A 72,089-nucleotide genomic window follows, 5' to 3' on the forward strand; every position below is an offset into this window, starting at 1 on the left:
AAAAGGGGGGACGGGAATTAGGACTTGAACATTAAGAGGGAAGGAGACCCGATTTGAACATTAAAAGAAAACAGATTTTTACACTTGAGAGCGGACAGACTTGAACATTTTGAGAGTAAAAGAGAAATGCAATTTGAACTTTCACTCGAATAAATTCCGTTTTCTTTTCTTCGAGTGTTATTCAAAATCAGAAACTACTGCATCTTGTATCTTTTCTCTCCTCTACTTTGATGGTGATTGCACTTTGGTATTGCTGAGTTTTCAATCTGTTACTGGGTTATTCTACTGGTTGTTACTGGTTTGCGGTGTTGCTGAATCTGCTATTGCTGTGGTATTATTGCTGCTGACTTCTCCTTCTTTTGTTCTTGTACTGCTGTTTCCAGGTACACATTTGTACAATCTCGGCTTGAAGCAAAAAATGAAATATTAATCAGGCTTTGTTCCTGTTGAATTCCTCCTGTTTAGATTTGTGGTTGAATATAATTTTTCTTTCTTTGTATAAAGATGTAGTTGAATGATTAATGAGTAATGAGGTTGCATATGTATAATTTCTTCATCTTATAATGTTAGTTTAAATTAATCGGAGAATAATTAATCTGTTTTTTTGATATTATTGTGTATCTATCTCATGTTATAGCATTAGTAAATAATAGAATGTAGAATTAAAGCAGTTTTCCTTGTACAAACGCGATCGCAATGTTCCGTTCACATTAGTCATAACTTAATAACTAATAAGTTACGTTTTTCAGCATGTAAATAATTTAAGAGATTTTCTTTTATTTTAGAGACGAACTTAATAGAAAATATAGTCATTATAGGTTTATCCTTTTAAAGACAATGAGACGAGCCTCGCCAAATAAAAATGCAAATCGCGGGGCCCTCAATAATTAGTCATAATAAATACTTAGAATTTGGGATGGACCGTTTAGTAAATTTCACTGCCTTCCCCAAAGATAATAGCGCGTTAGCCTCTTTAGACGCGATTTAATTAAATTACTTTCTTAAACTCGGGTGCACATTTATGTGACCCAAACCCAAATCTCAGCGGAGTTGAAATGTGTCTCTGATCACGGGTACATTGATTGTGACGTGGTTCGAGATGCATGTCCACGACGTTGCAAATTCCTTTTTAAAAAAAAAGAATTAGACGAGCCTCGACAAACAAAAAATGCACAAGTTGCGAGGCCCTCTAAATGTATATATATTAAAACACTTAGAATTCGGGACAGGCCGTTTAGCGAATTTTACGGCCTTCCCCAAAATAACAATACGCTAGTTGCGTTAGGCACGCCTTTAATAATTTATTTTCCTTAACTCGGGTGCACATTTATGTGACCCAAATCCTAATCTCACAGAGTTGAAACGTAGCTCTAACCACGGGTACATTGATTGTAACGTGGTTCGAGGTGTGTTTCCACGAAGTTGCAATTCTTGATAAAAATAACATTAAATGATGAAAGCGGTAAAAAGTTAAAATTTGTACATAAGTTCATATTTGTATAAAATCAGATAATCAAGCCGAATATAACAGTTGAGCGACCGTGCTAGAACCACGGAACTCGGGAATGCCTAACACCTTCTCCCGGGTTAACAGAATTCCTTATTCGGATTTCTGGTACGCAGACTGTAATATGGAGTCATTATTTTCCTCGATTCGGGATTAAAATTGGTGACTTGGGACACCCTAAATCTCCCAAGTGGCGACTCTGAAATAAATAAATAAATCCCGGTTCGATTGTCCTTTAATTGGGAAAAACTCCCTTGCACCCCGCGGGTGCGGAAAAAGGAGGTGTGACACCTGGGACCTCAACCAAACATGCCAACATATCCCATAATATCATTCAAACTTGTTCCAATCTTCGGAACTCTCAAAACAACATCAAAACACCAAATTCACATCGGTTCAAGCCTACGATTTTCAAAATTTTCTAAATTACGCTTTTGATTAAAAAGTCTACCAAACCACGTCCGAATGACCTGAATTTTGCACACACATCCCAAATGATACAACAGAACTACTGCAACTGCCGGAATTCCATTTCGACCGCTATATCAAAATCTCACCTATCAACCGGAAAACGCCAAAATTCCAATTTTGCTAATTCAAGCCTAAATCTACTCCGGACCTCCAAAACACATTCCGATCACGCTCCTAAGTCCCAAATCACCTCCCGAAGCTATTCTAACTGTCAGAACTCACATCCGAGCCCTCTAACACATAAGTCAATATCTGGTTAACTTTTCCAACTTAAGCTTCCTCAAAAGAGACTAAGTGCCTCAAACCTTCTCAAAACATTTTCGAACCCGAACCAACCAACCCGATCACATATAGAACCGATAAACAAAGCAATAAGAAGCAAAAATAGGGGAAATGAAGTGGTAATTTATGAGATGACTGGTCGGGTCATCACAGACCAAGCGGGCCCGGGATCGATTTTTTTACTTTTTGAGAAAAATGATAAAAAACCTATAATTAAGCATTGGGTATGAATTCTTTAGCATTTATTGATGTTGTTAAATTAATTTAGACTAGATACGAGTAATTTGGAGGTGAATTCTAAAGGAAAAGCAGTGTTTGAGGCTTGAGTTGGCCGCTGAAGTTAGAGGTAAGTGTTTGGCCTAACCTTAGCTTGAGGGAATAGGTATGGTGCTTTATTTTCTATGTGCTAGTGTAGTGTATGACATATAGGTGTGGTGACGAGTATCTATACGTGTCACGATCCGGATTTTCCACCCTCGAGAGTCGTGATGGCGCCTACTAATGTGAGCTAGGCAAGCCGACGGTTTGAACAAATTTCCCTTTTTTTTAACCAATTTATATTCCTTAACAATTATAAAGCAATAACGTCTAGACAGCGGAAATTACAATAAGTGGAAGAAATGCAGTAAACTATTTGAAATATATATCTGATACAACTGTTTGAGCCTCGATCACCCAGAACTTGTGTCACATTTTCACAGACGATCTAAGAATACTACATACAAAGTCTGAAAGATAAAAGATGTATATTTCTGAATTAAGTAAATGAAACAGGAGTAAAGGGATAGAGGGAGACGCCAGGGCCTGCGCACGCCTGCAGGACTACCTTGGATCTTCGCGTGGACTGAAGGCAGCTACCCAATCTACGGTCCAAAAGCTGCTGCTTCAGGATTTGCACACAGTGCAGAGTGTAGTATTAGCACAACCGACCTCATGTGCTGGTATGTGCCTAGCCTAACCTCGGCGAAGTAGTGACGAGGCTAGGACCAGACTACCAAATAAACTTGTGCAATTTAACTATATACAGCGTAAAAGAAGAACAGTAATATACAGTCAAGTATGGGAAGGATAACATGCTGCGGGGGAACTATCAATTTAGAATAGAAAGACAACAGGTAATTGAAAGAAACAACATATCTCAAACATCAACAAAGAATCAGAAATCAACAAGTGCACGGCATCACCCTTCGTGCTTTTACTCTCGTCCTCACCAAGGCAATCAAGTAATGAAAATATGCACCGCATCACCCTTTGTGCTTTTACTCTCGTCCTCACCATATAATCAATATAATCGGCACGGAATGGTACATCGTGCAGCACGGTATCATCCTTCGTGCTTTACACTTTTTCCTCACAAATCATACATGGCATCACCCTTCGTGCTTTAACACTCTCTCACCAAAATAATACACGGCATCACCTTTCGTGTTTTAACACTCTTCCTCACCCAAACAACAATCACAAACAATAGGGCAAGGGAATAAATAAAATTACAATAAGAATCCCGGCAAGGGAACAATAGTTCAACAATCAAGTCCCGGCAAGGGAACAACATCAAAGAAGCATCAACATCCCGACTAAGGAGATAACCTTAAAAGCAACAAATTCCCGGCAAGGAGATAATATAATGATTCTCTTCTCTTTTTCACTTTTACTTCTCAATTCACTTCACAACTTGAGCCAATGCTCTAAAAGGTTCAATTACCACTTATACTTTCACATTTTACTATATAACTCGAGCCAACGCTCCTCAATGTTCAAATGTCACAATTACTTCCACAAACTTTGCCCAACAATAGAAATCATCATCAAATCATGAATAATACAACAAAGTCATAATAATCACAATATAAGACTCACGGGCATGCTTGACACCAACGTATAGATACTCGTCACCATGCCTATACGTCGTACTCGACCAATACCACATAGCAAATAAGACTCGACTCCTAATCCCTCAAGCTAAGGTTAGACCAAACACTTACCTCAATGCCACAAACACAATTCAAGTCTCTACTATTGCTCTACCTCTTGATTCCACCACCAATTTGCTCGTATCTAGCCACAAGTTACTTAATTACATCAATGAACGCTAAATGAACCAATTCTAATACATGAAAATAAGTTTTCTAAAGTTTTACCCAAAAAGTCAAAAATCGTCCCCCGGCCCACGTGGTCAAAACCCGAGGTTCAAACTAAAACCTGATTATCCATTCCCCCCACGAACTCAAATATATAATATGTTTTGAAATCGGACTTCAAATTGAGGTCCAAATCCCCATTTTTTTGAAAACCTAGGTTCTACCCAAAACACCTAATTTCCCCCATGAAAATCATTGATTTTGAGTTGAAATCACGTGAAAAGATGTTAATGATTGAAGAAAACGAGTTAAAATTGATTTACAATCGATTTGGAAGAAGAGTTGTCTTTGAAAAATCGCCCAAGAGTGTTTTAGTTTTGAAAGAATGTGAAAAATGAAAGATTTTCGGCTAAGTTATAAAATTGTAGGTTGTAGATGTCGCAATTGCGACGAGGGTTCGCAATTGCGACCAGGGTTCGCAATTGCGAACCCAGACTTCTGCTAACTTCGCATTTGCGAACATGGGTTCGCATAGGAAAACCAGGCCTCTTCGCATTTGCGACTGTGCCTTCGCATTTGCGATGTCTCATCTGCGACCATTTCTTCGCATTTGCGAATAAGGCAGCCCAGGCCACTTCTCGCATTTGCGATATAATGCTCGCAAATGCGAAGCCTGCAGGCTTGCAACATACCAGCAAATTCCTAAGTGAAATTTTCACTCTGTGGCTTATCCAAAACTCACCCGAGCCCTCGGGGCTCCAAACCAAACATGCAAACCAACCTAAAAACATCATACGGACTTGCTCGTGCATTCAAATCACTCAAATAATATCAACAACTATGAATTTAGCATCAAAATCATGAAATTTCTTAAGAACTTCAAATTTTCCAATTTTCTCAAATACGATCCGATTCACGTCATCTCAAGTCCTTTTATTACCAAATTTTACAAACTTATAAGACCTGTACCGGGCGACGGAACCAAAATACGGGCCCGATACCATCAAATTTTAAGCACATTTCATTTCTAAAACTCATAAATAATTCTAGAAAATAATTTTCTTTAAAAATTCATTTTCCGGGCTTGGGACCTCGGAATTCAATTCTGGGCATTCGCCCAAGTCCCATATCCAGGTCCGTTTACCCAAAATATTGACCGAAGTCAACTTAAATCCATTTTAAAGTCAAAATTCATCATTTTTCATAGATTTTCACATAATGGCTTTCCGGCTATGCGCTCGGACTGCGCACGCAAATTGAGGTAATGCCAAGAGAGGTTTTTAAGTCCTTGGAACACAGAATTCATTTTTAAAATAAGTGATGGCTCATCATTACAATACGTCGTTGTCAAGCATGCCCGTGATTCTTAAATTGTAATCGTTGTATTCTTGATAAATGCTACAAATGCGTAAGTTGTTGATTCTCCGTGTTGGGCAAGAATTATGATTATTCTCGTGGTATTTGATTGTTGTTGAGTATTGGTTTCAGTTGAGGTTTCATTTGTGAAGTTAAATATTGGTATAAGTTTGGTTATAGTTGATTCCCTTGCCAGGACGTATTTAATTCTTAATGTTGGTTCCCTTACCATGATGTGCTTATTCTCATTATTGATTCCCTTGTCGGGACATTATTGTTTCCTTATTGTTCCCTTGCCGGGATTCATTTGTGATTAGTGTTGAATTGTATATTGGGATCGGGTTGCACGCCGCAACAATATTATATGGGATCGGGTTGCACGCCGCAACATGGAGTAATAAGGGAGGACATGAGGGGTCGGGTTGCACGCCGCAACAGTGATATATGATTGGATCGGGTTGCATGCCGCAACAATGATATATGATTGGATCGGGTTGTACGCCGCAACAGTGTTATATGATTAGATTGGGTTACGCGCTGCAACAATAAATAACAAAAGTGGATAATGATTTGTTACTCTTTCCTTATTCTTACTGATGCAAACCTTAAAATGTTCTTTATGTTTTTCTCCTGAGTTACTGTTGGTACTCAATATTCCCCCGCAACATGTTTCCCCTTCCCATCTTTAACTGCTAGTTTCCGTTATTATTACTTGTGGTATATGCTCTAACTGCACATGTTTAGTTGGTAGTCTTGTCCTAGCCTCGTCACTACTTCGTCGAGGTTAGGCTCGACACTTACCAGCATATGGAGTCGGTTGTGCTGATACTACAATCTGCAGTGTGTGCAGATCTCGGTACTAGAGCATACAGACCTTAGCTAGGGGGTGCTGCCTTCAGTCCATCAAGAGACCCGAGGTAGACTTGCAGGCATCCGCAGGTCTTGGCATCCCCTTCCTATCTAGTTTCTTTCTGTTCTTTTATATTCCAAAGACATATATGTACTTTCTTGTTCAGATTTTATTTGTAGTTTTCTTAGATAGTCCGCGAGATTGTGACACTAGTTCTGGGTGGTTTGTGTTATGGATTCGTATTGGTATTGGCTCAACTGTTAAATTTCATTCTTTCGCTTTATTAATTTCCGCTATTTATAAAATGTTAATTTACAACTGTTAAAAGATTAAAAATGAAAAGGGTAAAATAATTGGAATCATTGTCTTGCCTAGCTTTCACTAGTAGGCGTCATCGTGACTCCCGAGGGTGGAAAATCCGGTTCGTGACATTAAAGTTATATTATACTGTTTAAAATTCTTAAATTGTCTAAATTTATCAATAATTTTTTTGAGTATTAATTATTTATCTTTTATTTAATAACTAATTTAAGATATAAATATCATAAAAAATTATCTTTCCCCCTCTTTTCGTATATTCTTTTTTATTGTAATATTTGATTAGTTTTCTCATTATATATTTTACTAAAATATAAATAATGTAATTTTTTTTACTAAATTATAGTTTTTAATTCATCAAAAGTATAAAAAGATAAGCCCTTTATTATTTTTATAAAAAATCTACCAATATTTTTAATAATTACTAATCTGTGTTATATATATAATGTGCTTATCTTATGTATAATATCTTAATAGTATCTTTATATTTTTATATTTTTTATTATAAGATTATGAGTTCTATTTATTAATTAAAATTTCTTATATGAGAAATTTAATTAGTATATATATTTTTAAGCCACCGCTCTTGGTACTCAAACAAGTCAAATTGACGGATAAAATGTACTTCCCTTATTCTTTTGTCAAATAATTGAGGAACCTTTGGAATAAAGTAATCTTTTGAGAAGCTTCGTAAATTCATCATCAAATTGTTAGGTATTTTTTTACTCTCAGCATGAAACGTGAAGCTTTACCAAGTGTTTGTGACTAGAAAAGTTACATAAAAAAAACTTTAACCAACCTTTTATTATGGGATACAATTATATAAATAAGAAGAGAGATAATATGTTAGCTACTCTGTTTTAAAGGAGAATATGAGCCGTAAGTTCAAAGGCAAGGTGTTTTCAACTTTTTTCGTACAAATTGAGTAATCTATTTTTATCTTTGACCACATGTATAAAGGTTTTTCCTTTTTTTTTTGAGAAGCCATCTAAGAAAAAGCAGGCTCACAACTTACCTCGACAGTAAAACTTCGAGTAAAATTAAAGTTTATCTGGAGTATCTACAAATATCGTGAAAGTACATCATATAGTGTTTTTCTTTTTTGAATGATAAAGAGAATGAGTCTTCTTTCAATATTACACCGCGAGTGAGACGTAGAATATCACACATAAAATATGAACTTGTAAACTAAAACAGATGTTGAACCCGCTTTAATTTGCTATTATATTAGAATCTTTTGTTAAGAGAATTCAACAATTTATATATAACAGGAAAAAAATATTTTTTCCTATATTTACATGGTAGTATAATCTTTTGCCAAAAGGGACCTCTGCCAATGTAATACGTATATATAAACATTTCTTTATTAATGTATATATATATGTGTGTAAACATTTCTTGATTACTAGTTCTACTATTGAAAGCGCGTGCAAATACTGTTTATGCCCTTACACTAGACAATAGTATGTCAAAGCAAGCGTTTTACTATTCTTTAAATTATTATTATTCCAATTGTAGTGATTTCTAAAGAAATAGGTCATAAGATTCGTACTTTAGAAAATATACCCGATATGTGATGCATTTTGTGAGTCCAGAACCTAAATATTATTTTTTTCTATACATATTACCTTAATAGGTGTTTAAAAAAAATTACATTTCTATATATAGCGTGCAAATACAAGACGCTATATATTAACGGTAACGTCTGCCGTTAAGGTATAGCGTCTTGTATTCATACGCGATATGATCTGACGATTTGATTGTCATATATACCGTCTTGTTATTGTACGCTATATATAGCGTTTTCTTTTCATACGCTATACCCCCATTTAAATACTGTCCTTCGCCTTCTTCCCCGACCACCCTTTCCTCCATTTTTTTTAAAACCCCATTCTATTCCCTCTGGCCCCCCACTGCCCGTTATTAAAAAAAAAATTGTGGGCCCCTCCCGTCACACAAAAGGTTAAGAACATATGTCCCACATCGTAGTAGAGCATTGTATTGTTGTGGTTTTCGTCTTCAAATTTTCACACAAAACACTCACTACATCGAGATATTTTGATTTATTTTATGTTCAAACTTGTATAATAATGTATATCACTACCTATTGAATGTGTTTCCATGTCGTTTTGTGTTTTATTTGCGAAACTAGTATGTTATATTTATCCGGACTTAGATATTAGTGTTGCTACTGGGCCTCAAATATCGAGCCTGGAACCCAATTGTTATATATACTTTGTACAATTAAATACTCAAAATTATAAAACAAACACACACAACATTATTAAAAAAATTGAATTTGACAGACATAAATATTCATGATAGTTTGGTGCTACTGGGCCTCAAATATCGAGCCTGCAACCCAATTGTTATACATACTTTGTACAATTAAATAATTAAAATTATAAAACAAACACACACAAAATTATCAAAAAATTAAATTTGACACACATAAATATTCATGATAGTTTGGTGCTACTAGGACTCAAATATCGAGCCTGGAACCCAATTGTTATATATACTTTGTACAATTAAATACTCAAAATTATAAAACAAACACACAAAATTATCAAAAAATTGAATTTGACACAAATAAATATTCATGATAGTTTGGTGTTATTGGGCCTCAAATATCGAGCCTGGAACCCAATTGTTATATATACTTTGTACAATTAAATAATAAACATACAATTAATGTTGTTTAATTTACAGTTGACGGCATGGACGCGTCTATACATCCCGGCCCTTACTCTCATGAGCTATTAGTGCTTCAGGGCGATCATAGGTATGCCCATATATGGGAGAGAGAGTTACTGTCCCAGACTCTCCGCGCTAGGAGAGTGGACGACCTGTGGGATTTTCTGAGGCACAGAGATCTCCACGAGCGTGTAGTCCATCGCCTCCAGGATACGGGATTCTATAGGATTATTGAGATCGGGCGGATACAGGTTGATTGGGCTTTGATGGATAGCGGTGCGAACTTCAAAAATATTTCTTTCGTTATCATACTGCAAAAATGAATGTCAATGCGCTCGCCGTCTGTATTTCTCAAATCTCTGCATCGACACTGACATAAATGCAACACCCTTTTCCATCAATGACATTGCAGCTACAGACCTTTCAACAAACCTCTCCGCCATCTGCTTGAACGACATCCGCACCATGGCTGTGACAGGCAATCCTCTTGCCGACTTCAATAATCCATTGAAAGACTCTGACACATTTGTAGTCAGAGTTCCCCATCGTCTGCCACCATCGCAAAGTCCACTTTTCAAGGTCATGTCGCATTAACCAACGATAGGCTGCCTCATCTTCTTGCCTGATATATTCTATGTGCCTCTGGAATTTATGCTGTTGGTGATCTGTTGCTTCCATCCACATCAAATCATACAGATCCTTGTTGGGATATGCCTTCTGAAAATTGGCTTTAAGGTGCCTAACACAGTAACGATGGTAAGCATAAGGTTCTTGCCATGCAGGCAAGTTCTCCACAGAACTTAAGATACCACCGTGCCGATAAGATATTAGACAAATATCGAAACGCTGTTTGACAATGTGCTCTTTCAAGTGGTTCAAAAACAACGTCCACGTCTCTTGGCTTTTATTGGCACAAATAGCAAAAGCTAGAGGAAATATCTTTCCATTAGCATCTACTGCCACAGCTATCAATAGCTTGATATCGTACTTTCCATAGACATGAGTGTTGACTATGAATATTACGGGCCGACAATGCGAAAAACCATCAATTAATGGTTTAAACGCCCAGAACACGTAATTGAATGTATATTCTGGTTTACCTGGAATCCGCTCAAGCTTCCATTCAACAACGTCCCGGGGTTAAACTGCTGCAGTGCAACCATGTACCTAGGCAGATCTGCAAATGACTTATCCCAGTTACTATAGACTATTTCAAACACTCGTTTGCGCTTGAGACATGCTTTTCTTTTAGTAATGGTATGGCCATGTTCCTGGTGGACTGCTATAATGCACTCTATGATTTTATACCTTATGGACACTTCGATGTCTGGAATAAGAACAAGAGAAATCAACTCAATATCTAAGTTGAAGTGATTCCCGTTGAATGTGTCCATTTCGCATGTGTGGGTGGGAATGTATTTACCCACTTTCCACAGACCTGTCTTCTTCTTGCCCGCACGCAACATCCAATGACATGGCCAAAACCACTTGCGACAAACAACCTTGTATACAACCGGACTTGACTCCCATACCGTCATCTCACGACACTCTTTTATGTTGTGCATTTTACAAGCCCTGCTTAGGCGCGCTTTATCAGGAAAAAGCATGCCCTTTGCCAGCACCGTTGGTCTAGACTCATCCCACATTATTGTCCGAATTTCATCAAAATCCCTTGTGAGAGCTTCCACATCCGACATGCTTGGAAAGTTATCAAGGTAAGGAATCTCCCTTGAATGAAACGGCACTTGGGACTCGTACACTCTTCGTCTAGGGGGGTGGAGCATACTCTCTCGTCAAATCAGGTCCTTCCTTCTCATCCTCCTTATCACCATCCTTACGAAGAAAGGGTGTCTCGTCTCCAGATTCATCATTATTGTTGTCGTAATCACTATTCTCTTCCTCACTCTATGCATCTGCCTGATCCCGATTTAATATGTCGTCTTCGGGCAATTAAGTGAGTACATTTGGTTCAACTTGCTCGTTTTCACTACAAAATCAACAAAATAATAAGATGTTGAATTTAATAAATACTTTCCATATAGCCGTATCACTTCACTTGCAAGTCGTAATGTGATGAAATTTTATGATGGACATTTTCATTTAGGTGATGGCTCCCGGATGGACCACCATGATCCAACACACCAAAACTATGTTTGGGTTCAAAATTTATAAAATTCATATCCGGCTTGTACTCCCTGTTAAATATATGAGCGTTAATACAAATTCAATACCAAAAATGTACATCATAACACAAAGGAAAATTGAAGCTTACCACTCGTCTTGTGAATTATATAAAGCATGCGAGGATAAGTTTAAATCAAGGAAAACTCTTTCATCCGGAACCTGTCCGGCAAAAACTCCTCCAGAATAGCCACCCGATGACTGGGGGTTATCCAAAACCTGTCCGGCAACCTCATTTTTGGAACGTCTTCGACCTTGACGTACATATCCAACATATTTATTACAAGATATTCCCGGTATTCATTGGGGGTCCTAAGAAAATCCCTCAAAGTTTCATCATCGTAGATGTTTAACTCCGAGTAAAAAGCAGCCCCTTGCGGAGTGACGGAATACGGATATCTTCCGGTTACTTTAAGTATCACTGAACGTTTCCTCACACCCATTTTTTTGCATAATAACGATATCAAATTATCGTACTCTATTGTAAGTGGTAATTTAACATGACCCTGTGGAGATAAACTATATCTCACAGAGTTATTCTCCATCACAACCTCACCCCCCTCCCCAATCCCATATAATGGAACTCTTATTCTACGCTCTTCAGACATTACGAAAAAAATACTTCAGAATTTAACAACAAGAAAAAATTGAACAGGAGTTAGAATTTTATGTGAACGAATTTTCTTAAAATCCAACCACTTTATATAGGAAACGGCTAGCCCGGGATATGGAAATTTTTTGCCGTATAGCGTTCTTTAAATATACGCTATACACATTTAAATTATTGTGTTTGTCAGTTCACTTATTGGTAGGTCCATATTCAGGGTATAGCGTTTTTTTTTGGGCGTTATATGTATAACGTATGAATACAAGACGCTATACCTTAACGGCAGAAATTACCGTTAATATATAACGTGTATTTGCACGCTATATATAGAAATATATATTTTTTAAACACCTATTAAGTGCATTTTGTTGCATTTTCTGTCTGTACAATTTAAGTTAACTTGACTTTTCAGATCCAGACTCTTTGACCCTGTCAGACAATATAGCGCACTTTTCCGCTCTATGTCCATGTGTTCACTTACATATTACAAAAAATATATGTATATATATTCCGCTTGTTGAGTTGGAAGCAAAGGGCAAAAATGATCTACTGCTTTTTTAACGGGGATTGTCTTTTGAGTGTGCTATATATATATAGGTCACAGGCAATTTTACGCATTTTCCATTAAATTTGTAACTGATCAAATTGATCAATAGAGCTACAATTCACTTGGAATATTTTTTTTGTTTACCAATAATCTCTCCAATAATTACAGCAAAATATATGAACATGTCGAGCAATAACTAACTGCTAAAAATCCATTTCCTTCTAGAAAAAAAGGAAATATACATGTTACATGAGATATGGAGAAGTCACACTTTGAGCACAAATAAATTGACAACAATAATAATAACAACTATGTTTCAATCCCAAATAAACTAGAATCGATGGCATAAATCCTTATTTCTTCATTTATGGTCAATTCATACCATTTATCTATATTATAAGAAGTTATAATAAATTGATAAGTTTTACGCTGGTTGTCAACCTATCACAATTTTTCTCCCTTATCTGATCTTGAGATCGGTAATGTAAGCAAGCTCACATAGATAAATAGAAAGACCCCCCAAAAAAATGATAGCCGTTGAGATAGAGAAACTAACACGTTAAATCGAGAAGGCGGAGCCAGAATTTTAACTTTGTGGGTTTGGGATTCTAATCTTCACTACAACATACTGCATCTGTAGCTACGAAATATATTGTAGCGAAATATGAAAAATTTCGTGGCTAAACACTTTAGCCACAATATTTTTTTCCGTAGCATTCGTAGCAAAATATAGCGTAGCTAAATGTTAGCTACAAACTTTACATGATCCGTGGCTAAGGACTAATACTTATTGCCACAAATCTTTTTTATGTTGTAGCTGTGATTGTAAAAAAATCTTGCCACAAAAAATATACTTGTAGCAAGTGGTTTTATTCTCTTGCCACGACAAATAAAATTTGTATCTTTCTTCGTATTGTAGCCACAAGATTTTGTATTGTAGCAAGAGATATAATTTGTTTGCTACACAAGCTCAACTTTTGTGGCTAAATTTATAATTTACTCTCGTGGCAATAGTACTTGTGTTTAGCTATGAATTCCATAATTTTGTAGCAATAGACTGAAGAATTTGCCACGATCAGCTTTAGCTACAAGAATTTATATGTTGTAGCTAACAATCCATATTTTAGCATCAAATATATGAATTTTAGGAAAATATTTTTTCTATTATTTTTAATAAATGATATACATTAGTAAGAATACATAATTAAAGGTTCAACAATATCATTCAAGATAAATTAAAATATTGATATACTCAAAATGTAACGGTATTCTTTTACAAGAGAAAGAATAATTTCATACAGATCCACAGTACATAACTCTTTTACAACACGAATAATAAAGTTCAAAAAAAAAAAAAGCTAGCTAATGTGAGACTGGATAGTGATGGTAACCTTTAGCGGCCAGTGAAGAAGTGAAAACCCAAAAGTGCTCCAATGTTTTTCTAATACCAAGTTTTGATGGCGAGTTGAGAGACATTAGTGGATTGTATTTGTACCAAATGCGTGAAAGAAATTGTTGTTCTTGTGGATATCAAGAAGGCAGACACAGTAAATAAGATCTTATAGCACTCCATCGATTATCTCACCCGGTGACACCACCTCCTGATCCAGCAAGACGGCAATGTTACCCTCTTGATCTTGCAGGACTACCAACCTATATATACAAAAATGACATCCACACCATAAGGTTAGTACATTAACTAGTTGGGACTTGTCAATTACGTTTGAACATAACAACATTTCCTTTGGCAGGGTAAGATTTTGCTAGAAACAAAAATCCGCTTCTTTAAAACCTTAAGATTATTAATGCAATGTATATACCAAAAGACTTGCAAACCGTTCAAAACATAAGCCTTATTTAGCTCTTCTTAATTTGAAGTGCAACACTATAAGAAAATACTACCAATATCAAAAAGTTGCATTTCTTCTTTGTATCTAATAACTAGGCATTTCCAACTCTTAAGTCTTGTAAATCCTTATGTTTGTAACTGCCAAAAAATTATATTCTTATATTTCTCGGCTCAAGGAAAAAGCACAAGCTAAACCAGTTCAACATCACACTTGTTTCATAACAACAAATAGTCCTAGAGTACTCTAAATAAAATATCAGAAGTCCTACATATTTTAACAAGAATTTTGTAAACACTTCATCCTTCAGTATGTAGTATATCCCATTGAATTTGTTTTGAGAAAGAGTGAATTATTATACATACCTCATGATTATTAAACTTGTTTGTTTTTACATTGATGCCCATAACACAATTGCCTAAAAAGACAAAAAAAAATTCTTGTTAATTCTTTTACAAGAATTTATAACAGATAACAAAAGAGAAAAGTACAAAGCAACAAAAGAATTAAAAAAACTTGTAGACTTTTTAAACTTCTTAAAGAATCTTCATCCCAATTTTGTAATGTTGCTTTGTTGTTTCAGTCCATGAACTATGGCTCCTCCCAAAATTACCACTTCAAAATCTTCAAATTTTCACTCACTATATATAAAAAATAGGACAGAATATTAAATTGCTGAATAATTCGCAAATTAAAACCAAAAATTCATGTCAAGTAGGTATGAGAAAATTAGCAAACCGTAAAATATAGAGATACGAGCTTACCTCTTCTGCTCAAGAATAGAAAAGCTATGGGGTTCTCTCTCACTCTTCTTCTTTGTCGTTCTCGCATTTTTTAGTCTAGCCATGGTTGAAGAAAGAATTGGAAAAGTGGGGAAGGAGATGTGGGGGTGGGATTGGCGGCGGAAAAGAATAGAATGTAGTTTAGGTTTTGGTGCTTTTGCTTTGGGCCAATTGCAATTAGTGTTTTTCGTTCCTTTACTTGTTATTATATTCTTGTGTATTGCTTTCTTTTATTTCTTAATTAATACATCTTAATTCAGTACAAATACAAAGAAATGTAAGTGCTAACAATTATAACTAAGAACACTACCTACGAAAATATAAAAAGAATACATATATAATTTATGTTAAGTAACATAGAAAAAATATTATTTGCATAAAATAAAGATATTCTTAATTAATTTCATCCTATATGATATTGTTAGTAGTTTGTTATATACTCCTATTTTTATTATATTAGATTCATATTTTAGTGTTTAATTAGATTTATAAAAAAAATTATGCTTATTCAAATTGAATAATTCGTGATCAATGTGAATAATTACAAGCACAAAGTTATACATTTACTGTATAACTACATATTTTTTTTAAATTATATTAGAAAATCACAAGTACTACTTAGTTTGATATGAATTATTATATACTAATTAATTTTTTATACACTCATTTATCAAGCAATATTAAATTCTTAATTTTTTGAAAGACAAAATCCTCTTACTGTATATGAATTATATTAAATTCTTAATTTTTTGATTCAGTAATATAAAATATTTATTGTACAGTGTAGTTAGTACAATATTATACTAGTTGTTTAAATTTGATATAATTAGTCATGTACATAATTGAGGGATATAATTTATTTTTTTAAAATTATAATTGAAACTTATACAGTCAGATCTCTCTATACAACATTCTTATATAACAAGCACTTACTTTAAAAGTCAAATTTTTCTCATAACTGATTTTTATATTATGTTATAATATGTATCCAGCATTCTAGAGGTACGGGGATCGATACCCCGCATCTCCATTGTTACTACTCCTTCGGGGTAGGGATAAGGTCTTCATACATACTAACCTTCCCAGATCCCACTAGTGAGATTTTACTAAGTTGTTGTTGTTGTTGTTGATGATGATGATGATGATGATGTTGTTGTTATAATATGTATCCTCTATAACAATTTTTCACTATAGCCACAAAAACAATGGAACAAAAGAGGTCGTTATAGAGAGGTTTGACTGTATGTAAGATATACTTATTAAAAAAATTAAAATTTTAAATAAAAAGTTTTATATATTATTTATATAAAATTTAATATAGAAGATAAATATTTTTGTTGAAATTTTTTATTCAAATTGCTTAATAAGATATGCAACTATTAGTGAAAACTTTCTTATATTTTAAACATGTAAGTTATCTGTATTTTAGTTAATTATAAAATTCATATTATATATGAACAACTCAATTTTATTTTAGTTTAATTTTTATTCTGTTTAAATTCTATTTTAAGATTGAAAATGTTTTTCATTTTAATCTTTCTTATTTAGAAGTTAATTAATTCTTCAAGTTATATATATTGTTGTTTTTCCGAATTTCTATATGAAATTATTTTTTCATAAACGCATATATTTTTTAGACTAACTCTTGTCATGACTTTTATAGTCGAAGTAAAAGAATTATTCTACAAATTTTTTTTATAGCTAATTTATTATAGTTAACATATTATTACTGCAATAATAACATTAATTGTATGAAAATATATATAGTTATGGTCAATTATGAAAGGTAATTGTCTACTATTCATTTTGTCATGACAAATAATTGGAACAATTAAGCTAACTATTTGTACGTTTTTTTAACTTGAAGCAAAAGTATTAACTGACTACAAGATTGTATTTTAACTAATTTAATGTGTCTGAAATGTTATTATTGCTACAAAAAGCTTCGAGTCATTGCAAAAACTTATGAATAGCTATAAAATTTCAGCACAATAATAAATATATGGCTATATCATTTATGACAAATAATTATAGTTATTGAGCCGACTATTGCCACGATTTATTTAAAAATTGAAGCAAAATTGTTTTCTCAACTACATTATTTTAATTTAAATAATTTATTGTGAATAAAAAATTATTTTGCTATAGTAAGTTTCAGCCTGTGGCAAAAACTATTGATTAGCTATGAAAGTTTATCATAAGATTATTTTGTCATGACAAATAATCGTAGCTATTAAGTCAACTATTGCCATAATATTTTATAATTTGAAGCAAAAATATTTATTTAGCTATAATAATTTGTTTCAAAAAATTTATCGTAGCTAAAAGTATACTATTGCTATGGTAACTTTTAACCCATGGCAAAAATTTATGATTAGCTATGAAATTTTACTGTAGCAATAAGTTTGTAGCTGTTTAGGTAGTTATTGCCACGAAAATTTGTAATTATAGCAAAAATAATGAATTAGCTTTGTAAATTTAGTTTTGTGGCTAAGAAATTTTAAGAATTTATAGATAGCCACAAAATTCTAATTTTTGTAGCTATTAGTGAGTAATAGCTACGAAATTTAGATTTGTAGCTTAGATTTCGTAGCTACAGATCATTTTGTTGTAGTGCCGTTTCCATCACATGAACATTGTATCAACCTCTATGCGACACATCAATACATGACCAAAATTTCTGATTCAGCCTAACTCGCATGTGCACTTTGGCTCCGCCCGAGGACAGGAAGGATAATTAGACAAACTAGCATGATAATACTTCGAAGGGAGGGAAAAGGGAGCTAATAATTAGTCAAAGCGGTGAATGATTGGGAAAAATGGCAAATAAAGAAAGGGGTCCCTCGGCCCTCAGGTCTTTTGGCTGGACACTGTCTTTCGCGTAGGGAGGCATATGACAACCTATAAAATTCGACATTTCCAGATTAGAAAGAATAAAGAGAAAAGTAATGCATTTTGCTAAAGAAATAGACTGCTGCAACTTCTATCTTATCTCATATTGAAACTTGAAAGTTTGTTTTGAAAAAGAAAAAAAAAAAGTAAAACAACTCACAGATACTTATAATTTATATAAAATGAGACAAGTGAAGTGGTTTATGATTAGAACAAGAAAGGAAAAACACTTAAAAGCACCAAGTAATTTCTTATAAGCAATAAAATAGATGAGATTAACACTTTAGACTTAACCAAAAAAAGTGTATGCCATTAATAAGATTTTTTAGTTATATATCTTGATCGCTTCTTGATTTATTTTTTCCATTTTTATCCTTTATTTTTGGGTAGTGAACCTTCTGTTTCAATTTTTTATAGGCACATAAATATTATGAAATATTTATAATTTTAAGCTTTCAATGTCTCGTAGTCATACAGATAACATGGCATACTCCCTCCGTTCACTTTTAGTTGTCAAGTATTATAAAAATAAAGTTTTATTTTTGCTTGTCACTTTTCGCATATCAAAAGAAAAATAATTTATTTTTCCTGTTTTGCTCTTTGCATTAATTACTCATTCCAAATTATTTTTCAAATCCATTAAGACTATACACTAATTAATATGGGTATTATAATAAATGATATACTTTATTTATTATTTTTTAAAGGTATACAAAATTAATAATGGAAATCATAACTTTCATAAAAACTTTAATATTTATAAATATGTACCGAATCAAATTGGGAAAAAAGAGAATGTATAAGAATGCGTAAAAGATTTGTGAGGGTGCATGGGGGATCGTGTTGACAGTGTAAATGTGGGGCCATTGGTCGACAAACTTAATACAGCGAGACAATGTGGGGGAATCTTTAAACATTGTCCGTTGATCAATACAATAAGCTGGATTTCTCCAACAGGATTAGTGTGTTAGACCTCCGCCAATTGAGCTCGACCGGACAACAAGAGTGTTGTCATGATGCAGTAAGAGTGTTGCAAAGCTAGGTGCATGAGCAGCTCCAATGTCAAAAATGGGAAACGGGCAAGTAATGACCAAGACTTTGACGGAGGCGAGGCAGCTTGGCAAGGGCTTGACAATGAGTTGCGAGCTAAGGATGACACTTAATCATGGCAAAGGCATCGAGGCATGAGGCAGTGATGCCAAGACAAGAAAAAAAACGGATGGGCAAAGACAAGCTAATGTGCAACGGGAAGGCAGTGCGCGGGCAGACTTGTCATGCCATTGAGTTGCGGCAAACGGGCCAAGTTCGTGGGCGATGGCAAGGCAAATTGCGGCACAATGAAGCTGGATACAATGGCATTGGCGCCTGGTCCAAGCCATGGCACGAAATTGGGCAGCAAGTCTTGGATTGACAAAGTCAAAGGCGGTTATCGGCATATGCTGTGCACATGGGCAGCAGTTGAGCCTTGTCCAAAAAGCTGGCAGGAGTTAGCATGTTTTTGGGGCCATGATCTCATTATCTTTAGCATGATTTACATGATCCTAGTAGTTGGGGTGTCAACTACACTAAGCTAAAGTAGTGGGCTGAGTGGGCAAGTGCCTGAGCCTAAATATAGGCAACTATTGTGTAAATGGGGTTGGTTCATATATTATAAATGAACAACACCCTTTCCCTTTGGAAGAGAGAGGGAAAAACGTGTGAGAGCACACTATTGAGTTAGGAAGGAGTCCTAAACCTGTTTTCAAGAGTGAAAACAACATAAGGCTAAGAGTAGTCTTGTGAGGGTCAAGAGTGAAAACAACCTAAGGCTAAGAGTAGTCTTGTGAGGGTCAAGAGTGATCTTCATTTTGTACGCGGATGTACTTTGAGTTTGAGTTTTCTTTGTATTCTCGAGTTAAATACAAAGTTGGGAAATAGTTTCCTGTATATTGTGCCTTTTGTTCACTTTAATTTTCTGTCCCTTCATTTATTTTTCGTTGCCTAAAATCAGTATCTACTTACTACGTTGAAAAGCTACCTAAATAAATCTAAGTCCAAAGTTGCAGAATTTTGGCCGAGTGTTGGAGCAGGCTGAAGTCAAGTCGAGACTTGGCTGCCGCGCGGGCTGTTTTTGTGTGACAGAAAACACGCCTATGACAATTAGCACAACGTCTTACTTTGAAAGTACAAGAGGGGGTGAACTATTTATTTTTATATTTTAAGTGCTACAAGTTGACTAGTTTTCTAATTAGTCGACTAGATGTAATAACGAGATAATAATAAGAGCAAAATTTAAGATGCAGAAATAAAGTGCAGCAATTAAAGACACCAGAATTTTTATACTGATTCGGATTCAGTGTGAATCCTAGTCCAGTCCCCTTGGGTTGCAAGGAAGTTCTTGATGTTTTAGACTTAAATACCACACAAAGGGTGTGTGTGTGTGTGTGATTTGTGTGGTACCCAATTTTCACTTAACTTGATTATAGAATGACCTGGTTCTTCTATGTGTTCCAAGTTCCAACTACTACTGTTGCGGAATAATAAATACAGAAAATAAAGAACACAGAGATTTTATGTGGAAAACACCTGGATCAAAAGGTAAAAAAATCACAACCTACCTTCCAGTAGGATTTTCCCAAACTCTCCAATAAAATCACTGAGCCAAAAACTGCATTTACAAAAACTCTTTTGTAAACCTAGGATTAACTTTAATCCCGTTGTGGCACACAGCTTCAACTATTGCGATAACTTCAAGTTAACTCTAACTTGAAAACTCTACGTACCTAATACAATTGCTTCTAAATAAGATGAAAGGTACAATGTAAAATCACCTGCTACAATTGAACTAGAATAAAAAGACAGACACTTGGAACCGATTCTTTTATTTGGTTCAAGTAGTTTCGTGTTTGCACGCTTGAATCACACATAAATTTCTTGCAAAATTGCCTTGCTATTTTGCTCTAAATTCAGGTTTAACTTCTACTTATGTGCATTACCTGTAAAAGAGAACAACACTGATATTTAAGGAGTTAGCAATTAGAGATTGACTAGGACAGATGCTACTCTTCCATGGTGGAAGAGTTCTAGTTGAGCTCATATTCTAACTCTATCCTTTTCATAACCATGTTCTCTTTGTGTAAGGAGTCTTTCTCCTTATCCAATATGCAACCTTTTCGATAATGATTAGGAGATATTACTTCTGATAAGTTAGGTTTATCTCCTTCACGTGCATCTCACATGTTTGGGTTGATCACAACAGTGCTTCACAAGATAGACCTGGTCTATGTCTAAGTTCCTTTATGAGTCTTCAAAACTTCACCTTTACTTGGGCCAACAAATTTTCCCTTTTTGATGATGACAAACTCTGTGCTTTTCACTCACTTAAGCCCTGTCAGAACTCAGCTTATTCATCAATACAAAGTTTAGATGGACCTGGTCCATGGTTGAGTTCCTTTGTCAGTCTTCAAAACTTCACCTTTACTTGGGCCAACAAATTCCCCCTTTTTGATGATGACAAACTCTATGATTTTCTCTCACTTAAGCCTTGTCAGAACTTAGCTTATTCATCAATACAAAGTTTAGAAAAATTCACTTATCATCAACGACCAGGTTAATTAGGTTATAAACATCACTTATTCAGAATATGTAAAGCACAATATCTCTTCCCCCTTTTGGCATCATCGAAAAGTTTCATAAACAAAGTGTGAGTCCCAGAATTTAATAATTACTCATGGCCACTGGGGCAACTACAAGTGCAATCATGGATCAATCATCAGTAATCAGGCAAACATATTTAAATTATCAAGGAAATATTAACAGTCAACAAGAGCAAAAATAGTAGATATCATTAATAGAAAATATGTTGCTACCACAATCCATAACCAAAAAGCAAAAATATTCAAAACATGAGCAAAAAGAAAGAGAAATCCCTAATCTAGGTCACTGGTGGTACTAGACAGGTTCAGGAAAGGAAAGCTAGAAATCCTAAGGCTTGGAGGAGCTAGAGGGTTGGTTTTGGGCTTGGAGAAGGTTCAGCATATTATGAAGAATCCCATCATTCTTCTCCTTTTCCTTGGTGAGCTCAGTTCTGAGAGCATCCCTCTCAGATTCAACCTTTGCTAAGCGAGCCTTCAGCCTAGCTATCTCAGCATCCTTTGCTCCACTCTCCTGCACTAGGGCTCTGACTTTGCTGTTTATAGGTGTCTTCTTAGATGAACCAGGTTCATTGGGAATGACAATGATTTCATAATCACAGACAATCAAAGTGTTGATTCCAAAGTGATCTTTGCTTGAGGCCATTTCCCACTTCTTCAGTGGCACTTTGCATCGATTAAGAACAGTAGTCAAAATGAACCCATAAGTAGTCAAAATTAACCCATTGATAACCCTGTCCAGCAGCTTGATCGCTGAGGTGCTCTTCCTATCCACCAGGAAACCTGCATAGTTAGCATCAACATATGCCACTAGATTAAAGTTACTACCTTTAGGGTACCAAAGGCAAAGATCAGTAGTGCCTTTCAAATATCTCAGTATCCTCTTGATAGCAGTCAAGTGAGATTCCTTAGGATTTGCCTGAAAACGAGCACAAAGACCTACACTGAAAACTATGTCAGGTCTGCTAGCAGTAAGATACAAAAGTGAGCCAATCATACCCCTATAAAACTTCTGATCAACAGATGAACCAGGTTCATCTATGTCTAATTTAGTAGCTGTTGCAATGGGTGTGTCTATTTCCTTTGATTCATCAATTTTAAACTTCTTAATCAACTCTTTTGCATATTTCTACTGATGGATCATGGTTCCATTTGGGTTTTGTTTGATCTGTAAGCCTAAGAAAAAATTAAGCTCACCCATCATACTCATTTCAAACTCACTCCCCATTAATTTGGCAAATTCCTTACTTAGTTTGTCAGTGGTTGCCCCAAAAATTATGTCATCAATATATATTTGTACTACAAGAATATCCTTACCTTTTTCCCTCAGGAATAGAGTACTGTCAATTTTACCTCTCTTGTAACCATGTTCAAGTAGGAATTTGGACAATCGTTCATACCATGCTTTGGGCGCCTGCTTGAGTCCATAGAGAGCCTTGTCTAATTTATACACATGTTCCGGACACTCCTTGCTCTCAAACCCTGGAGGTTATTTGACAAACACTTCTTCCTTTAGGTAGCCATTTAGGAAGGCACTTTTGACATCCATCTGATGAAGAGTAAATTCCATGTGTGCTGCAAAGGCTATGAGGGGTCTTATTGCTTCCAATCTAGCAACTGGAGCAAATGTCTCATCACTACTATTAATTTCTCCTGGCTGTAACCTTGAACCACCAATATTGCCTTGTTCCTTGTAACAGTTCCATCTTCATCAAGCTTGTTTTTGAAGACCCATTTAGTGTCAATTACTGATCTGCCCTTGGTCTTGGAACCAGATGCCAAACTTGACTTCTTTCAAACTGATTCAGCTCATCTTGCATTGCATTTACCCAATCTGCATCCTGCAAAGCCTCAACAACATTTTTAGGTTCAATAAGAGATATAAAAGCATCAAAATCACATAGATTCTTCAATTGTGATCTAGTTTTAACTCTAGAGGTTGGATCAGTAATTATGTTCACAATGGGATGAGAACTTTGATACTTGTAAGGTTTCACAACCAACTGGTTTCTATTTGATATTTCTCCCATGTTCTGTTACTGAGGAACATGCTCATGGACAGATTTCATTAGGGGATTGGTTTCAGTTCTTCTTTGTTCAGTTCCCCCTGTCAGGTTGCCCTAGATGGAAGAACCTGTTCCGTCACATGTTCTTTCCTTTGGTGTAGTTTTAGCTTAAGCTGTGACTTCAGTCAACTCTTTTACCAGCCCAATAGTTTCATCTTCATGTTCCTGTCTCTTAGAAAGAATGTTAGTTTCATCAAAAACTCCATGTATTTCTTCTACACACAAAGTTCTTTTGTTGTACACTTTATAAGCTTTGCTATGCGAAGAATATCCCAAGAATACTCCCTAATCACTTCTGCGATCAAACTTACCTAGGGAGTCCTTTATATTATTGTGCACAAAGCATTTGCATCCAAATGCCCTAAGATGGGATATATTTGGTTCTCCCTTTAAGTAACTCATAGGGAGTCTTCTCTACAAGAGGTCTAGTCATGCACCTATTTATGATATAACATGCAGTATTTACAGCCTCTGCCCAGAAGCTATGGGGAAGTTTACTAGAAAGAAGCATAGTCCTAGCCATATCTTCAAGATATCTATTCTTTCTTTCAACTACTCCATTTTGTTGAGGAGTTCTAGGGGCAGAGAAATTATGATCTATACTATTCTCATCACAAAATTCAGCAAACTTAGCATTTTCAAATTCAGTTCCATGATCAGACCTAATTGATGCAAGTTGATTACCTAGTTGTTTCTGAGTTTTTCTAACAAAGGCAGTAAACATGTCAAATGCTTCATCCTTAGATGTTAAAAACAATACCCAAGTAAACCTAGAGTAATCATCAACAAGTACCATCATATATTTCTTACCACCTCTGCTCAATGTTCTCATTGGACCACAAAGATCCATATGAACCAGTTCCATCGTCCTGGTCGTACTTACCACTTTCTTGCTTTTAAAAGAGGATCTTACCTGCTTCCCCTTGCACAAGCCTCACAAACTTTGTCTTTCTTGAACTTGATGTTGGCTAACCATATCACTGGTTTCTTGGAGACTAATTTGTTGAGTTGATTTAGACTTGCATGACCAAGTCTTTTGTATCATAGGAGGGGATCATTGTCCAACACACTCAAGCAAGTGAGTTCATTTCTTGAAAGAGTGGACAGATCTACAATGTAAATATTGTTAACTCTTTTTCCTTGCAAAACAATCTTGTCAGTGGTAAGATTTATCACAAAATATTTAGTAGAGGTGAATGCTACCAAGTTACCTCTGTCACACAGTTGTGATACACTGATTAGGCTATATTTAAAGCCATCTATCAAGTAGATATTCTCAATGGAATGTGAGTCTGTCTTACCTACCTTTCCAACCCCAATGATCTCACCTTTATTCCCATTTCTAAAGGAGATATTACCTCCTTTTATGATAACAACTAGTTCGGGAATCCAAATTAGAGTAAGAATTTGAGAAGTAAATATGGAAGCAATAACAACAAGGAATTGAACAACTAGAATTAAAGAGATGAAAATAAAGGATACGGGAAGAATTCAAGGAAAGAATTCCAAGAACTTCCAAGAACGCAAGTTCTATAGCCTTGACAAGATCAAAGTAACAACTTCTTGATTTATGGAAGAAATCAAACGCCTTTACTTAAAAAGCAAATCAAAACAATAGATTCAGATCTTGACCACTTTACGAGTAACTTGAGACAATAATTAATAACTAGTATTAATCGCCTTCTAAGAATAACCACAAAGGAATCAATGATATCATAAAAGAGAAGTTATCTTACTACCTTGAACTAAGAACTAGTAAAGGTTGAAAGATAAATCTCAAAGCACAAGTAACAAAGGTTCAAAAGAACTCTCAAAGTATGATATACTTAATCAATAAATGTAGTGTCTTATGAATGAGAAGAACTCCTTATTTATAGGAGTTAAAAGCACTTAAAATAATGTAGGGGGTTGCTAAAAAGTCATCTAAATTAGGTAGGGGTTGCTAGGGGTCACAATAGCCATCAAACTTAGGTAGGTGGGTCCTAAGGGGTAACAAAATCCATCAAAATTAAGTGGGGGGCGGCCAAATCCTTTTGGGGCAGATTTGGTTCTTAAAACTATTAGTTTGGGCCATTGGTTTGGACTCCAATTGGGCTCCTTTTGAAACACCCCCTTTTGGACCTCTTTTAAGGTCATTTTGAGCCCCATTAATGGACTTCAAGGGCTGATTTGGTAACCCAATCTTCCTCCTCTTGGACTTCAATTTGGACTACCAAATAATTGTAAAACTTGGACAATTCATCTCCTTTGGGCTTGAGCTCTTCCTCTACAATTAAAAGCTTCTTTATTTGTCATTGAAGTCTAGCAGCCTTTGCTTGCAACTCTTTAGCTTGAGATCTTGTAAATGGTCTTGGAGCTTCCAAAACTCTATCATCTCTATCATTGTCCTTAACTATATCCTTGTTCTTGATGCTATCATTCCCCCCTTCTTGAAAAGAATTCGTCCTCGAATTCGATCCTACATCAAACAAAGATAAGTCAGCAACATTAAATGTGGCACTTACTTGGAACTCACCAGGAAGGTCCAACTTGTAAGCATTGTCTCCAATCCTTTCAAGGACTTGAAATGGGTCATCTCCTCTAGGATGCAACTTTGACTTCCTTTTGGAAGGAAATCTCTCCTTTCTAAAGTGAACCCAAACTAAATCTCCAGGTTTAAAAATAACTTGCTTTCGTCCCTTATTCTTTCTCAAGGCAGTTTGCTCATTTTTCTTCTCAATTGCAAGCCTTGTTTGCTCATGAATTTTTTTCATCATCTCAGCCTTTGTCCTACCATCAAGATTAGCAATATCATTAGTTTGTAATGGTAATAAATCAAGGGGAGTGAAGGGATTAAAACCATAAACAACCTCAAAAGGAGACATACCTGTAGAAGAATGGATTATTCTATTGTAAGCAAATTCAATCATATGTAAGTGATCTTCCCATGAAGTTAATTTACCTTTCAAAGCAGCCCTCAACATGTTTCCTAAGGTTCTATTAACTATTTCAGTTTGTGGGTGACAAGAAGTAGAAAACAACAATTTAGTACCTAACTTCCCCCAAAACACACGCCAAAAGTGGCTCAAAAACTTAACATCCCTATCACAAACAATAGTTCTAGGTATACCATGAAATTTGACAACCTCTTTTACAAAAAGATCAGCAACATGTGAGGCATCATTAGTCTTTAAACAAGGAATAAAATGAGCCATTTTGGAGAACCTATCTACCACAACAAATATACTATCCTTACCATATCTTGTTCTAGGCAAACCTAACACAAAATCCATGGAAATATCAATCCAAGGTGAAGTAGGAACAGGTAATGGCGTGTAAAGACCATGTGGTAACACTTTAGATTTAGCTTGTTTACATTCCAAACACTGTGCGCACATTCTTTCAACATCTTTTTTCATTCCAGGCCAAAAGAAATTTTCAGCCAGTATGTCTAGTGTCTTTGGGACTCCAAAGTGTCCCATAAGCCCTCCACAATGTGCTTCCCTTACAAATACTTCACGTAAAGAGCAATTAGGAATACACAACTTATTTTCCTTAAAGAGAAAGCTATCTTGGAGGTTAAACCTCTCAAAAGGACTCAACTTACAATCTGCAAAAATTTTGCCAAAATCAACATCATTAGCATAAAGTCCCTTGATTTGATCAAAACCCATTAATTTAGAAGTCAGGGTAGAAACTAAGACATACCTCCTTGAAAGTGCATCAGCAACAACATTTTTTTTCGCTTGTTTGTAAGAAATTACATAAGGAAACGTTTCAATGAATTCAACCCACTTAGCATGCCTTCTACTAAGTTTACCTTGAATCTTCAAGTATTTCAAGGATTCATGATCAGTTTTAATGACAAACTCTCTTGGCCACAAGTAATGTTGCCATGTGGCTAAAGCCCTTACCAAAGCATATAGCTCTTTGTCATAAGTGGAATAGTTCAATGTGGCTCCACTCAACTTTTCACTAAAGTAGGCAATAGGTTTAGAATCTTGCATCAAAACAGCACCTATTCCTTTGCCCGAAGCATCACATTCAATTTCAAAAGATTTAGAAAATTCAGGCAATTGTAACAATGGAGCAAAACATAACTTTTCTTTCAACAAGTTAAAAGCATCATCTTGTTCTTTTCCCCATTTAAAAATCTTATCCTTTTTAATAACTTCAGTTAAAGGAGAAGCAATGGTACTAAAGTCTCTCAAAAACCTCCTATAAAAACTAGCAAGTCCATGAAAACTCCTAACTTCAGTTACACTCTTAGGTTTAGGCCATTCTTCTATTGCTTTGATTTTTTCTTCATCAACCTCAACTCCTTTAGAACTAACTACAAAACCCAAGAAAATCACACGATCCACATAAAAAGTACACTTTTTAAGATTAACAAATAAAAATTATTTTCTAAGAAATTCAAAAACTTGTTTTAGGTGTTCTACATGCTCTTCTAAAGTGTTAGAAAAGACCAAGATATCATCGAAGTACACCACAACAAATTTTCCATGAAAATCCTTAAAAACATGATTCATTAATCTCATGAAAGTGCTAGGTGCATTAGTCAAGCCGAAAGGCATAACTAACCACTCATAAAGCCCATATTTGGTCTTAAAAGCAGTTTTCCATCCATCTCCACGATTCATTCGAATCTGATGGTAACCACTTTTTAGATCAATTTTAGAAAAGATTTTGGATCCACGTAATTGATCCAACATGTCTTCAAGACGAAGAATAGGGTGACGATACTTTACCGTAATCTTGTTGATTGCTCTACAATCCACGCACATCCTCCAAGTTCCATCCTTTTTGGGTACCAATAGGACGGGAACCGAGCAAGGGATCATGCTCTCTCTCACAAAGCCTTTCTCAAGCAACTCCTCAACTTGCCTTTGAAGTTCTTTTGTCTCTTCTGGATTACTCCTATAGGCTGGCCTATTTGGGATTTGTGATCCAGGTACAAAATCAATTTGATGCTCAATGCCACGTAAAGGTGTCAATCCATTAGGAATATCTTCTGGAAAGACTTCTTCAAAATTCTGCAAAAGAGAAGAAATTCTACTTGGCAAAGAAGAAGTTAGCAACTCAGAATTAATCAAAGTCTCTTTATAAGTAAGTAGTATTATGGGCAGCCCCTCTTTTCTTGCATTTAAACACTCTTTGGTTTTTATATAAAAACTCTTTTTTTTTCTTTCCTTAACCTCTTTCCTCTCACCAAGACTGTCTATTTTTTCATTCAAACCCTTTTTTATCTCTTCTCTCAAATTGCTGCCCTCTCTCTCTTTCTCTCGGCCATCTCTCTTTTTTTCTAATTCTTGGCCTTCTTTCTTTTCTTTTTCCTCAAGCTCACTTTTTATCTCTCCCCTTGGTTTTCCCATTGTTTCCCTTAATCTCTTTTGATCTTCAAACACTTGAAAAGGAGATAAAGGTGCAAGAGTATTTCCTGCCATTTAGTTCAAGAGAATATTTATTCTTTCTTCCATCATGAAAAATATTCCTGACATACTGCCAAGGACGACCCAGTAAGATATGACAAGCTTGCATAGGTATTATCTCACAAAAAGTATCATCCTCATATCTACCAATATTAAATGAAAACATGCACTGTTTGTTTACCTTTAGTTCACCACTATCATTTAACCATTGGAGTCTATATGGAGTAGGGTGTTTCATGTATACAAGTCCCAATTTTTCCACAAAGTATGAACTCACCACATTAGCACAACTACCACTATCAATGATCATAGAGCAAGTTTTTCCCTTTATCCCACACCTAGTATGGAATATATTCTCCCTTTGTTCTTCACTATTGCTTGCCAAATTGATAGTCATAATCCTTCTAACTACCCCAATCATGCCCTCATTAGGTAGTTCTACATCATCTTCATCACTCACATCTCCCTCTTCTTCTCCCTCACCTTTTTCACTCTCATATCCTCCATCTTCTCTAAGAATGATGTTTCTTCTACTTGGACATTCATGCATCATATGTCCCCTTCCTTTACATTTATGACATTGAATAGAACTAGAAGGTGTAAAAGGTTTAGGGTTAAAGGTTTTACCTCCCTCTTTGTTCTCAAATTTACCTTTACCCTTGTCTTCTTGAGGTCTAGAAGAACTCTTCATCTCATGATATGGCCATGGCTTCTTGGAGATGGTGCTTGTCCGACCTTTCCACGAGCTAGTCTGCTTTCTTTTATTTTGATTTTCTATCTTTACACACAAATCAACTAACTCATCTATTGTTACATATTGTTGTAATTCTACTACATCAGCTATTTCCTTATTTAAACCATTTAAAAACCTAGCCATTGTAGCCTCTTCTTCCTCTGTACAATTAGCTTGGATCATAGCCATATCCATAGCCTTAAAGTACTCATCCACAGACATGGACCCTTGCTTCAATGTTTGAAGACGTTGTTGTAGCTCTCTTTGAAAGTGTGATGTCACGAATCTCTTCCTCATCACCCTCTTCATCTCAGCCCAAGTAGCAACTGGTGTTTGTCCTTCTTACAATCTGTCCCTAGCAAGATTTTTCCACCAAATAGCAGAGTCAGAAAACTCAACAACAGCAAGTTTAACTTTCTTACCCTCAGAGTAGTTGTGACAATCAAAGATGGCTTCAACCTTTCTCTCCCAATCAAGGTACAAGTTTGGGTCCCTTGTTCCCTTGAATGATGACATCTTCATCTTTATACTACTTATATTATTATCTTCTACTCTACCTCTTTGTCCCCTCCTATCTCTTCCCACCCTATCAAAATCAATATCATTAAAATCATCTATAGGGTTTTCTTGATTTACAATGAGAGCATGGGGTACATTTCTCCTAGCTTGGGGTCTAACATTATTTTCCCTCCTAAGTTCAGCTATTGTATCATTTTGATCAGCAATGGTATCCCTCATCTCTTGGAGTTGAAAATTCAACCTTTCAAATTGTTGATGCATAGCTTGCAAGGTAAAATCATTTCTTGCTTTGATTTCAGCTTCTTGGAGAACCCTTCATTCATCATCACTACCTGTACGCAACATCTTTAAAAAAAGTGTAAACTGTATCACAAAAATTAGCTCTTTTTTTTTTCTCGGAATAACCTTTGAACAAAATACTTTGTAGATTTATAATTAAACCCAACTCGTATGAAATTCTTAGTAGTAAAATTCAGATTTTTGGGGAACTAATGAAAGAAAAACCAAATCCTAGAACTATTAGGCTCGGTTGAAACATGACGCGAACAAAAAGGAAAGGATTATATGTTTAGATTAGAAAGAGTAAGAAAATCTAGGATCCCCTCTTCTTGTTTCCTTTGTTAATTTTTAGTAACAAATTAGATACAAAAGAAATATCCTGAAGAGCACGCAATTCTATTTTTTGTTCTAAAAACTGATTTTCATTTTTTTTTATCTTTTTTTCTTTTCTTTTCTTTGCTCTTAGTATTCAAGAAATCCCAAGACTTACCAAGAACGAAATCTTGATAAAACCGCTTTGATACCACTTGATAACAACTAGGTCGGGAATCCAAATTAGAGTAAGAATTTGAGAAGTAAATGCGGAAGCAATAACAACAAGGAATTGAACAACTAGAATTAAAGAGATGAAAATAAAGGATATAGGAAGAATTCAAGGAAAGAATTCCAAGAACTTCCAAGAACGCAAGTTCTATAGCCTTGACAAGATCAAAGTAACAACGTCTTGATTTATGGAAGAAATCAAACGCCTTTACTTAAAAAGCAAATCAAAACAATAGATTCGGATCTTGACCACTTTACGAGTAACTTGAGACAATAATTAATAACTAGTATTAATCGCCTTCTAAGAATACCACAAAGGAATCAAAGATATCATAAAAGAGAAGTTATCTTACTACCTTGAACTAAGAACTAGTAAAGGTTGAGAGATAAATCTCAAAGCACAAGTAACAAAGGTTCAAAAGAACTCTCAAAATATGATATACTTTATCAATAAATGTAGTGTCTTATGAATGAGAAGAACTCCTTATTTATAGGAGTTAAAAACACTTAAAATAATGTAGGGGGTTGCTAAAAAGTCATCTAAATTAGGTGGGGGGCTGCTAGGGGTCACAATAGCCATCAAACTTAGGTAGGTGGCTCCTAAGGGGTAACAAAAGCCATCAAAATTAAGTAGGGGGCGGCCAAATCCTTTTGGGGCAGATTTGGGCCTTAAAACTATTAGTTTGGGTCATTGGTTTGGACTCCAATTGGGCTCCTTTTGAAACACCCCCTTTAGGACCTCTTTTAAGGTCATTTTGAGCCCTATTGGTGGACTTCAAAGGCTGATTTGGTAACCCAATCTTCCTCCTCTTGGACTTCAATTTGGACTACCAAATAATTGTAAAATTTGGACAATTCATCTCCTTTGGGCTTGAGCTCTTCCTCTACAATTAAAAGCTTCTTTATTTGCCATTGAAGTCTAGCAACCTTAGCTTGCAACTCTTTAGCTTGAGATCTTGTAAATAACCTTGGAGCTTCCAAAACTCTATCATCTCTATCATTGTCCTTAACTATATCCTTGTTCTTGATGCTATCATTTTAGGTCCTCAAGTGAAAGGAAATGGTTCTTACTTCCAGTCATATGCTTTGAGCAGCCACTATCCATGTACCATATTTGGCTACTTCCCTTCACTTGGACCTACAAAATGAAATGAGGGATTAGTCTTAGGAACCCAAACTAGTTTGGGTCCCTTTCTATAGGTAAAGGGGTGAATTAAATTCTTTTTGGCCGATCCAGGCAGCCTATTTTTCTCTTGAACAAAGGTTCTGTTCTTTTGACTGCCTTTTTCTTTTGCAATACATTCACTTTTGTAATGATCAGCCTTGCTACAGTGTGTGCAGATTTTATTTTCAGGAAGTGTGATGTACTTGCTTTTTGGATCCCACTTAGGTGCTGGAGTCCCATAGCCAAGTCCTCTCTTATTGCTACTGTGGTGCTCTTGCAGCCAGGATAGTGCATCAGAGGACTTATTCCATTTGCAAGTTCTATCTAGTTCATGCTTCACCTTGCCTAGATATTCTTTTAGGACTCTTATCTGCTCATCTTTCTTGTACAACTCATCCTTCATTTTTTTTAGATTTTCTTCTAAGGTGAGATGTGTGTGATCAAATTTCTTCTTACCTGTTCCTAATTTCAGTTTTAAGTTTTTAAACCTAAGTTCTAAGACACTGGTGTCAAGTTCAAGAACCTGTTCTTTTCTACTATCACTTTCACTAGCCCTAAATTTCAAATTTTTGCACTTGGCTTTTAGGATCACACATTCCCTAGAGAGCTGTTCCTTCTCATTGTTTATGACCTCAGACTCATCAATGAAACCTAGCAGAGATTCAGATAACTTTTCTTTAGACCAAAATTTAATCTTGTCTTTGAGATGAATCATACTTACCTTTGGTTCATCATCTGATTCTCCAATTGCCATAAATGCTTGTTCATCTCCAGTTTCATCTTCTGAATCCTCACCTGAGATTTCTCCCCAAGCAGCAACCATAGCCTTTGTTGATCCTTTGTTCTTCTTGGATTGAACATATTCCTTCTTCCTGTTTCTTCGTTTAGCCCTTTCCTTCTTCCATTCAATTTCCCACTGAGGATAGTTATTGATCATGTGGTCAGTCTTCCCACATTTGTCACAGCCCTCGTTCTATTTTTCAGGAGCCCTTGGTTTGTTGAAGTTGCACCTCTTGAAGAACCCTTTCCTCTCATTAGGTACTTCTTGAAATCCCTTGTGATCATAGCCATTTCATCATCCTCTAAGTGCTGACCTTCAGCTATTCTGAGAGCCAGGCTTCTTTCCTTCTTGGGTGCATCCATCTTCATGGTTTGCCTTCTCAGTTCATAGGCAGTGAGGTTTCCAATCAGCTCATCCAACTTGAGAGTAGCAATGTTCTTTAATTCCTGAATAGCAGTGATTTTGCTTTCCCAAGTTACTGGCAGGACCCTTGTCAAGATCTTCTCAACCTTGTCTTCTTCAAGGATAATTCTTCCAAGAGACTTAAGTTCATTTGTTAGTGTTGTGAACCTTGTGTACATCTCTTGGATAGTTTCTCCTTCCTTCATGGTGAAATTCTCATATTGAGAATATAGCAGTGTTCCTCTTGATCTCTTTACTTGAGGAGTTCCTTCATGGGCCACTTGTAGAGTGTCCCAGATCTCCTTAGCAGTGGTACATCTTTGAATTTTCTTGTACTCGTTTGGACCTTGTCCACACACAAGCCATTTCTTGGCCTTGAAATTCTTTTCCCATTTCTTCAAATCTTCAGCAATACAGTCAGCTCTTGTCTTTGGCACGTCCACTCCTTCAGCATTCTTCTTTGTAGTAGCCAGGGGACCATTAGTAACTATGCAGAGTTCATAGTCTTCTCCTATAATGTGGTCTCTCATCCTGTTATTCCATCAGGAATAGTACTGGCCATTAAAGAGTGGAGGCCTAGCAGTGGATTGCCCTTCCCAGTTTCCAGGTGGTGCACTCATCTTGATCTGTTCCTAAGGTGTTAGCCTATTCAAGGATAACCTGCTTTGATACCAATTGATGTTTTAGACTTCAATACCACACAAGAGGGGGGTGATTTGTGTGGTACCCAATTTTTGCTTAACTTGATTATAGTTGATTATAGAAGGACCTAGTTCTTCTATGTGTTCCAACTAGTACTGTTGCGGAATAATAAATACAGAAAATAAATAAAATAGAGATTTTACGTGGAAAACACCTGGCTCAGAAGGTGAAAAACCACGACCTACCTTTCAGTAGGATTTTTCCAAACTCTCCACTAAGATCACTGAGCCAAAAACTGCTTTTACAAAAACTCTTCTATAAACCCAGGATTAACTCTAATCCCGTTGTTGCACACAGCCTCAACTGTTGCGACAACTTCAAGTTAACTCTAACTTAAAAACTCTACGTACCTAATACAATTGCTTCTAAATAAGTTGAAGGTACAATATAAAATCACATACTACAATTGAACTAGAATAAAAAGACAGACACTTGGAACTGGTCTTTTATCTGGTTCAAGTAGCTTCAGGTTTGTACGTTTGAATCACACATAAATTGCTTGCAAAATTGCCTTGCTATTTTGCTCTCAATTCACGTTTAACTTCTGCTTATGTGCATTACCTGTAAAAGAGAACAACACTGATATTTAAGAAGTTAGCAATCAGAGATTGACTAGGATACAGATGCTACTCTTCCATGGTAGAAGAGTTCTAGTTGTGCTCATGCTCTAACTCTATCCTTTTCATAAACTGTGCTCTCTTTGTGTAAGGAGTCTTTCTCCTTATCCAATATGCAACCTTTTCAATCATGATCAGGAGATATTACTTCTAATAAGTTAAGTTTATCTTCTTCACGTGCATCTCACATGTTTGGGTTGATCACGACTATGCTTCACAAGATGGACCTGGTCGAGTTCCTTTGTCAGTCTTCAAAACTTCACCTTTACTTGGGCCAACAGTTCTCTTTCAGTCAATGAGTTTCTCGAGTACAACGTGAATGGTATGGTTTACACCAATGACTCAGTTTCTATGCCACTCGTTGTTTTTGATACAATGCCTCACCAATATTTTTCTCTCTTTCTTCTCTAACTTGTTACACAGTAGATCTAGTAGAGCTACAATGTTGAGTCCGGAACCGAAATATTGTCTTTTTGGACTCAAAATATTATAGTGACCAAAATATATAAAACGTGGTTTAATACCACATTTTACTTTCACGGCCATTTGGGACGTTAAGGTAAAATGCAATTTAATACTGCCTTTTATATAAAGCGCAGTTTAAAACTAAGTTTTATATAAAACGTGGTAGTAAACCGCGTTTTACTTATTTGATATTAAGTACGCGTGGTATTGGACTTTGGATTTTGAAAGCTGCAACTTTTTCCCCTTTAACTGCCCCAATGACCATTTGTTGCTTGTCAACTTCTTTAATTTATTTGTTTGAGTTTTTTCTCCTTTAAACTTGACTACACAGATGCGTTAATTTTTTTTGAAGTTTTTGTTAGTTGTATATACTTTTCAACTTTGCTTTTTGTTTAATGTTTGTGGTTACAACGATATCCTAGTTAATTTAATTAGGGGTGTACAAAGAAAACCGACAATTTTAGTCATGTAATTAATACTCTCTTATTAGTCTACTTATTTTAGCATGACTTAGTACTTTTAGATTATTGGTTTAGTTTGGTCTTTAAATTTAATAACCCGACACAATTGGTTTGGTTTGGTAACTATAAAAATCTGAACCTACCTAACCTATGTACACCCTTAAATTTAATTGCACATATCAACTTATATTTTCATTAGTCTAGTGTTGAATAACTTTGAGCACCCCTTCGGTTCAGTTTAATGGTTCATAATATTTGATTTTTTTTAAATATCAAGAAGGAATTAACTTTTTTTCTTCACAATTATCCCTAGAGTAAAGAGCCTATTAGTATTTTATTATATTTTTAATGAATAAATTAATATTAATATGGCCAATTTTATTGTTAATTAATATTAAAAGATGGATTATTTAATATGTGCAAGAATAATTTTTTTTTTAGTTAAAGTGAACTGGGAGGAGTAATTTTTTTTGCTCACAGTATTGTACATTGTTATCAGTTTTTATTCATTTAGTATTTTCTAGAAACTTAATTTATGTGAACATGTTTACCGATATGCTTTTCTAGAAACTTATTTTCTTGATATCTAGAAACAAAAGTAAAACACGGTTTACTACTACGTTTTATATAAAACGTTTTGGAAAGTTTTTTTTTCAATTATTTATGTATTTTGAGTCCAAAAAAATAATATTTTGGTTCCGGGCTCAATGTTTGTTTGCAGTAAAACAAAGAAAGGGTATTTGATTCGATCAAAGTATATTTGTCTAAGGCTTAAAGATGTGTATAAATACTTTATAGGAGGCCGTTGCTGAAGAGATTTGTCAACCAAAGAGATTTGACCTTGGAAAGAAATTGCTTCTATCCAAGAATAAGGTTTTTACGGTTGTTCTTCCTTGATGAGAGGACTTTAATAGCTTTCCTTCTACATGTCTTGATAGCACTGGGTTTTCTCCTTGATTTGTGGTCCTTCCAGTAATAGCAGCTTGATTGATCATCTTGCAAGATCTTCGATGCTTCTTTTCCGCTACAATCAATCTCTAATTGATTTTCTCGCCGGATCTTTAGTTGTTTGATTGATTCCTTCCTTTTGAGTTCTTCGATCTTGGATGCTTTCCTTGAGTCCCTATACCAAAAGCAATTATATTATTTTTCATCATTAAAATTAAAACTTAACAATCTCCCCCTTTTTGGTGATGACAAAAAAATATATGTAAACACCAGTTGACTTCCCTGTATTTTACTCCCCCTCAATGAGTGCAGTTGACTCCCACTCAATAGGTGCTTCCTTTAGTCGACTGCTTCTACAGGATCTTCGACTCCCCCTCAATAGGTGCCGTTGGGACTTCTTTTAGTCAGCTTCTCCTGTAGTATCTATAGTCGACTTCCCTGCAATGGATGTACCTGTACGAATATACATATATACTTTCTCCCCTTTTTTGGCATCAGCAAAGAGGGGATAAGATAACAACACACAATATACTAAAACACAATTTATAACATGATATGCTTGCAGAATTATGGCAAAACAAAACATATTGTCTAAACAGCACAAACAAAAACACAAAAAAAAAATCATCCAACGACTGGTTATCCAGTCCAAAACAGCACAACAAAAAATATTGTCTTATACTTCCACATTAACGACGCAAGAAATAGGTAAGAGTGTTGCAAATCGCCTCCTTTAGTTGATCAAAGCTGGCATTGGCTGAGACAGTCACTCCATCAAGCCTGTCGTGTACCTCCTTGAATGCCTTGACTGCGTTTTCCCTAACCTTGAGAACTGCAACTCTTATCTTTGAAACATCAGTCTCTTTAGAGATTGCATGAATATCTCTAACAGTGGACTGAGTAGCAGTAAGAAGATCTTTGATGGCGGACAACTGATTGTCAATGGCAACTAGTTTCTCAGCAAGGTTAGGGACACTGGGACTATGATGGGAAATAGAGGGTTTGGATTTTGGATCAGGTTGAGCATGTTTGACCTCACCTTCTTGTTTCTTAATCCACGAGCCCTTCACACACATATACCCCATACTGGCAAACTCTCTGGAATTGTAATATTTTGAAATAGAGATGAAGGGATATTCAGAGATGGAAATATTATGAGCTTCCAGAATGTGAGTGATGGCCATGCCATAAGGTAGACTGGTGGGATCATCAGCACTTTCAATTATAAAATTGATGACCCAGGAGGATAGTTTGATCTTGAGTTTTGTCACAAGGAAATAAACAAGAAAGGTATCTCTTTGAGAGAAGGTGGAGAAAGAGCCAGTACGAGGAAACAGAGTAGTTGCAACAATGTGGGCTAGAACACGAGTTTCAAAGCTAACATCACTTGGATCTAACTGGTTCGGGAGAGATTCAAATGGAGACTCAGCAATACACTGTTTTGCTTGATCAAAAGTGATTTCAAAATCATCAGGACAGGAATTTTTGAAAATCATGGAAAAACCAGAACACTTACACTAGAAAATTGAATCAAACATGGCACAATCAAGAGCAATGCGCTTCCCTAACACTAAGGATTCCAACTTATCAGACTTACTAGAGCGAAGATTTGTATAAAATATTTTCACTAGGGGTTCATAAAGTTTAGGAGGGGGAACAGAAAAGAATTTAGACTTGCCCTGATAAACAACCAGATCTTTTACCTTACAATTTAGGGCTTCTATGTCATCAAGGTCGACTACCCTCTCATGAGCAATTGGCTTGTCTTTCAAAGCAATGAAAAAAATTCCTATTCGGAGTATTCCAGAAATTTAGGTCAGACTCTAAAGAACTAGAGAGATCTATTTTCGACTTCTTTTGAGTAAAGGATTCAGGGGGTTCTTCCGTAGGTCTTTTTCCTAGGGCTTTTTCTCCTAAAGTATGAGAATGATCTGAGAGGTCCGCTTGAGAGGAGGCAAAACCTTCCGAATGGTCGGACATTAGGTCTACTTGTTCTGGAGGTTGAGATGGAGTTTTTATTCTGGAGCGAGTACTCTTCCTGGTGGAAGCAGAAGGATTTTTTGAGTGTTTGGCCGTGGAAAAAGAGCTTTTGGTGAGAGAGTTTTCGAAGAGGGTTTCTAGGCGATGGGGACGGAGACTAAAAAGGGTTTTTAGGTATTAAAAGAGGGTTTCTGAGGTTGAGTACAAAAAAGAAAGGGATGTCAGTTGAACAAACGTGATGATTGGTTTTCCTTCTTTGAACTCTGTAACTGATGTGAAAAGAGAGGGAATACGGAGGCGCAATTAATTAGAAAAGAACAACAAAGTTTGAACATTAGGCATACAAAAAGTAATAGTAACACATGAGTCCTAATATTAATGATTAATGCAAATAATACCAAGTAATTCTCTTTAAAAACAAAATATGTCCTCTAGTAATGGCTTAGTAAAGATATCCACTAATTGATCAGTAGTTCCAACAAAAGATAGTTCTATAGTTCCCTTAAGAACATGATCTCTAATAAAATGATGCTTGATGTCTATATGCTTTGCCCTAGAATGATGCACAAGATTTTTATAGAGACATATCGATAGCACTAGAGTTATCACGCCAATTCCTTAGTCCGACAGGTGATCAAGTGTCACGCCCCAACCTCGGAAGGTGCGACCGGCGCTCAATCGAGTGAACCCAACTGAGCAAGCCTTACCATACACTTCCTACCCACCTCGATATGAATAAAGATACCATACTTTTGTTTATCCATTTAGACGGGGAAAGACAGCACATTCTACATTGATAGTTCATTTTAAACACCACATTAAACCGTAGATGAGTTAGTTTCCAAGATCCCCATAGAGTTACAATTTATAGGCAACATAAGTTTAGAATTACAACATGGTTCGTAGACCCATCCAACCCCCGCACATAACCCACACATATGTCTACGGAGCCTCTAGGATACAAAGATGAGTTTGACAACGCCGACAACAAGGCCCCGGCTATACCTCAAAAGTGAAAGTCCACAATACAAAGATATGCAATATAGCCCCTTGAAGGAGAAAGGGGCTCACCAAGATCTTGAGAAGAGGGATGCTTCGCTACACTCGACCGACACTATCCGCTATGGAGCCACCTACATTCATTTAAAAAAATGTAGCGCCCCCAGTAAAAGATAAGAGATGACCAACTCTAAAATAAGAGATGACCTTTAGGGTCATCACAGAGGTATTCATAAATATTAGTACAAACTCCAGCAAAATACTTATAGAAACACATATGAAGCAACAGATCATGTGAAATAATTGCCTTTTTGCTGACGATTCTCCAAAAAATCATCAGCAAAAATCTGTGGTATAACCCTAAGATTGGTAAACAACAGTTGCTATAGGAGTTACGCCGTCAACAAACTTCACAGAAAAATCTATCCAGAAATACAATCTCAACTGTAATAAAGATTGTGTATGAAATACAAATCATACCGATCACCTCTTATAGTCCACAATTGTTGTTTGATACGCACACGAGGGAGAACGAATAGAAGTATATATTATAAAAGTAGAAAACTGAATTGAGAAAACTGTGAAATCATGTTACTGAGAATGTAGAACAGAAGAATGCGTGGGTGAGGAGTTGAAATCGCGGTGAGAGATCGTGGGATAGAAGCCGAATTTGTAGGATTGCTATTTCTAGGGCAAATAAGCGAAGGAAAGGCGTGGGTCTGAAGCGCTGAATTCCCAATTCCTCTTTCTTATAAAAAATACAGTTTCTTAAAAACAGTAGAAACTATTGGTTCTTTAATTTAATAATATACCTATTTAATTGTTTTTAAATTCAAAATTTTAAAAAAGAAAGTAATTTCACCTAAACTAAATAATGGCATGGATTGAAGCGCTACAGTTTCCCAATAAAACAATAGACACTACCTTTTCTTTAAAATATAGAATAGCTAATTAATTATTTTCAAATTCAAAATTTAAAAAGAGAAACTACTTTTACCTAAATTAACTAATTTGTTCTAAAAAGACTACATGGCATTTATGCACGTGACACATGGCAAAATCTCATGGCTGACTTTCTTCCTTTTAAGTAAATATAGATTCTCATCTTACTCTATCACTTAACCATAATAAATTAGTAGAGTTTAATATAAACACTCAATACGGGTAAATTTTAATCCTCACTCAGTTCTATTACTTTACATTTGAGCTTGTCATTGATGAATTCATGTTATAAGCTCTTACGGTCTTACCAAATATATTAGGTAAAAGATAGTTTTATCTTCAAGAATGCACATGTTGATCATTCAAAAACACATTCAACTAGAAAAAGAGAAGAAGTGCCACACCATCAAATTACAAGCAATAAATTGAGAATTTCAAGTTAAGCATGTCTAAATGCCAATTATTTGATTCTTCTATCTCGTAGTTCTTTTTCATCCTCCGAGCTTCGTGAAATTCATGTAAATATGTGATCTCGTAGTAGGTTTCGTGCTTGAGCTAATTTTATAAGTTTATCATGTTTCAGTAGAATATCGTGGTGTAGCTATTGAAATCAGCTCTTGTTTTTGCTACTAAAAAGTTACTCCGTTACTTCATTACTTGTCATTTATGCATTTTGCACTCTTTTTACGAGTAAAAAGAGTGTTAAAATATACAAGTAGTTAATGATAGTGGTAAAATTGGAAAAATTAAGTAATCATCTCTTGAGTTGTTAAAATATACAAGTAAAAAAGAAATTATATTTTTAGTATACTGAACAAGTAAAAAATTGTATGACATACTATCTAAAATGTTAATACCAAATTTTAAGGCACTTTACACGGTATACCCTCTTTAAAGAACCCTTAACACTATATACTTCAATTATAAAATTACATGTAGTACACATCAATTAATTACCACACATATCCATTTAGTCAAAGGATAACAACTCATACCTAATAAATTTGTTCCCTAAATTAAAGGAAGCTACATATACAAAGCAAATCCACTCAAAATCTTACTTTATCCGTTTTAAACTTAGACCAAAATTAAAGAATAAAAAAGAGTTATCCATTAAACAATTTTTTTTTACTATGGGAACCTTTGTCGTTATTGAAGTTTATTTTCTTCCATACAATTTAAAAAATACAGTAAACTAATCGTTGCATACTATTAAAGTATGTTAATATTCCAAGTAAAATAATATATACACAATAAATATAAAAAGTATGTTTGATTTGAATACTGTATTCCAAATTAAAATATTGTGGTATGTTTGGTTTGAATATTGTATTCCAAATTAGAATATTGTGGTATGTTTGGTTTTTGAATATTATATTCTTTATTAGAATATTATGGTATGTTAGTTTGAATAGTATATTCTTTATTAATCAATTGTAATTTGGTATGTTTGGTTTGGATAATGTCTAGTACATTAAAATATTGTGGTATGTTTGGTTTGAATAATGTATTCTATTAAAAAATTATGGTATGTTTGGTTTGAATATTGTATTTCAAATTAGAATATTGTGGCGTGTTTGATTTGAATATTGTATTTTTTTATTAAAATATTGTGGCGTACTGGTTTGAATAGTATATATTAATATTTCTTTAGTTAGATACTGTATTCCAAATTAAAATATTTTTAACTTATTTTAACTTTTCTTTTGATTACATAGATGTAAGAGAAAAACAAAAAAAGATGAAATACTTCATCTAACAAATTAATAAATGGTAAAGAGGTATTGTCTTGTACAAAACAAATGCTCCATTTTTTCTTCCTCCTTCTGTGCGAACAGAGAAATTATCAGGATTCAAATTTTTCGGTGAAAATGAATAACCATAATTTTGTGGGATGCTAGAGTGTTTTAAGGGATTTATTAAGTTGGAGTGATAGATAATCTAGTCTCTTAAAAGGTGGGATTTGTTTAACGGCATATATATAATGATATTAAAGATGTAAAAAGTAAATAAAGTTTTATAAAGTAGGTATAGAATGTAAAATAAATATTTTAAATGTATATGGAGTTAATTGGTGTTTTCAATGGGTGCACCGCGTAAATTTTCCAATTTTAATTTGGATCATTTGGAGGGGCAAGTGCACAGATAGCTATTCTTAGGGATGCTATTTAGAGATTAGCCAATACTTATTTTGTCCTGAATTTTATAAATCCTAACTTCAGAAAAATTCACGATATTTTTATCTTGAAAAACTGAAATTTAGAATAAACTAGCTAATTTCTAAATATGAGCCCTTTAGAATGACTATCTAGTGTCATTTATACTCATTCATTTGGATGACCAGTCTTGCGAAAGTGGACTTTGGGCCATCAGGTGGGACTCTTCATTTAGTATGGGTTTTGTACCAAAAGACTCAAGCATATGAACCCGTTAGAGAAGGAACACAAAATTTCATCTTTTCAGATGCCAACAGAAGAAGAATTATCAGTGCATGCCAATCAAATTTGCACCTGTTTCTTTCTGCTGCTGCTGTTACTGCTGTGTGTGAGTGTGCGTTTTTCTGCCCACAAAAGCCTCTATTCTGCTTTATTATCTTCTGTCTATATGCATGGGGTTAGTTAACCACAAATATTTTAAATAAATTCCAGTTTCAAATAGTAATATAGAGCATGCAGATGGATATTGATCTAGTGAGTTTGCTGTGGCTATAAAAGGTGTATTCCCGTCTTCAGTTTACTTTTATTGTTCAAAATTGTTTTAGATGCTACAGGAAAAATGTAGCTGAACTTGTGTGATAAATAGAAAGAATTGGAATAATGCATGCTATCGGCAAAGTAACTTAAACATTTCCCAACTAAATGACAGGGTGTACATAGGTCGGGTTGGTTCGGATTTTACAATTACCAAAGCCGGCAAATGTATATGTTTGTAGTTAAGTATAAATATACATACAGTATACATAAATATACATATAATATACATATTATATATATAATCAGTGGTATATCTTTTGTATCTTTGGGCTAGCGCTTCGGCGGACGGGCCAAAAATGAAAAAAGAGGAAATAGGGAAAGGAAAAAATGACGCACCTTTGGAGAAGCACTTAAAAATTGTAAAAAATCAATCTTAAAACTTTGTCTCTCATTTCTAGAAGATCAAGTATATAAACCACTTTGATACACCGTTTAACAAGAATCATAATAAAAGATATATTTCAACTTTGAAGAATCTAAAAACAGTGTTTAATAGAATTAGCAGGAAACTATCTTACTGATTAGACAATGTTACCTGCAGAATATCCAATTGTCCCCCTCATTCCAATTGAACTACTCTGATTAGGATGATATTTACTCATAGCTTTTGAGAAGAATTTTTCTAATCCAAAATCAGCTATATGTGTTGTCATGTCGTTGTCGAGAAGGATGTTGTCCGGTTTCAGATCACAGTGCATGATTGGCTTGTGCCAATGGTGATGAAGATATTCCAGTGCACAAGCAACATCAATAGCAATGTTTGGTCTTTCGACTAGACCTAGGATCCTCACCTCATTATTTGAGGCATCGGCTCCTGGAGTAGGATGCAGCCAACTTTCTAAACTCCCACTAGGCATGTACTCGTAAACTAAAGCTTTAAACTGATTTCCTTCAAAATCACAAGTTTAACAGGCAGTATAAATCTTTACAAATTTCTATGCCTAATGTTTCTCAGGGCCTAACGTTTGGTTTGAAAATATGTTAAGCTGGGATTCTTTATGCTGGGATTAGTTACACTGAGATTAATTATGCTGGGATTAGTTATCCTTGTATTGTTTCTTACTGACTGTGTGGTATGTTGTATTAATCCTGAGACTGTCAATTTTATTATTTTATCCCGGGATATTATTCCACCTTCTGGCAAGTATAAGTTATCCCGATACTATTTTTAATCCTAGAATAACTTATCCAAAGATTAGTAACAAAAAAAGAGATAAGACGATACCAAGTTTTTATCTCATGATTGTTTTTGCTTATCCATCATATCAAACGACCCCTACAAGCATAGCCAAGGCATCGAACTTGTTGAAAAATGCTTCTCTCATCTGTTGCTCTCTCTTTTACCATCTTTTCTAAACTCTTGGTTGAATTTGTCTGATTTTGCATATTTCAAAAGAAATTGTCTGATAGCACTTTCTTGTCCTATCCAGGCCATGGGAATTCACTTTCAGGAGAATATACTTATGGACATCCTCAGCAGGTTACCTATGCGGTCTCTTCATCAATTCAAATGTGAACATTGATCCCTTAGCCTTACTTTACGATGAAGCATCTCAGTCATGCCAAGAATGATCCCAATTCCCAAAAATTTCTTATTTGTCAAATGTCTCCCAAGGACGATCTAGTTAGCATCAATTGTTGTCCGTTATCATAAGTTCAACAGTTGAGGATGTACAAAAACTTGATTGCCCTTAAAACTCTGAACCACAGTCTTGCAAAATCTGTTGTTGTGGTGATGGCTCGGATATTATGGAGGTTTATGATAGTATTGTTGAATACGACATAATTTTGCTATGGAATCCCTCCACAAGAGAATCAATAGTGCTTCCAAATCTAAAATTTCCGACTGAGGTACTTTCTTGTTTGGGATTGGGTTATGACTCAACTAGTGGTGGCTATAAGATCCTTAAGATTGTCGAGAACACAGGTGATGGTCGCGTAGTACCTAGTGAAATTCTTGTGCTGAAAAGTGGTTCATGGAGAAATATTGATACATCCTCATAGCATTCGCAGTGTGTTGTCTGGTATGCGTTCTTTGGCATTTGTTCATGGGGCATTTCATTGGATTGGTTTTTCAACAACTTTTGTTGTGGTTTCATTTAGTATTTCAAATGAAGTTTATGCAGAGATACCTTTGCCAGTGCAAATATGCTTGATGAGAGACTTCATTGGCGTTTCAGTATTGGACGAAATGCTTACTAATGAGGAGACAAACACTTTTAAGTAATGGGTAATAAAAGTTTATGGTGTCAAGAGCCTTGGAGTGCATTGTTTACTATAGTAGATCCTGGGATTTATATAACTATGCCGAGATATTGGTTTGCGAATGGTGAAGTGCTATTTTGGTGCTTTCATTTTCAATGTGGTTGGAATGTATTCAGGACATCGAGAGGACCATTTGTATTATGGTCTCAAGGTGGCATTCAGAATGGATTCGCTTTCACAGAAAGCTTAATCTAAAATCACTAACTTAGCATTTTCTTATGCATGATTTGAGGCACTTTTACTTTTTTTCACTTATCATGTTACTACGTTTTGTTCTTATTAGTTATCTATTGCTCGCCATTTTTTTTATTTCAAAATGTATTTACCATAGCTGTCAGTTTGCTTATTCCATGTTCTCAGAGAAACAGCAAGATCCATTTCTTTTCTTTGCTTAATAAGAAGTGATTGAAACCCCTCCTTTTACATATTATTGATTATCTAGTCTTATATACTAATTTGTACGAGTATTCTTCATCCATAGTACAGTGAAAAGGTTCCTAGCTGGATTGGTAATTAATACTCTGGATTAATTAGCTCGAAATTGGATGATTTGAGCTTTTTGCAGCTGCAATATCATAAAGGACTGATATTAATTTTGAGTTGTGAGCCGAGCTTAAGTGCAATATTATCTTAAATGCAATCGTGTATCTTTAAGGTTTGTGGTAGCTTATGTTGAAACTTTTGATACGTGAGATACAGTAGAGAAGACCACATGTGGTAAAAAGATTTATAGATGAGGTTTCGGTTAAATTACATGCTAACCCAGCCAAGAGAACTTGTGGATTGGGCAATGGCTTCAAATTTCAGTTGAAGTTTCTTTGAAACTGGGTGTCCTAGTTGTTGATAGATTTGTGTGTTTTTATCAGGTGAATTCAGCAGGTTGGATGACCTTGGAGTTTGTAGTGGCTATGATAACTATGTGCATAAACAACAAACTTTGTTATGTTGTAAGGTTATGTAGTTAGGTCACAGTAGCTTAGATCAGTAGTTCAGATAAAGATTAGGGGTGTCAAATGGGCGAGTTGGACAGATTATGGGCGGATCAAAATGGATTGAATCAATAAATGGGCGGGTCATTGCGGGTTGGACTAATTTTGAATGGGTCAAAATGGGTTGAATTAATAAATAGGCGGGTCACTTGGGCTGAGATGGGCTGGGTCAAGATGAGCTAAAATTTGGGTTATACCCAACCCGCCCAATCTCACCAAACTTTAATTAATATGTGTTATTTTCTTATGAATTGTATAATTACTAAACAAGACTTTTTTTTCTTTTGTTATGGACATATATAACATATCAAACACAAATAATTAGTTTTAAAATATTTTGGCAAAGTTATTCATGAATCAATTTGGACTAAAAATCAATCCAACTTTAAATGAGTTCAGATGGGTTGGATCAAGATGACTTGATTTAATAAATGGGCAGGTCACTAACCAACCCAACCTTGGACGAGTTGGACGGATCATTTGGACTTGGGCCAAATTTTCCGGCCCTAATAAAGATAGGAATTTTTACCTCATGTAGCAAAGGCTGATACCTTATTTATTTTAAATAAATGCCCTTTTAAAAAATTATATTCCATAGCTACCTTTTGATTTTTATAGCCAACTATCTATTTATGGTCACCTCCTACCCTTAAGCCATAAAATACGCTTTGTTTTATTTTTCTCTCTCATTCTTTATGATTTTTCTCCACCTTTTCTCTCTCTCTCTCTCTCTCTCTCTCTCCCTCTCTCTTAACGTCAGTCTTTCTCCATGAATACAACTATGATTCTCCATTGATTCATCTCCATTGTCGAACAAAATTTTCATTGTCAGTGGTCTGGGGCTCTGAATCAATGTCGAAATCAAGCCCTAGATAGAAAGATGGAGGTTCGAAATATGCTATTGAAAGGTAAATTGGGGCTGACAATGAAAATTTTGTATAGCTATGTTTAGTGGTTGAAGAGTCTGTTTAGAAATCAATGCCTATGTTTCGTATCAATGTCGAAATCTGACATAGGTTAAATTGGGGCTGACAATAGAGGTTCGAAATCTACTATCGACGAGACGACATTAGGGTTATTCTTGAACAAAGACGACTGAGTTTGGGGCTGAGCAACTTGAAGAGTCTGTTGCCTTTTTTTTCATTTTATTTCAATGTATCTCGCTGTATTCTATGTATTTCATTGTATTCATTATCTTTTTTTTGTATTTCAATGTATCTCGATGTATTCCATGTATTTTATTGTATTCACTGTCTCGCTATACTCCATGAATGTATTCATATATTTTTTTAATTAATATAATTTATGTATTCAGATTTATAATTGAGTTTGTTGACTTATATTAGGAGTCTATTTGTGTTAATTGATTCACTTTCCGTTTAAAAATAGCTGAATAGACTACGATTTACGCTATTTATGTTACTGTATTTACAAATACATATCGTAAATACAGTCGAATACAATAATTACCTAGTTGTACTCACCTGTTTCATGCCGAGTTTTGCTACTGTATTCATGAATACAGTAGCTTAAATACATCAAATACACTCTAACAAAATTGAAAACATAGCTATAGGAAGTAATATAGTAAATGGTAGCTACAACTAGCTAATAACCACTAAACAATAGTGGTTTGTGAAATTTTTTCGTAAAGATACTACTAGTTGGTAGTGGAAGTGTAGTAGTTAGTTCAATTGCAACTGAAATTTGGGCTGTTGTCCAATTTCAGTTTCTCTCTGTGTTATACATATTCCTCACTTGGTAATTTTAAAAAAATTAATACCAAAAAAGGCTATAATGTTTTTCAAATCAATGATATATTTGTCAATAAAAAAATTTTGAGTGTGGAAATGGAAGAAAGTGCATTGCTTCTCATATATTCAGGGATCGAATTTGTTCTTCCAATGTTCTCGAGCATAATAATTGAAACTTGCACAAAAAGAGAATTCAAATACATTATGTGGATTAACTATTAAGTTCTAGTATTTTTCTAGTTTCTTTTTTATTACTATTATTTATATATTTTATCTTATCTTTTGCTTTTACTTTTATTTTATTTTAGTAAATAATGATGATATAAGTTAAGCTTGAAGAAAGAACGAGAATTTATATTATCGATCCCAACTTGTTTGAGACTGAGACATAATTATTGTTTGTTATATTTTTCTAGTCTCTTTGGTTTGAAGATATTTACCATATGTCTATACCTCATAAGAGTGGCCGAGTAGGTAATAAATAGGTCCATAGAGTTCCTTGTATTGAGATAAGCAGGGTATTTTTGTAATTTCTCATGTACCTAATAAAGCATACACGACTCATACCCGATTCTCTTTTTCAGTTAATAAGATTTCTCCTCCTTCTCTCCCCTTTCTCTCTCTAGATACTTCTCTGCAATTCATTCTAGGTCACGAACCGATACACAATCTGTTCAATTCTTCATAGTATCAGAGCAACGAGCAAGGGACTAGGTAACATTCATTGAGTTTCGAGTACAAATCATCGTCGAAGAAGATCGGTTAGGGTTCATCGACATGGGAGATGAAGAACTCAAAATCGACCACCACTATCCGCTTTATCTGCAGCCTTCCGACACTCCTGGTGTGGCTTTAATAGATTTCAAGCTCACAGGACGTGAGAACTACGGATTGTGGAGCAGATCGATGCGTATGGTACTGTTGGCGAAGAATAAGCTCAGATTCATAGAAAGAACCGGTGTGAAAAGCAGAGAAATGGGAGCGGCGTTGTAACATGATAGTCAAACACATAAGAAGCAGAAGATCAAACTCAATAAATTACCAGATGTTTTGGAAAAACAAGTTTCAAGAAACCCTAGTTTAGAGAAAGATGAAAAATTATACGATTCTTGTAAAGAATTGCAAGGTATAGTAAAACTCATATGAAATAAGTCTAAATTGTCTCAGATCTGTACAGATCTAAGAGGTTTAGAAGAAAGAGATTAGGGTTTCGAGGAGAACAACACAGAGGTGAAGAAACATGCTTAGAAACCCATAGATCATAGTCGATATAGGACGATCTTACTCGGAATCACACTGGAATGGACTGAAACAAGCGAGAAAGGGACCATAGATGCAAGCCACTGACCCTGGTCCCTTGAGGACCTTGGAGATGGCAGTACCAACGGGAGGGAGGCCATTAGAGGCCTAGGGAGTGGAGAGGAACACCATGGAAGGCAGCAGATGACCGGCGATGTGGGTAGATTAGATTAGGTTTCGGAGCGTTTGAGAGAGCAGAGGGATTTCGGAGCGGCGGACGGTGGAAAATGAAAAGGTTTGGGGGGTCATTTGGTTTATTTTAGGCAAGGGTCAATCCGGACCGTTGATCACAATGATCAACGGCCAGGATTTGCCCGGGTTATTGGGCTAGGGCAGATGGGTATTTGGCTGGGTATATTTTATGTTTAAAGTGGGCCTGGGTATTGGGTTGAATTAGGACTAAAATTGAAATAAAAATAGGTCAGATTTTAAATAGTCACTTTTAATAATTAAATAATTTATAAAAATAATAAATGAGTTCCAAAAAAAATATTTTCGTATACTAAAATGATTTAAAATAGTTATTTAACATTTAAAAAATATAAAAGACCATTTTATGCATCAATAATGTAATTATGCATTAGTAGGGCTATTATTACAAAGATGTGCAATTTAGCCTAAAATGTAAATATAATTACAAAAAAAAAATGAACTAAAAATATTTAAACACTATTTTGGCATAAATAAAGAATTCAAATGACTAAATCATCACAAAAGTAATTTGAAGGATAATTATTGGATATTTTATAAATAACAGAGAAGAAATAAATTGATTTGGAGCTTTTAAAATTATGGAAAAATTATAAAAATGTTTATGCATGCTTATAACTGCATATGTGCTATTTTGAAAGAGTGTATATATATATTACTTGTCGTATATGCTTTAACTGCACAGGTTTAGCTGGTAGTCCTGTCCTAGCATCGTCACTACTTCACCGAGGTTAGGCTCGACACTTACCAGCACATGGGATCGGTTGTACTGATACTACACTCTGCACTCTTTTGTGCAGATCCCGGTACTGGAGCATATGGACCTTAGCTAGGGGTTGCTGCCTTCAGTCCATCGGAGACCCGAGGTAGTCCTGCAGGCGTCCACAAGCCTTGGCGTCCCCTTCCTATCTAGTTTCTTTCTGTTCTTTTATATTCCAAAGACAGACATGTACTTTCTTGTTCAGACTTTATTTGTAGTTTTCTTAGATAGTGTGTGAGATTGTGACACTAGTTCTGGGTGGTTTATGTTATGGATTCGTATTGGTATGGCTTAATTGTTAAATTTCATTCTTCCGCTTTATTAATTTTTAAAATATTAATTTACAACTTTTAAAGGATTAGAAATGAAAAGGGTAAAATAATTGGAATCATTGGCTTGCCTAGCTTTCACTAGTAGGTGCCATCACGACTCCCGAGGGTGAAAAATCCGGGTCATGACAAGTTGGTATCAGAGCTCTAGGTTGCTTAGGTCTCACAATTCACGGACAATCTTGGTAGAGTCTGAGGGATTGGGACGGAGACACCCGTGCTTATCCCCTAGAGGCTGCAAAGTTAGGAACAGTTTCACTTCTATTCATCTCTGTCGTGCGGTTTGGTCTCTCAATGCTATCTCTCAACGCTAATTGAATTTCTACTATGTTCTTTCGCAGATGGCAAGAACACGTACTTCTTCATCCACTAAACTCTTACGAGGGGCATAGGGTAAGGCCGAGGCCATGCTAGAGGCTGAGGCATGGGCAGAGCTCAACCCTGAGCAGCAGCACCAGCGGCGGAGCCTCAAGTTGAGTTTGATGATGAGGTTTCGGCCCAGACAGTTCCGGTGGGCCCAGCTCAGGTCCCAGAGAGGTTCATTGCTACCCCAGTACTCCAGGATGCTCTGGTCCGTCTAGTGGGCCTTATGGAGAGTGTCACCCAGGCAGGCTTACTTCCTGTAGCACCAGCCGTCTCTCAGGCTGGGGGAAAAGCATAGACCCTGCTACCCACACTCTAGAGCAGATGGCTCCCCAGTTTCAGACTCCAGCAGCTCAGCCAGTTGGAGCATTTTAGCCAGGTATGGTAGCTCAGATCGGTGATGGAGCAGTTATGTCTGCCGATGCTTTGTGGAGGTTGGACAGGTTCACCAAGCTGTTCACTACTATTTATGGTGGTACATCTTCAGAGAATCCCCAGGATTATTTAGACAACTGTCATGAGGTTCTTCGAAACATGGGGATAGTGAAGACCAATGGGGTCAACTTTGCTGCTTTTCATCTGTCAGGTTCTGCCAAGACTTGGTGGAGGGATTATTGTTTGGCTAGGCCAGCTGGGTCACCTGCCTTGACTTGGGATCAGTTCTCTTAGCTATTTATAGAGAAGTTTCTTCCTATCACTTAGAGGGAGGACTATCGGAGGTAGTTTGAGCGTCTCCAGCAGGGTTCTATGACCTTCACTCAGTACGAGACCAGATTCATTGCTTTGGCACGTCATTCTCTTATCATACTTCCTACCGAGAGAGAGGGTGAGGAGGTTCATTGAGGGACTTGCTCAGCCGATTCGATTGCAGATAGCTAAGGAGACAGGGAGTGAGATTTCTTTTCAGGATGCGGCCAATATGGCCAGGAGAGTTGAGATGGTTTTATCACAGGGTAGTGGTCAGGGGTCTGACAAGAGGCCCCGTCACTCAGGCAAGTTCAGTGGTGCCTCATCTGGAGGTAGGGATTCTTTTGGTAGGGGCCATCCTCCCAGGCCGTTTCATTCAGCACTTCAGACTTCTCATGGTGCTTCAGGTGGCTATGGTTCTCATATGCAGTATTCTGATCAGCAGCCCTACCGTGCACCATCAGCTCCTATCAGAGCACCTCCTATTCAGAGTTATTCTCATGGTCAGCCGGCCTGCCATGGTCAGTCCTAGTTTCCTCAGCCGCAGTACTTAAGTGGATGCTTTGAGTGCGGTGAGTATGGTCATATCCGGAAGGCTTGTCCGAGATTAGTGTGTGTTCAGTCGCAGCAGCAGGGTTCCCGTGCTAGGGGTGGGGGTAGAGGTGCTAGAGGTGGAGGTAGAGGTAGTAGAGGTGGAGGTCAAGCCGCTAGAGGTAGAGGCCAGCCAGCAAGAGGTCGTCCCAAGGACGTAGCTCAGAATGGTGGGGCCCAGCCCCGATGTTATGCTTTTCCAGCCAGGCCCAAGGCTGAGGCCTCCGATGCAGTTATCACAAGTACTGTTCTAGTCTGTAGTAGATATGCTTCAGTTCTATTTGACCTAGGGTCTACATACTCCTATGTGTCATCTTATTTTGCCTCGTATCTGGTCATGCCTAGTGATTCTTTGAGTGCTCATATATATGTGTCTACACCGGTGGATGATTCTATTATGGTGGATCGTGTCCATCGTTCATGTATAGTTGTGATTGGGGGTTTTGAGACCCGAGTAGATCTGTTACTTTTGGATATGGTTGATTTTGATGTCATATTGGGGATGGGCTGGTTATCACCTTACCATGCTATCTTGGACTGTCATGCCAAGACTGTGACCTTAGCTTTGCCGGGTTTACCTCGTTTAGAGTGGAGGGGGACTCCTGGTTATTCCACCCGTAGGGTTATCTCATATATGAAGGCTCGGCGTATGGTTGAGAATGGATATTTGGCCTATTTGGCGTATGTTCGTGATTCTAGTGCCGATGTTCCTTCTATCGATTCTGTGCCTGTTGTTCGTGAGTTTCCAGAGGTATTTCCTGTAGACCTGCCAGGTATGCCTCCCGACAGGGATATTGACTTTTGCATCGATTTGGCTCTGGGCACTCAGCCCATTTCTATTTCGCTATATCGTATGGCCCCGCCAGAGTTGAAAGAATTGAAAGAACAGTTGCAAGACTTGCTTGATAAGGGCTTCATTAGACCTAGTGTCTCACCTTGGGGTGCACCGGTGTTGTTTGTTAAGAAAAAGGACGCATCGATGAGGATGTGTATAGATTATCGGCAGTTGAACAAGGTCACAATCAAGAATAAGTATCCATTGCCGAGGATTAATGATTTGTTTGATCAACTTCAGGGTGCTAAGGTGTTCTTGAAGATTGATTTGAGATCTGGCTACCATCAGTTGAGGATTAGGGCGTCTGATGTCCCTAAGACAACTTTTCGCACTCGGTACGAGCATTATGAGTTTTTAGTGATGTCATTTGGGTTGACAAATGCCCCAGCAACTTTCATGGACTTGATGAACCGAGTGTTCAAGCATTATTTGGATTCCTTCGTGATTGTCTTCATTGATGATATTTTGATCTATTCCCGCAGTCGGGAGGAGCACGAGCAGCATCTTCGAGTCGTTCTTCAGACTCTGAGGATAGTCAGTTGTATGTAGAGTTTTCAAAGTGTGAGATTTGGTTGAGTTCGGTTGCATTCTTGGGCCATATTGTATCATCAGAGGGTATTCAGCTGGATCCTAAGAAGATTGCGATAGTCAAGGACTGGCCTAGACCCGCATCAGCCATAGAGATCCGGAGTTTCTTGGGTTTGGCGGGTTATTACCGTCGGTTTGTGGAGGGGTTTTTATCTATTGCAGCCCCGATGACCAGGTTGGCCCAGAAGAGTGCCCAATTCAGGTGGTCGGATGAGTGTGAGGTGAGCTTTCAAAAGATCAAGACAGCTTTGACTACGGCGCCAGTGTTGGTATTGCCTACAGGTTTAGGGCCATATACAGTATATTGTGATGCATCTCATATTGGACTTGGTGTGTTGATGCAGAATGGCAAGGTTATTGCATATGCTTCGCGACAACTGAAGATCCACGAGAAGAATTATCTAGTTCACGAGAAGATCTACGCGCTGAAGATTTGGAGGCATTATTTGTATGGTGTGTCATGTGAGGTGTTCACGGATCATAAGAGTTTGCAATACTTGTTCAAGCAGAAGGAGCTAAATTTGAGGCAGAGGAAGTGGTTGGAGTTGTTGAAAGACTATGATATCACCATCTTGTATCATCCGGGAAAGGCTAATGTAGTGGCCGATGCTTTGAGTAGGAAATCATCCAGTATAGGCAGCCTTGCATATATTCTAGTCGGTGAGAGACCGCTTGCTTTGGATGTTCAGGCTTTGGCCAATCAGTTCGTGAGGTTGGATGTTTCTGAGCCCAGCCATGTGCTAGCTTGCACAGTCGCTCGTTCTTCATTATTTGAGCGTATTCGAGATCGGCAGTATGTTGATCCTCATTTGCTTGTCCTTAGAGACACAATGCGGCATGGAGGTGCCAAGCAGGTTACTGTTGGAGATGATGGAGTTCTGAGGATGCAGGGTCGTATTTGTGTGCCTAATGTGGATGAACTTTGTGAGTTTATTCTAGAGGAGGCCCATAGTTCCCGGTATTCTATTCACTCGAGCGCCGCTAAGATGTATCAGGACTTGCGGCAGCATTACTGGTGGAGGCGGATGAAGAAGGATATTGTTGCGTATATGGCTCGGTGTTTGAATTGTTAGCAGATAAAGTACGAGCATCAAAGACCTGGTGGTTTGTTTCAGAGGATTGAGCTTCCTGAGTGGAAGTGTGAGCGTATCACTATGGATTTCATTGTTGGACTCCCGCAGACTCGGAAGAAGTTCGATGCAATATGGGTTATTGTTGATAGGCTGACCAAGTCAACACATTTCATTCCTGTGGCAGTCTCCTATACTTTCGAGAGGTTAGTTGAGATCTATATCCGGGAGATTGTTCTTCTTCATGGTGTGCCCGTGTCTATCATTTTTGATCGAGGTACGCAGTTTACCTTGCATTTCTGAAGGGCAGTTCAATGTGAGTTGGGCACACGAGTCGAGTTGAGCACAACATTTCATCCCAAGATGGACAGACAGTCTGAGCGTACTATTCAGATTTTGGAGGATATGCTCCGAGTTTGTGTTATGGACTTTGGAGGTTCGTGGGATCAGTTCTTGCCTTGAGCGGAGTTTGCCTACAACAACAGCTACTAGTTGAGCATTCAGACGGCTCCCTATGAGGCACTATATGGTAGGCGGTGTCGGTCGCCAGTTGGATGGTTTGAGCCGGAAGAGGCTCGGTTGTTGGGTACAGATTTAGTCCAGGATACCTTGGATAAGGTGAAGATTATTCAGGATAGGCTTCGTACAGCTCAGTCCAAGCAGAAGATTTATGCCGACCACAAAGTTCGTGATGTGGCATTTATGGTCGAAGAGCGAGTGTTGCTCCGGGTGTCGCTCAAGAAGGGCGTGATGAGATTTGGGAAGAAGGGAAAGCTAAGCCCTAGGTTCTTGGTCCTTTTGAGATTCTTGATCGAGTGGGAGAGGTGGCTTACAGACTTGCGTTGCCGCCGAGTTTATCGGTTGTGCACGCAGTGTTTCATGTGTCCATGCTTCGGAAGTATCACGGCGATCCATCCCACGTGTTAGACTTCAGCACTGTCCAGTTGGAAAAGGATCTGACCTATGAGGAGGAGCCAGTGTCCATTCTGGATCGGCAGGTTCGCCAGTTGAGATCGAAGAGTTACCCTTCTGTTCGTGTTCAGTAGAGAGGTCAGCCTGCCGAGGCAGCTACCTGGGAGTCCAAGTCCGATATGCGGAGCCGTTATCCCCATCTTTTCCCCGACTCAAGTACTTCTTTTCTATGTCTGTTCGAGGACGAACGGTTGTTTTAGAGGTGGAGGATGTGATGACCCAAAAGGTCATCACTTGATTTACAAGTAAATTCTGTGTTCCGAGGCCTTAAAAACCTCCTTTTATCTCACTTCGGCTTGCGTGCACTGTCCGGGCAAATATCCGGAACGCTTTTATGTGAAAATTTGATGAAAATGCTAATTTGTCCTTTAAAATTGAATTTAAGTTGACTTCAGTCAACATTTTGAGTAAACGGACCCGGACCCGTGATTTGACGATCCCGGAGGGTCTGAAGAAAAATATGGGACTTGGGCGTATGCCCGGAATTGAATTCCGAGGTCCCAAGCTCGAGAAATGAATTTTTGAAAAAATTATTTGACTAAAATTTTAAGTGTTTTTGGAAATTTAAATATATTTGAAATTGATGGTATCGGGCCCATATTTTGGTTTCGGAGCCCGGTATAGGTCTTATATGGTATTTGGGTCGAGCCTGTAAAATTTGGTAAGAAACGGACTTGATATGACGTGAATCAGACCCTTGATTGTTAAAATTTGAACTTAAGAGTTCTTGAGGTTTTTCTTTTATTTTGATACTAAATTTGTTGTTAAAGGTGTTAATTTGGCGATTTGATCGCACGAGTAAGTCCATATGATGTTTTTGAGTTAGTGTGCATGTTTGGTTTGGAGCTCCGAGAGCTCGGGTGTGTTTCGGATCGGTTTCGGAAGGTTTTTACACTTAGAAAAGTTGCAGGTTTTACTGCTCATGTGCATAGACATTTTGTGCATCGCGATCACATGGAAAGTCTCACGATCGCGAGAGGGAACTAGGCTGGGGGTGGAAATTGTTCTATGCGAACGTGAAGTAAGGGACGTGAACGCGAAGCACTGGGGGGCTGCTCTACGCGAACGCGACCCTTGTCTAGCGAACACGTAGTGTAAAAATGGAGGTGGGCTGGGAATTGTCTTTTCTTCTACGCGAACGCGTAATGTTGTCCGCGAACGCGAAGGCCAGGGAGGCTTACCCTTCGCGAACGCGTAGAGGAAATCGCGATCGCGTAAGTCCACTTCTGGCAGCTCTTCGCGACAGTGTTCTAGCAAACGCGATGAACACTGTCGCCCAGCGCTTAAAAATAGAAGCTAAGTCGGGATTTAGTCCATATTTTCATATTTTCAAAACTAGAGAGCATTGAGGCTATTTTCAAGGAACAAGTTCTTCCCCAAAGCATTGGTATATGATTCTAACCTTTTTCTTTTGATTTCCCATTGCATTTCATCAATCTTCATCCATTTATCTAGGGTTCTTATGGTAGAAATTGAGAATTTGGGTAGAGTTAGGCTTTCTAAATAATTGGAATTTAGACGTCATTTTGGGATCGGATTTTGAAACTAATTGCATATTTGGGCTCGTGGGTGAATGGGTGATCGGGTTTTGGTCCGAAACTCGAGTTTTGACCATGTCACGACCCAAAACCCAGACCTGATCGTGATGGCGCCCCTCGTGAAGATAAGGCTAGCCGACACACTCCCAATTCATTTTAAGCAATTAAATAATACAAATTAAGTTTTAATCATAAGAATAATCCCAAAATAAAGTAGAATAATACAGTTGCGGAATAGACATAGCCCGATATCGGGGTGTCACCAGTCATGAACATCTACCATAAAAACTACAAGTCTGAAAGAGTCTACACAACTATTACATAACTAAAACAGGAGCAAATAAGATAGAGGGAGAAGCACTGGGCTGCGAACGCCGAGCAACTACCTGTAAAAGCAATGAAACAGTAAAAACTTGTAAAAACATGTAAAAACACTTAGTTTAGAAGAAGCTTCTTTAAAACACCTTTTTAACTATTAAACAATTAAATGGGAAGCAGCTAGAACAGGTAAACACATAAGAATCCGCCCCTCGAGCACAATGTTAACAGAATCCGCCCCTCGGGCAATATCATGGAACAACACCAGCCCTCGGGCTATATCTCATATCACAATGGGTACCGTTGCTCACTGGGGGTGTACAGACTCCGGGAGGGGCCCCTTACGGCCCAAGCGCAATATCAAGCCATCTCGTGGCATAATTAGTAGGCTCTCGACCTCATATCAACAAGCCACCTCGTGGCGTACAATCTCAGGCCCTTGGCCTCATAATCATGAATCAGTTCAATAACCTCACAACATAGGCCCTCGGCCTTACTCGGTCAGAATTTCATAAGCCACTCGGGCAAAAGTAAAATATGATGATCAACCCAAAATATCATTTGAAATATCATTTTAAGTGTTAAAACAGAGTAAACATGGCTGAGTTATGAAATCAATAAAACACAGCATGACTGAGTATAAGTATAAAGTCAAAACATTGAGGAAATATCAGGAAAAGTCCCCTAAGGGTTCAATTAGTTGGCACGAGGCCCAAATATGGCATTCAACCCAAAACATGATGATATCAAATAATTTTTAGTCAAATACGCGGTAAAATAGTTATTCGGGAGGGACTAAGTCACAATCCCCAGCAGTGCACGACCCCACGCTCCTCATCTAGCGTGTGCGTCACCTCAATATAGCACAACGATGTGTAATCTGGGGTTTCATACCCTCAGGACAACAGTTACAATCATTATTCACCTCTATCCGGTCCAATCTCTAGCTCGCGATGCCCTTGCCTCTCAAATCGGCCTCCGGATGCTCCAAATCTAACCAAAATCAGTGCAAAACCATCAAAATATGCTAATGGAACAAATCCCACTGGAAAGAAATCAAATTAAAACACAAATCCCGAAATTGGCCAAACCCGACCCCCTGAGCCCACGTCTCGGATTCCGATAAAAATTACATCAATAGACTCCTTATCACTCCCCGAGTTCATTCATATCAAAAGCATCAAAATCCAACCACAAACGACCCCTCAAATCCCAAATTCTAGGTCTCCAATTGCAAGCCCTCTTCAATATTAGGCTTAAATTCCATGATTAATTAGGTAGAATACACATTAGAATTGAGTATTAAGTCCATAAATCTCACCTCCAAGTGTTTTCCCTTGAATCCCTCTTCAATCCTCTTCAAAAAGCTCTAAAATCGCTCAAAAATGGTGGAAGTTAGCCTCAAAATCGCGGACAAATGGCTATTTAAACATTCTGCCCAGGCATCCAATCCTTCTTCGCGAACGCGGTCAAAGCCTCGCGTTCGCGAAGAACAAACTCAAGTTGACCAATTTTTTCTATTTCCCGAACGCGTCCTACCTCTCACGAACGCGGCTCCCCTTCTCGCAACGCGATGCACAAGACCCCAGCCCTTCGCGAACGCGGAACCTCCCTCACGAACGCGAAGGCTAAAACTCCAGCCTCACCTGCTAACCCTTCGCGAAAGCGAAGGTCAATTTTTCTGCAACACTCAACAACAATTTTCTGCAACTTTCCAAAACATGAAATGGTCCGATTGACCACCAGAAACTCACCCAAGGCCCCCGGGACCTCAACCAAACATGCCAACATATCACGTAACATCATTCAAACTTGTTCCAATCTTCGGAACGCCCAAAAGAACATCTAAACACCAAATTCGCATCGGATTCAAGCCTACGAATTCCAAAATCTTCTAAATTACGCTTTTTTTCAAAAGTCTACCAAACCACATCCGAATGACCTGAAATTTTGCACACACATCCCAAATGACATGACGAAACTACTGCAACTCCCAAAATTCCATTTCGACCCTTATATCAAAATCTCACCTATCAACTAGAAAATGCCAAAATTCCAATTTCGCCAATTCAAGCCTAAATCTACTCCAGACCTCCAAAACACATTCCGATCACGCTTCTAAGTCCCAAATCACCTCCTGAAGCTATTCGAACCGTCGGAACTCACATCCGAGCCTTCTAACACATAAGTCAACATTTGGTTGACTTTTCCAACTTAAGCTTTCTCAAAAGAGACTAAGTGCCTCAAACCTTCTCAAAACCTTTCCGAACCCGAGCCAACCAACTCGATCACATATAGAACTGATAAACAAAGCATGAAACATGAAATACCGGATGCACACTCGACAAGCTGGGTGGCAAAGCAAGCTCATAAGCCACCTTCCCAATCCTCCGAAGCACCTCAAAAGGCCCAATGAACCGAGGACTCAATTTACCATTCTTCCCAAATCTCATAATACCCTTCATGGGTGAAACCTTCAATAAAACCTTCTCACCAACCATGTAGGACACATCCCGAACCTTCCTATCAGCATAACTCTTTTGTCTCGACTACGTTGTACGAAGCCTCTCCTGAATTACTTTCACCTTTTCTAAAGCGTCTTGCACCAAGTCCCAATAGCCTAGCCTTACCCGACTCAAACCAACCAACTGGAGATCTACATCGTCTCCCATACAAAGTCTCATATGGAGCCATCTAAATACTCGACTGGTAGCTGTTGTTATAAGCAAACTCTGCAAGCGGTAAACACAGATCCCATGACCCTCCGAAATTAATGACACAAGCACGCAACATGTCCTCCAATATCTGAATAGTGCGCTCGAACTGTTCGTCCGTTTGAGGGTGAAAAGTTGTGCTCAACTCAACTTGAGTACACAACTCTCGCTGCACAAATCTCCAAAACTGCGAAGTAAACTGAGTGCCCCTATCTGAAACGATGGAAACTGGGACACCATGCAAACGAACAATCACCCAAATATAGATCTTTGCCAACCGCTCTGAAGAATAGGTAGTACACACAGGAATGAAGTGTGCAGACTTGGTCAGCCGATCCATAATCACCCAAAAAGCATCGAACTTCTTCAAAGTCTTTGGGAGCCCAATTACAAAGCCCATGGTGATCCGCTCCCACTTCCACTCTGGAATATCCATCTGCTAAAGCAAGCCACCCGATCTCTGATGCTCATATTTCACCTGCTGACAATTGAGACACCGAGCTACAAATTCCACAATATCCTTCTTCAATCTCTGATGCTCTCAGATCCTGATACATCTTCGCGGCACCCGAATGAATGAAATACCACGAGCTATGGGCCTCCTCTACAATCAACTCCCGAAAGCCCATCTACATTGGGCACACAAATCCGGCCCTGCATCCTCAACACCCCATCATCACCAATAGTCACATCTTTGGCATCATCTTGCTGAACTCTGTCCTTAAGGACAAGCAAATGAGGATCATCATACTGGCGCTCTTTGATGCAATCATATAAGGAAGACCGAGAAACCACACAAGCCAATACCCGACTAGGCTCCGAAATATCTAACCTCACGAACCGATTGGCCAAGGCTTGAACATCAACTGTAAAAGGTCTCTCCCTAACTGGAATATATGCCAAACTCCCCATACTCACCGCCTTTCGGCTCAAAGTATCGGCCACCACATTGGCCTTCCCCGGATGGTACAAGATAGTAATATCATAATCCTTTAGCAACTCCAACCACCTCTGCTGCCTCAAATTGAGATCCTTCTGCTTGAACAAGTCTAGAGGCTACGATGATCAGTAAACACCTCACAAGACACACCATACAAATAATGCCTCCAAATCTTCAACGCGTGAACAATGGCAACCAACTCCAAATCATGAACGGGGTAGTTATTCTCATGGGGATTCAACTGACGAGAAGCATAAGCAATAACTCTACCCTCCTGCATCAATACACACCCAATACCAACTCTCGAAGCATCACAATACACGGTATATGAACCTGAAGCTGATGGCAAAACTAACACTCGAGCTGTGGTCAAGGCTGTCTTGAGCTTTTGAAAGCTCTCCTCACACTCATCCGACCATACAAATGAAGCACCCTTCTGAGTCAACTTGGTCAAGGGCGATGCGATAGATGAGAATTCCTGAACAAACCGGCGGTAATAACCCGCCAAACCAAGAAAGCTGCGAATCTCTATGGCTAAGGACAGTCTGAGCCAACTCTGAACTGCCACTATCTTCTTCGGATCAACCTGAATACCCTCGCTGGACACCACGTGCCCCAAGAAAGCCACTGAACTAAGCCAAAACTCACACTTGGAGAACTTTGCATAAAGCTTCTCCTCCCTCAATCTCTGCAACACAACTCTCAAATGCTCTGCATGCTCCTCCTGACTACGCGAATACACTAGAATATCATAATGAAGACTATGACAAACAAGTCGAGATAAGGCCGGAACACGCTGTTCATCAAATGCATGAACGCTACTGGGGCATTGGTCAGCCCAAAAGACATTACCAAGAACTCATAATGACCATATCGGGTCCTGAAAGCTGTCTTAAGAATATCAGAGTCCCTGATCTTCAACTGCTGATAACCTGAACGGAGATCAATCTTGGAGAACACTCTCGCTCCCTGAAGCTGGTCGAACAAATCATCAATACGAGGCAAAGGATACTTGTTCTTAACTGTTACTTTGTTCAACTGCATATAATCAATGCACATCCTCATAGTGCCATCCTTCTTCTTCACAAATAGAACATGCGCACCCCAAGGTGACACACTAGGCCGAATGAACCCCTTATCAAGGAGTTCCTGAAGCTGCTCCTTTAACTCCTTCAACTCCGCTGGTGCCATATGATACGACCGAATAGAAATGAGCTGAGTGCTCGGCACTAGGTCAATACCAAAATCAATATCCCTGTACGGTGGCATGCCCGACAGGTCTGCAGGAAACACATCGGGAAAATCCCTCACAACTGGAACAGAATCAATACTGGGAGTCTCTGCACCGACATCCCTTACAAAGGCTAGATACGAAAGACAACTCTTCCCAACCATACGATGGGCCTTCAAGAATGAGATTACCCTATTGGGAACATAATCAATCAAACCTCACCACTCGATCCGTGGCACATCCGGTATAGCCAATGTCACTGTCTTAGCATGACAGTCCAGAACAACACGACATGGAGATAGCCAATCCATGCCCAAAATAACATCGAAATCCACCATACATAATAGTAAAAGATCCACTCGGGTCTCCAGACCCCAAATAGTCACCACACACGACCGGTACACACAGTTTACAACAACAGTATCGCCCACCGGAGTAGATACATGAACAGGTGAAACAAGAGACTCACGGGGCATATCCAAATAACGAGCAAAGTATGATGACACATAAGAAAAGGTGGAACCGGGATCAAATAATACAGAAGCATCTCTGTGGCAGACTGAGACAATACCTGTAATAACAGTATCGGAAGCAATAGCATCGGGTCTAGTTGGAAGTGCATAGAAACGGGCATGACCGCCACCTGATCGACCTCCCCCTCTAGGGCGACCCCTAGCTAACTGACCTCCACCCCTAGCTGGCTGTGTGGTAAAGTAACTGGTGCTGAAGCTGATGGCTGACTCCTCTGCTGAGATGAACCCGCAAGGCGACGAGGACACTGCCTCCACATATGACCCATCTCTCCACACTCATAGCAACTCTCGGGTGCCGGAGATGGGGACTGAAGGGAACCCCTAGCACCGGAATGACTAGCAGATGCACCTGGCATAGAAGAGCCCTGAACTGATGGAGCACGGGACGAACTCTAAGTTGGAAGGGCAATAAGTGATGACTGGCCCTGATAAGAACTGTGAGAACCATGACCCGATGACGCCCCACGATAACCTGGGCGAGCTGGCTGAGCATGCCTGAATGGACGGCCTCTGTCGTGCTGCAACTAACCTCTTGAAGGAGCACCACCATAACTACCAGATCCTCGACGCCTCTTGGACTCCCTCTCATCTCGCTCCTGGCGGCGAACTAACTCAATCTCACGAGCAATGTCAACAAGCTCCTCAAAAGTAGCACCAGACACCCTCTCCCTGGTCATGAGAATATGAAGCTGATAAGTGAGGCCATCAATAAACCTCCTAATCCTCTCTCTATCTGTCGGAACCAACCAAATCGCATGGTGAGCTAACTCAAAGAACCTCATCTCATACTGCATCACAGTCATCTCTCCCTAACGTAGTCACTCGGACTGCCTGCGCAGCTCCTCTTTGCAAGTCTGCAACACGTACTTCTCCAAAAGAGAACGGAGAACTGTTGCCAGGTAAGGGGTGCTACACCAATAGGCCTACGCCTCTCATACGCCTCCCACCAAGTGAAAGCAGCTCCTGAAAACTGAAAAGTAGTGAAATCGACCCTACTGATCTCCAGAATACCCGATGTGCGAAGAATCCGCTGACATTTGTCTAAGAAACCCTGGGCATCCTTGCCCTCTGCAACCTACGCTGCTCGTCCTTTGGCATGACAGGAGCTACATAGTCCTGAGCACCTGCAACCGGCTGGGCTGGATGTGCCCCCGGTGTCTGAAGTCCCTGCATGACCTGCTCAGGTGTGCGAGCGGAGGGAGTCTGAGTGCCTCCCCCGGCCTGAGAAGTAGATACGGCTTTAGTAACTTAGACCGCCTGAGCTAGGCCAGTGCATACTGATAGAATCTGAGCCAAGGCCTCCTAAAGACCCGGAATCATAATGGGCACAACTGGTGCCTAAGCTGGTGCTGCTGGAGCGTCCACAACTAGGACCTGATCCTGAATTGGGCGGCTGGTGGATCTGTAGGTGCTGCCCTAGTTGCTGTGCGGGTCACACCCCTGCCCCTACCGCGATTACGACCGCGTCCTCGGCCTCTAGTGGCCACAGCTGGTGGTACTAGTGATCGTCCATCCTGACCGGTAGCGCACATCCTCACCATCTATGAGAGAATAGAATAACAGAAGTTTAGTACTCGGATCAACAGATTCGCACAATAAGAATTTGAAGAATAAAAAGTTTTTCCTAAAGGTTCTGCAGCCTCTCGAGGATAAATATAGATGTCTCCGTACCGATCCGAGAGACTCTACTAAACCTGCTCATGACTTTTGAGACCTATGTAACCTAGGTTCTGATATCATCTTGTCATGACCCAAAATCCGGACCCGGTCGTGATGATGCCCCTCGTGAAGACAAGGCCAACCGACACACTCCTAATTGGTTTAAGCAATTAAATAATACAAATTAAGTCTTAATCATAAGAATAATCCCAAAATAAAGTGGAATAATACAGTTGCGGAATAGATATAGCCCGACATCAGGGTGTCACCAGTCATGAACATCTACCATAAAAACTACAAGTCTGAAAGAGTCTACACAACTATTACATAACTAAAACAGGAGCAAATAAGATAGAGGGAGAAGCACTGGGCTGCGAACGCCGAGCAGCTACCTAGTGAATCTCGAAAGTCTGGTGGAAGCTCTCAACCCTCGCAAGCAGGACCTGAAGCGCTTGAATCTGCACACGGGGTGCAGGGAGTAAAGTGAGTACTCCAACTCAGTGAGTAATAATAATAAATGAAGACTAAGCGATAAGAAATCACGTAAAAGCACATCAACATACTATAATGAAGCAGTATAAAACCAGTAAAAGAAATGAAACAGTGAAAACATGTAAAAACACTTAGTTCAGAAGAAGCTTCTTTAAAATACCTTTTTAACAGTTAAACAATTAAATAGGAAACAGCTAGAACAGGTAAACACATAAAAATCCGCCCTCGGGCATAAAGTCAATAGAATCCGCCCCTAGGGCAATATCATCGAACAACACCAGCCTCTCGGGCTATATCTCATATCACAATGGGTACCCGCATTCACTGGGGGTGTACAGACTCCGGGAGGGACCCCTTATGGCCCAAGCGCAATATCAAGCCATCTCGTGGCATAATTAGTAGGCTCTCGGCCTTATATCAACAAGCTACCTCGTGGCGTACAATCTCAGGCCCTCGGCCTCATAATAATGAATCAGTTCAATAACCTCACAACACAGGCCCTCGGCCTTACTTAGTCAGAATATCATAAGCCACTCAGGCAACAGTAAAACATGATGCTCAACCCAAAATATCATTTTAAGTGTTAAATAGAGTAAACATGGCTGAGTTATGAAATCAGTAAAATACAGCATGACTAAGTACAAGTATAAAGTCAAAACATTGAGGAAATATCAGGAAAAGTCCCCTAAGGGTTCATTAGTTGGCACGGGGCCCAAATATGGCAATCAGCCTAAAACATGATGATAGCAAACCGTTTTCAGTCAAATACGCGGTAAAACAGTTATTCGGGAGGGACTAAGTCATAATCCCCAGCAGTGCACGACCCCACGCTCGTCATCTAGCATGTACGTCACCTCAATATAGCACAACGATGTGTAATCTAGGGTTTCATACCCTTAGAACAACATTTACAATCATTACTCACCTCTATCCGGTCAAATCTCTAGCTCGTGATGTCCTTGCCTCTTGAATCGGCCTCCAGATGCTCCAAATCTAACCAAAATCAGTGCAAAACCATCAAAATATGCTAAGGGAACAAAGCCCACTCGAAAGAAATCAAATTACAATACAAATCCCGAAATTGGCCAAACCCGACCCCCCAGGCCCATGTCTCGGATTCCGATAAAAATTACATCAATAGACTCCTTATCACTCCCCGAGTTCATTCATATCAAAAGTATCAAAATCCAACCACAAACGACCCCTCAAATCCCAAATTCTAGGTCTCCAATTACAAGCACTAGTTCTTCAATATTAGGCTTAAATTCTATGATTAATAGGTAGAATACATATTAGAATCGACTATTAAGTCCATAAATCTTACCTCCAAGTGTTTCCCCTTGAATCCCTCTTCAATCCTCTTCAAAAAGCTCCAAAATCGCTCATAAATGGTGGAAGCCAGCCCCAAAATCGCGGACAAATGGCTATTTAAAAATTCTGCCCAGGCATCTAATCCTTCTTCGCGAACGCGGTCAAAGTCTCGCATTCACGAAACACAAACTCAAGTTGACCAATTTTTCCTCCTTCGCGAACGCGTCCTACCTCACGCGAACGTGATGCCTCCAGACTCCAAGCTTTGCGAACACGGCTCCCCTTCTCGCGAACGCGATGCACAAGACCCCAGCCCTTCGCGAACGCGGAACCTCCCTTGCGAATGTGAAGGCTAAAACTCTAGCCTCACCTGCTAACCCTTCGCAAATGCGATGGCCTACTCGCGAACGTGAAGGTCAATTTTTTTGCAACACTCACCAGCAGTTTTCTACAACTTTCCAAAACATGAAATGGTCCGATTGACCACCCGAAACTCACTCGAGGCCCCTAGGACCTCAACCAAACATGCCAACATATCCCATTCATCATTCAAACTTGTTCCAATCTTCGAAACGCCCAAAACAACATTAAAACACCAAATTCGCATCGGATTCAAGCCTACAAATTCCAAAATCTTCTAAATTACGCTTTTGATCAAAAAGTCTACCAAACCATGTCTGAATGACCTGAAATTTTGCACACACATTCCAAATGACACAACGGAACTACTGCAACTCCCGGAATTCCATTCCGACCCCTATATCAAAATCTCACCTATCAACCGGAAAACGCCAAAATTCCAATTTCGCCAATTCAAGCCTAAATCTATTCTGGACCTCCAAAACACATTCTGATCACGCTCCTAAGTCCTAAATCACCTCCCGAAGCTATCCAAACCATTGGAACTCACATCCGAGCCCTCTAACATATAAGTCAACATCCGGTTGACATTTCCAACTTAAGCTTCCTCAAAAGAGACTAAGTGCCTCAAACCTTCTCAAAACATTTCCGAACCCGAACCAACCAACCCGATCACATATAGAACCGATAAACAAAGCAATAAGAAGCAGAAATAGGGGAAACAGAGCGGTAACTCATGAGATGACTGGTCGGGTCATCACAGACCAAGCGGGCCCGGGATCAATTTTTGAATTTTTGGGAAAAATGATAAAAAAAAAAACTATAATTAAGCATTGGGTATGAATTATTTAGCATTTATTGATGTTGTTAAATTAATTTGTACTAGATACGAGTAATTTGGATGCGAATTCTAAAGGAAAAGTAGTGTTTGAGGCTTGAATTAGCCGTTGAAGTTAGAGGTAAGTGTTTGGCCTAACCTTAGCTTGAGGGAATAGGTATGGTGCTTTATTTGCTATGTGCTAGTGTAGTGTATGACGTATAGGTGTGGTGACGAGTATCTATACGTGTCACGACTCGGATTTTTCACCCTCGGGAGTCGTGATGTCGCCTACTAATGTGAGCTAGGCAAGCTGACGGTTTGAACAAATTTCCCTTTTTTTTTAACCAATTTATATTCATTAACAATTATAAAGCAATAACATGTAGACAACGGAAATTACAATAAGCGAAAGAAATGCAGTAAACTATCTGAAATATATATCTGATATGATTTCTTAAATAAAAACTACACAAGACTGGTGTCACAACTCCATAGACGGTCTAAGAATTCTACAAATATGGTCCGAAAAATAAATGCAACACTGTTTCTGAATTACATGAGTGAAACAGGAAGAGAGATAGAGGGAGATGCCAGCGCCTGCAGGACTACATTGGATCTCCGTATGGACTGAAGGCAGCCACCCAAGCTAAGGTCCAAAAGCTGCTGCTCCGGGATCTGCACACAGTGCAGAGTGTAGTATCAGCACAACCGACCCCATGTGCTGGTAAGTGCCTAGCCTAACCTCGGCGAAGTAGTGACGAGGCTAGGACCAGACTACCAAATAAACTTGTGCAATTTAACTATATACAGCGGAAAAGAAGAACAATAATATACAGTCAAGTATGGGAGGGGTAACATGCTGTGGGGGAACTATCAATTTAGAATAGAAAGACAACAGGTAATTGAAAGAAACAACATATCTCAAACATCAACAAAGAATCAGAAATCAACAAGTGCACGACATCACCCTTCGTGCTTTTACTCTCGTCCTCACCAAGGCAATCAAGTAATGAAAATATGCACCGCATCACCCTTTGTGCTTTTACTCTCGTCGTCACCATATAATCAATATAATCGGCACAGAATGGTACATCGAGCGGCACGACATCACCCTTCGTGCTTTACACTCTTTCCTCATAAATCATATACGGCATCACCCTTCGTGCTTTAACACTCTCTCACCAAAACATTACACGGCATCACCTTTCGTGCTTTTCTTCCTCACCCAAACAACAATCACAAATAATACGGCAAGAGAATAAATGAAATTACAATAAGCGTCCCGGCAAGGGAATAATAGTTCAACAATCAAGTCCCGGCAAGAGAACAACATCAAAGAAGCATCAACATCCCGTCTAGGGAGATAACCTTAAAAGCAACAAATTCCCGGCAAGGGAGATAATATAATGATTCTCTTCTTTTTTTCACTTTTACTTCTCAACTCACTTCACAACTTGAGCCAATGCTCTAAAAGGTTCAATTACCACTTATACTTTCACATTTAATTATACAACTCGAGCCAACGCTCCTCAATGTTCAAATGTCACAATTACTTCCACAAACTTTGCCCAACAATAGAAATCATCACCAAAGCATGAATAATACAACGAAGTCATAATAATCACAATATAAGACTCACGGGAATGCTTGACACCAACGTATAGATACTCATCACCATGCTTATACGTCGTAATCGACCAATACCACATAGCAAATAGGACTCGACTCCTAATCCCTCAAGCTAAGGTTAGACCAAACACTTATCTCGATGTCACGAAAACAATTCAAGTCTCTACTATCGCTCTACCTCTTGATTCCACCACCAATTCGCTCGTATCTAGCCACAAGATACTTAATTACATCAATGAACGCTAAATGAACCAATTCTAATGCATGAAAATGAGTTTTCTAAGTTTTACCCAAAAAGTCAAAAATCGCCCCCGACCCACGTGGTCAAAACTCGAGGTTCGAACCAAAACCCGATTACCTATTTCCCCATGAACTCAAATATATAATTTGTTTTGAAATCGGACCTCAAATTGAGGTCCAAATCCCCAATTTTTTGAAAAACCTAGGTTCTACCCAAAACACCCAATTTTCTCCATGAAAATCATTGATTTTGAGTTGAAATCATGTGAAAAGATGTTAATGATTGAAGAAAACGAGTTAAAATTGACTTACAATCGATTTGGAAGAAGAGTTGTCTTTGAAAAATCGCCCAAGAGTGTTTTAGTTTTGAAAGAGTGTGAAAAATAAAAGATTTTCGACTAAGTTATAAAATTGCAGGTTGCAGATTTCACAATTGCGACCAGGGTTCGCAATTGCGAACCCAGACTTCTGCTAACTTCGCATTTGCGAACATGGGTTCGCAAAATGCGAACCCTGAGGAAAAACAGGCCTCTTCGCATTTGCGACTATGCCTTCGCATTTGCGATGTCGCATTTGCGACCATTTCTTCACATTTGCGAATAAGGCAGCCCAGGCCACTTCTCGCATTTGCGATATAATGCTCGCATTTGCGAAGCCTGTAGGCCTGCAACATACTAGTAAATTCCTAAGTGAAATTTTCACTCTGTGGCTTATCCAAAACTCACCCGAGCCCTCGGGGCTCCAAACCAAACATGCAAACCAACCTAAAAATATCATACATACTTGCTTGTGCATTCAAATCACTCAAATAACATCAACTACTATGAATTTAGCATCAAATTCATGAAATTTCTTAAGAACTTCAAATTTTCTAATTTTCTCAAATATGATCTGATTCACGTCATCTCAAGTCTGTTTATTACCAAATTTCACAGACTTATAAGACCTGTACCGGGCGCCGGAACCAAAATACAGGCCCGATACCATCACGTTTTAAACACATTTCATTTCTAAAACTCATAAATAATTCTAGAAAATAATTTTCTTTAAAAATTCATTTCTCGCGCTTGGGACCTCAGAATTCAACTCCGGGCATTCGCCCAAGTCCCATATTTTTCTACGGACCCTCCGGGACCGTCAAATCACAGATCCGGGTCCGTTTACCCAAAATATTGACCGAAGTCAACTTAAATCCATTTTAAAGTCAAAATTCATCATTTTTCACAGATTTTCACATAATGGCTTTTCGGCTGTGCGCCTGGACAACTCACACAAATTGAAGTGATGCCGAAAGAGGTTTTTGAGGTCTCAAAATGCAGTATTCACTTTTAAAACAAGTGATGACTCATCATCACAATACGTCATTGTCAAGCATGCCCGTGAGTCTTAAATTGTAATCGTTGTGTTCTTGATAAATGCTACAAATGCCTAAGTTGTTGATTCTCCGTGTTGGACAAGAATGATTATTCTCGTGGTATTTGATTGTTGTTGAGTATTGGTTTCAGTTGAGATTTCATTTGTGAAGTTAAATGTTGGTATAAGTTTGATTATAGTTGATTCCCTTGCCGACGTATTTAATTCTTACTGTTGGTTCCCTTGCCGGGATGTGCTTATTCTCATTGTTGATTCCCTTGTCGGGACATTATTGTTTCCTTATTGTTCCCTTGTCAGGATTCATTTGTGATTAGTGTTTAATTGTATATTGGGATCGGGTTGCACGCCGCAACAATATTATATGAGATCGGGTTGCACGCCCCAACATGGAGTAATAAGGGA

At 37.9% G+C, this 72,089-nt stretch overlaps 1 long non-coding RNA gene and 1 pseudogene across 1 annotated transcript; one reads left to right on the forward strand and one right to left on the reverse strand.

Annotated features, from left to right (window-relative positions):
• Nucleotides 1-14,121: 14,121 nt before the first annotated feature.
• Nucleotides 14,122-15,705, reverse strand: LOC107768547 (uncharacterized). Its single transcript, XR_012696495.1, has 4 exons — nt 15,509-15,705; nt 15,269-15,385; nt 15,110-15,162; nt 14,122-14,550 (listed from the first exon to the last, which is right to left on the reverse strand). It is a non-coding gene; the product is annotated as an uncharacterized LOC107768547 (long non-coding RNA).
• A 29,192-nt stretch (nt 15,706-44,897) lies between these two features.
• Nucleotides 44,898-46,493, forward strand: LOC142166513 (F-box/kelch-repeat protein At3g23880-like; annotated as a pseudogene).
• Nucleotides 46,494-72,089: the final 25,596 nt, after the last annotated feature.

The sequence above is a fragment of the Nicotiana tabacum genome, chromosome 11 (genome assembly GCF_000715075.1).
Source record: "Nicotiana tabacum cultivar K326 chromosome 11, ASM71507v2, whole genome shotgun sequence".
Taxonomy (NCBI): Eukaryota; Viridiplantae; Streptophyta; class Magnoliopsida; order Solanales; family Solanaceae; genus Nicotiana; species Nicotiana tabacum.